General features: G+C 32.5%; 3 protein-coding genes across 3 annotated transcripts; 1 reads left to right on the top strand and 2 right to left on the bottom strand.

The window, feature by feature from the left end:
- Positions 1-13,407: 13,407 nt before the first annotated feature.
- Positions 13,408-16,408, bottom strand: LOC114762042 (cathepsin B-like protease 2). Its single transcript, XM_028951494.1, is given in 12 exon segments — positions 13,408-13,723; positions 13,813-13,848; positions 13,948-14,061; positions 14,474-14,567; positions 14,569-14,690; positions 14,892-15,017; positions 15,135-15,209; positions 15,297-15,301; positions 15,429-15,585; positions 15,703-15,783; positions 16,003-16,062; positions 16,310-16,408. Coding segments are annotated over 12 exon segments (1,065 nt in total). The 5' UTR covers positions 16,364-16,408; the 3' UTR covers positions 13,408-13,582.
- A 15,470-nt stretch (positions 16,409-31,878) lies between these two features.
- LOC114762041 (uncharacterized) lies at positions 31,879-46,053 on the top strand. Its single transcript, XM_028951493.1, has 21 exons — positions 31,879-32,010; positions 32,150-32,234; positions 32,728-32,767; positions 32,853-33,101; positions 33,514-33,613; positions 33,680-33,754; positions 35,576-35,674; positions 36,067-36,183; positions 36,324-36,439; positions 36,601-36,700; positions 37,710-38,068; positions 38,395-38,719; positions 40,097-40,314; positions 41,159-41,377; positions 42,053-42,239; positions 42,961-43,208; positions 43,802-43,894; positions 43,981-44,082; positions 44,206-44,563; positions 44,927-45,064; positions 45,139-46,053. The coding sequence occupies exons 1-21, from the start codon at positions 31,879-31,881 to the stop codon at positions 46,051-46,053; spliced, it is 4,275 nt and encodes a 1,424-aa protein (XP_028807326.1).
- A 919-nt stretch (positions 46,054-46,972) lies between these two features.
- LOC114762044 (anaphase-promoting complex subunit 13-like) lies at positions 46,973-49,595 on the bottom strand. The gene is made up of 4 exons (XM_028951495.1): positions 49,272-49,595; positions 47,841-47,941; positions 47,666-47,719; positions 46,973-47,327 (listed from the first exon to the last, which is right to left on the bottom strand). The coding sequence occupies exons 2-4, from the start codon at positions 47,914-47,916 to the stop codon at positions 47,266-47,268; spliced, it is 192 nt and encodes a 63-aa protein (XP_028807328.1). The 5' UTR covers positions 47,917-47,941; positions 49,272-49,595; the 3' UTR covers positions 46,973-47,265.
- Between the last annotated feature and the right edge of the window lie 19,761 nt (positions 49,596-69,356).

Below are 69,356 nucleotides of genomic sequence, written 5' to 3'. Positions count from 1 at the left end.
TTTGTTTTGGGTACAATTTTATTATATAGACTCTATTCATCAAAAGAACACAGCCTAGTAATTCAACTACAAGTACATGAAAGTTTCAGAAAATTCCTTTCCATACAAATTTAAGCCTATTTCCTTACGTAAATAAATATTACATACATTGACCACCATTAATGTACCTGATAATATATTGCCAAATACCTTCGAGCTTCAATGATGACAATTCTGTGACTGCATATAATTATTAATGTTTACGTTTTCCCGTTATGATCAAGAGTTTTGGGTTGTTTGACCTGAAATTATATTACAGGATCATATTTCTCTTCTATTAAAGAATTTTCGCTGTAAATTAGAGGAAAGTTATATCAGGAAGCTACAAGTTTTGTTGATGGTGGTCACGCACGCGGCTTATGAAATCTGCTAACCTTTTCGCTGTTATAAGACTTTTTGGTCATTGTAAATATTATGTTGAATCATTGGATTATTGAGCCATCTTCTATAGACTGATTCACAACCATAATTAAAGTAAAGAGAGATAATTAGTTTCATATAAATTGTGGCGAATATAATCCAAAAAACCTTTTACTTGCCAATTTTAAATAAAAAAAACCCTGACTACTATTTCTTGTTCTTATTTCAAAGGGTTGTGAGGTCGAGAAAATTAATTTGCATTTCAATTACTTACTCTTATTGCCTTGCTGAATTAAATTACAGTATATTTAAAAATGCCATCAAATTTATAGTAATTTTCGTTTTTTTAACTTAAAGAAATAAGTTTGCTGCTTATTATATTTGCCACATTTTCAAAGGTTAGAGGAACTGGTCTTTTTTTTCTTAAAAAAAAAAAAATCGAAGTCTGAGGAACTGATCAGTTGACGAATTAATATATGTGATATATATAAAATTTAGCATGCATGGCTCAAATTGAATCAGTTTATGATATAAAAATACATGAAATAATTTCATATTAAGTGAAAGTATCATTTCTTTTAGTAAATTTTGCTATATATATCAAGAAGAAAATATAAAATTGAAATTTTAGTATAGAAAATAGTACAAACATATTATATTTAATTATGGAACAATAAATATGGTCTTGCTGTCCAATAGTACTTCGTGGATATTTAGTTAGTTAAGCGGTGAGAGTTCAAATAAACCTGTTTGAATCTAAATAAGTGATTATAAAACATGTTTATCCTATTGTTTATCAAAAAAAAGAAACATGTTTATCCTGTTTGGTAATTTTTATAAAATCTCAATGAATTGTGATTTCGCTCTTCCATTGCACTTTTAGGATAACACTACCAAAAAACATCTGATTAGTGATGGAATTAGCGATGGATTAGCGACGAAATCAAATTACCAATAGAATTAGCGACGGAATTAGTTCCGTCGCTAATTTTTTCGTCACTAATTGGATTACTGACGGAATTGAAATTCCGTCAGTAATTACCAATAGAATTAGCAACGAAATTCAGATTCTGTTGCTAATTATTGATGGAATTTCAATTCTGTCACTAATATATTTTTTTTAAAAAAATTAAAATACCACCTCACCTTGGCCGCCACATGTCACCACCTCATCTCCACGTGTCATTACCACCTCACCTCCACCGTCGCGTGTCAGTGCCACCTCACCTCCTTTGCCACGTGTCGCTGCCACCTTAGCTCTGCTGCCACGTGTCACGACCTCATCTCCATGTGGCTAAGTTTAGCAACAAAATTTTCATGGGTAATTTGTCAGAAATTAGCGACAGAAATTATTCCGTCACTAATTCCGTCAGTAATTAGCTGTTTTTTTATAGTGTAAACACCACAGAGTAGTTTATGCATTTGAAGAATCCTGATCAATTTTTATTAGCTGAATTTTCTCCAATCTATCCTCCCCCACTTTTCCTAAAATCTCTCCTCAAATGATTCTATTTAATGATATTTATTAAATTCATGCCTTTTTGTAATTATACATCCATAAGTGATTTTAATAAATGAAAATCAAACATAATCATAATTCTTAAAATTATTTATAAAACAAATATGAATAGAAAGTACAATTAACCAATATCACTTATAACCATTGTCACTTATAAAATTCATGATTGTCTAAAATCACAGTTGTTTACCACTAATCCAAACAGGCTGTTCATCACGTCACCTCTTTCTTTTCTTTTCTTTTTTCCTGAGCATACTTTGTCACCCCTAATATATGTGTTTCATAATCAGGACAATTATTTTTACCCTAATTAGATTATGCAATTGTTTAATTTTTTTTATAATAGATATTCATTTAAAACCTTTCATAAATTATACTATCATTTAAATTTAAAAAATTTAAACTAATACTTTCAGTGATTATAAATTTATAATTTTACATTGTTAGATTGTGTGTCATGCATAATGTTACTGTAATGAGGCAGTTGGCCCACCCTTAATGGATAAATCTAAACCCAATTATGGGTCAAGGTTTGTGATATACGCCTTTTGTCTAGATTAAGAGAAATTCTTGGATGTACCCAGTGCACCACCTCATCTATACTCTGTTCATTTATAATACAATACATAATCTCATTTCAATCTGAGCTGGCAGTTCCTTTTTTTTTAAATTTACATGAATATGTCATTTTTAAAAAATAAAATTTCTAAAAAAATAACTACATTAAAAAAATTATTTTAATCAAACTATTGATTAGATTCTTTCTCCTCTCCTCTCTGCTCCTCCTTCTTTGTTGAAACCCTTTTTCTCCCAATCCAATTACTCCTCTGCCATCTCTTATCCCTTACAAAGTTTTTGTTTAGGTAAAATGTTCAAAATAACTTTTAGATTCCGAATGCAAAAGGTAGGCTGGGATAGGGATTCAAATGTGATGTGCATGAATTAGTTTCATGCCCTCTTCAGACTCATGCTATTAGAAATGCTTCCTGCTCTAATGCAGCAGAGATTGGATAAATTAAGAAGGAAAGGGGATGCTATAGGCGTTGAACAAAGTTTCGAATGACGCCAATGGAGGCGAAAGATTAGCTTATTTAGAAATGAAGAGCAAAGTCAGTAGAAACATAAACAAAAACAAAATTTCAAGTGGATTTTGCCATCGGTTTCAGTGTATTTGAATTCGAAAAGAAACCATGGTTTTAGAAAAAGAGGAGAGAAAGAGAAAAGAACCTTTAGGCTAAGGAATTTTTTTTTTGGACAAAATCAAGCAACTTTCAAGCTAAGGAATTCTTTTAGACAAAGTCAGGCAACTTCAAGTTGAGGAAGTTAATCAATGGAGACACTGACAGTTAATACCGAGAGCAATCAAAAGCAATTGTGCTTACCATGAAAGAAATTAAATTTGGAGAAACAGGATTTCGATCAAAAAAGGAGGAGGAGAGGAGAGAGGAACAAATCGTATGATTAAAATAATTTATATTTTAAGAAATTTTATCTAAAAAAAAGTATTCATACATGATTAAGAAGCTACCAGCTTAAACCAAAATAAGGTGATTTGTTGTATCGTGATTGGATAGACCACGGATGAGGTCGTGCTCCATGTCCATATAGGAATTTCTCTTAAATTATTGGTGTGAATGGTTATAGAAATATTTAAATAGGTTTGGAAATTGGCTTTACAAAAGTGAAGAAACTCCTAAGTTAACTTTCTTTTCCCTTCTCATAGTCTCTCTTCTTCCTCTATGGTGAATTTGCTCTATAAAATAATTAGGATCCAATCAGTGATCCAATTTTGTGTGATCTATTGGGATACTTATTGAACTCCAATACATCCTAGAATTCCTTATTGGTATCAAAGAAAAGCTTGTATGATTTCTCACTAGAATATGTTTCATTGATGCTTATTACGTGATTTGCTTTAAGATTTGTTTCACGATTTGTCATTTATTTTGACATTTAATTGAATTCCAAGTACGCCTTGAAATCTCTCATTGGTATTAGAATAATTGGTCTTTCTTACAATTAGTTTTACTTGGGAAAAAAGTTTATTTGCTAATTACTTTAATTCCCAAATATGGCTACACAACTAAGCCACGTCAACTTTGGTATCAATTATGAGACTCTTACATTTAATATCTAGGGGCCCATTTGGTTCAAAGAATTCATTGGAATGAAAAAGAATGGAAAGGAAGAGAAAGGAAATTGCCAGCCAAATGAATATTTGGTTAATACTAGAATTGAAAATTGTTTGAATGAAAAAAATTATGTTTGGTTTGATGAAAAGAGGTGGGAAAATAAACAAAATGACCATATTACTCTTAATGACATAATCTAATAATATTTATGTGAATTTAGAAAAGCAAACCCATCTCTTCAATCTAATTAGTGTCTCTTATTTGTGCAGCAAGAAGAAGAGCAAAATAGACACAAAATGGGTGATAGAGAAGATAACAGCAGTGGGGATGTCACATCCTGTAAAAATCAAGCCTGACAATGGATATGAAAAATTAAGTTAAGAACCAATATGAAAGGTAGACTGGCTGATGAAGCCTAACATGACATAGAATCTGGATAGGATCTGGACTCATATTTAAAATTATCGGTCAAGGAAGGGCAAAATGAAAAATTTTGGAAAAAATTTCAAAAAATTCTCAAAAAATGGTAAAAAGATAAATTAGAGGTTTTGAAATGTCAATGGAGGCCCTAAAGGTCAAAAAGGTGTGAAAATAGCTATTTATAAAATTTCCTAAAAACAGAGGTTTTTCAAAAAAGATAGTAGAAATTGGAGGAAAATAATTATTTTAAATATTTAGAGACCTCAATAATTCTAAGAAAAATATGAAATAATTATCTAAATATTTTTAAAAATTTATAAAATTAATTTCAGATCCTAAAAGTGTGGGAATTGATTTCAGAAAATTTATTTTTAAAAGTCTTACCGATAAAGCCCTACTCGAAAGAAATTCAAAATAAATAGTTAGAGGTGAAATTTTTTTTTTACAAATTTTCAGATTGCATTCTTATATTAAAATAGGATTTTTTATGGAGTAAAATGTAATTTTGGAGGCCTAGAAAAATTATGAAAAGTTACGAGTGAATAGTAACCAATAAACTTCGTTATTGTTCGGAATTGATATCTAAATTGTGGGCCATATTTTTGTAGCCAAATCAAAAGTGAGCCCCACATTGGGCCAAGAAAGGTCCAAAAATTTGTGCAAACATGGCCCATTGGATTAAGTCAAATTAAGCCCAATTATCACATAAAAATCAATGAAATATTCTTAGAATATGGACACATGGCATGATCTGAAAAATTGGAGGATTTGATGGCAGTCATATGGCCATTTTCTCTGGCCAAATTTTGGCCATTCATTAGGGGAGGAAGCCAAATTTCTTGCTCTATAAATACCGCCCTAATTACACTAAAATAACCAAAAATTGACAAAATAGGCAGGTGCTGCCAAACTGATTTCTTGATCTTAAAAGTGAGTTGTAATTAGTGCATTTGAAGGAGGAATTACTAAGTTTTGGTCAAGAATTCATCAAGGTATGTTTAAGCTTTATTATGCTTAGCATTAAAACTTGTTTGGGTTGGAAATTTGAGTTATAACCTAAGGCTAAGTTGCTGCCATATTTCGATTGAAATGAGTATGATTTAGGGAAGGATAGGAGCCTTAAAAATGAGTTAAAATAATCATGTTTAAGTGATGTTTGGATTGAATTTTGGAAGAAATTAAAGTTAGGGTCCTATAGCATACAATTCGGCCAATATGGTTTCTTGTGGTAGGAGTTTATTTTGCTATGATTTGATGATTCCAATAAATTTAAAAGGTGTTTTTGTGTAGGAAAACACTAAGAAAAATTATTTAAAATCATTGTAATAAAAAATAAAAATTTTGGAACATAATACCCCCTATTCAGCCAAGTCAAATTGAAAGAGAAAGAGTGTGATTTTGTAAAATCTGATGTGATAATTGGATTCCACATGAAAAATTGTGTAGGAATGAGTTAAGAGATTGATGGAATCAAACGAAGAATAATTATGTTAAAAATCAAAGAAAAAGGGGAATTCATAAGATTTAAGGTTAAGTGTTTGTGTTCAAAATTGAATGATTGTTAATTTGGCTTCTAATTACACTTGAATTGATAGGTTTTGTGGAGAAGAATCAAAGAGAGAATAAACCCCTTGAGAAGGCCGAATTGGTTCAAGTGTAAGAGGTAGCGTTGAATCTAAATTGATTGTTTTTTTGCTTACTTAATATGTATGTGTTGCTTGCTTTGCCTTGCTATGAAATGATTGATTTATACTATGGTATGGAATGTCCTTTGATATTTGACATGCTTTGGCTAAATGCGTACTAATATGAAATATGAATATGTACTAATTTTCTTAATGGAATAATGTGCTATTCATGGAATTGGAATTGATTATTATGCATTGTGACACGTTATATTTTATAGAGCATGTTTAATATGATAATTATGGTTCATTGCTATTGAGATTTCTATGAAATCTTATTCCTTTATATTTCAATATTCACCAACTAGGGTTGGATCAAACAAGAAAAAAGGAAAGGGATTCACTTGGAGGATGATGGAATTTATTGTTATTGAAATGATGTTTTGTAATTGTATACGTCATGTATAATTATGAACTATGTTGGAATATTGTATCAATGATTAAGAATGCTCTACCTATGAGCAATTGACTAAGAAATTATGTTTAAATACGTGTTATGTGATTAGAAAGGTTATATGAAAGGAAAGGAAAAGAGAAACCAAGAATTTCATGAAGAAGGGATAAAAGTTGACTTTTTAAGGGTCTATTTTGACCAACGTAATTTTGAGCAATTGGATGAGTCTTGAGTTGAAATTTGGCATGCTTATAGATCTCATTTTTAGCTTTAAAAACAAGTGGTAACTCACTGAATTTGGAGTTTTATACAGAAAGTTATACCCTTCCAAAGTTGGACATAAATCCTGAAAAATTAAAAAATGACCAAATGAGTAGTACCATTTTGAACAAAATCTAGGGTTGATGCATGAGATCTGTATGCCAATGAGTATTTTATCTTTAAAGAGCATGTCAAGAGCTTCCCATAAAACTTAGAACCATCTCATTTTGATTTTTCTAGAATTAATTATGAATTTTCAAAATTTAGCCTTTGCAAGGGTTATAATGAATAGTAACTCGAGTTTAAGAAAATTTAAAGTTTAAACTTTTCCAACTCAAGGCCATGATAAGTGATTCCAAATGGTTCTAACTGACATAAAATGAGGTATAAAAGTAAGATGTGACAGAGAATCTGAAGGCAGCTAACAGAGTCATTACCGTGTCGATGTCATCATGAAGCTTTTTTTTTTTTTTTTGTGGTTTTGATAACGCAGATGTACGTTACAAGTAATAGGGCTCGTATGTGAATGGATGATAAGGAGTCGACTCTTGTGTTAATTCTCCATGATATGCAACTTAGGGAAATGTTCATGAGAGGGCCAGCATATGCCAGGTTACTTAGTGAATATTGAAAATAAGATGGAAGAAATGCTTCAAGGATGTGGATTGGTTGAAGGGAAGCACTTACATACAAGGGAGTATGTGACAATGGACCAGTCTCTCCTCAAGCTCCTTATGCAAGGGAGTATGCTAGTGCTTCCCTTTAATCTACATCCTGGCAGAATTTCTTTCATCTTATTTTCAATATACACTAGGTACTCGGCATGTACCTTAGCCCTCTCATGAACATTTCCCTAAGTTGCGTATGATAGAGAGTTAACACAAGAGTCGACCACTCATAATCCGTCCACACACCAGTCCTATTATCGTAACGTACATCTGTATTATCAAGACCACCAAAAGAGAAAGAAAATAAATAAACTTCACGGTGCATAGACCACCTCTAGACATCAACGCGGTTGTGACTCCATTAGCTACCTCCAGGTCCCCACCACTGTTATCTTCTCCATCGCCCATTTTGCTCCTATTTTGCTCTTCTTCTTGCCACACAAATAGTGGACATTGGTCAGACTAAAGAGATGGGTTTGCTTTTTAAAACTCACATAGATGTTACTCTTCCGATCATTAATATAAGACTTAATTGTTGAATTAATTTTGGTCCTAAGTATAAGACCCATTTCTTATATTTATCAATTTTTTCTAAATTACCCCTATAGATACTTCCTCAATTGTAATCAAGTAGAAGAAGGAATGAGGATATTAAGGAAGATGACTATGATATTTTAGGAAAAACATGTCATATTTCTTAAAATTAACTAATTTACCTAACTTTCTTAATCTAATCAAATTAGTTAAATAGGTCTTATATTAAGGACCGGATGAGTATTAAATTATGTCATTAAGGGCAATATGGTCATTTTGTTATTTTCCTACTTTTTTTAATCCAACCAAACATGAATTTTTCATTCAAACAATTTTCAATTTCAGTGTAAACCAAACACTCGCCCTGCCAGCAATTTTCCTTTCTCTTCCTTTTCATTCTTTTTTATTCATTTTCATTTCCGTGAATTCTTTAAACCAAACGGCCCTTTGTCACCGAACTTTTGCCATGTGCCCTTAGCCATAGTCTTCTTCATCACCAGCGGTTCTAATTCTGACGCCTCCTTTGCTGAATTTTCTGCCAACAAACAACATAATTAATAAAAACTTTATGTAATTTTTAAATAATATCAATGAAATTTAAAACTGAAAGAAATTATTTAATTCAATAAAAATTATGTTTTTCCTTAAAATTAAAGTACAGACGTGTGATTATAAGGCCAGGACCCAAAATATAACAATTAATGTTCGCAAATAAATGAAGTAGCAATCAACTGGGTATCAATTGGTTATACGATAATTTTCTCAAGGCTAACCTTAAATCAGAAGCTTGTAACAAATTGGCAAGAAAGACTCTCAATTAAAAAACAGAGGGCATTGATTATAGAGTCCTCAATGGTCACTTGTTTTTTTTTTGGGACCTTGAAACTGAAAATTTCAATGAAGGTAGATAAGTACAAAGCCCATTAAGAGGTCCAAAAGAAGAGATAATAACAGCCCAAAGCCGAAAAACCCTAAACGTGAAAAAATCCTAAACCTAAAAACTAAGAGAACAGCCGCCGCTGAGGTCACGTCGCATGTGGATGATTATAAAATACTGATTATTAATAATTTTAGTAACTTGAAAAGAACAAGATTGAAATTCCTAAAATTAATAACCAATAAAACGAAGGAAAAATTACACACAGGTCTCACAAAAAACAATTATAAAATTACCTACTTACCCTCACTGATTGAAAAGGTTGTGATTGGCTGCTGTGTAAGTTGTGACTGTATGCTGTACATGTTGTCATTCAGTTGAGTGTAAGCTGTGATTGGCTTCTATGCATATTGTGAATGATTCAAATGTAAATTGTAATTGGTTGCTGTGTAAGTTGTAACTATAACTGTGCATGTTGTCATTCAGTGAAGACAAGTACGTAATTTCATAATTTTAATTTTTTACTCTGAAGTCCATAGGAACTTAGGAAGCATTTGCCTAAAACAGAACATAATTCCCACATAATATGCAATTTTGCCTTGTATGTGTATACCCAGAGATGGCGTAGTGTTTGAGCTCTCACGGGCTTTACCTGTAGTAGCATAAAACAGAACATTTTTAAATTAATTTATTAGAATTACATAAATCCGTTTTATATTTTATTTTGGAATTAATAATTAATTTTTTTGCTATCACAATTAATAACTAAATATGTCATTGTTAAGGGTTATATTTCTACGAATTTATAAATCATTGCTCCTTTTGTTCTCAATCAACAAGCTGTATGAGAAAAACCTAAGTTAACGGAATATATAATTTATATAAAGCAAAGTGATTAACAGAATAAATTATAAACACTAGAAATAATGGTTGTATATAGTACATAATCAATAATTACTATGTACAAAGTAGCTGGTTACCAATTCAGTAAGAAAACTAAAATTCAATGGAGTGAATTATACTTAACAAATGAAATGACCATATTGCCCTCAATGACATAATTTAATAATATTTATGTGAGTTTGGAAAAGCAAACCCATCTCTTCAATCTGACCAATGTCTCTTATTTGTGGGGCAAGAAGAAGAGTAAAATAGGCGCAAAATGGGCAATGGAGAAGATAGCAGCAGTGGGAAACTGGAGGCAAGTGTTGATATCCAGAGGTGGTCTGTGCGCTGTGAAGTTTATTTATTTATTTATTTTGTAGTTTTGATAACACAGATGTATGTTATAGGTAACAGCGCATGTGTGTGGATGGATGATGAGGAGTTGACTCTTGTGTTAATTCTCTGTGATATGCTGCTGAAGGAAATGTTCGCAAGAGGGTCAAGGTACCTGCCAGGTTACTTAGTGTATATGAAAATAAGATGGAAGAAATACTCCTAGGCTATGAGTTGAAGGGAAGCACTAACATACGAGGGAGTATGTCACAATGGACCAGTCTCTCCTAAAGCTCCTTATGCGAGGGAGCTTGAGGAGAATTTTCTTATTCTGCTAGAGACAAATCCTAATTCCCTTTTTCCAGCCTCCTCCTCCCTTGACGTCTTCCCTTCTTACCTCTACAACGTTTGTTTACCATAGTCCAAAAAGTACTTTGGCTTCACAACCAAGAAGTTAAATTTCTGAAATTTTTAAACGGCACAATCATCTTAATCCTTAAAATAAAGATTGCTAGGACTTTGGTTTAGAACTGGCCCTTATAAATGGTCATCGCATCCATGGGAATAAATGGGTTGAAATAGTTAAGGTAATTTTGCCAGGAAGATATATTTTGTTATGAAATTCGTTCTTGTCGAGAATGAAAATAATGTTATAATTCTACGTTGCTAGTATGATGATTGAGCAATTTTTCTTAATAGATACCCAACAGAATAAAAGGGATTTTACATATTTCTGCCAAAATTTTTCTCTCTCTTTTTCTATGACACTTGCTTCCATTAAATGTATAAAATATTAGCAGTTAACATGAGACTTCGATCCTGTGTCGCAGAGAATGACCAAACGGGCTTGGGTTCATTTTGAGCATGAAGAAATTTCAAAAAGAAGAAGAGAAAAACCACTATCAGACTCGAAGGAAGAAGATGATGGAAATAGGATGTGTAGAACTAATATTTTGAATGTATTGATCATGCCAAAAAAAACAAAAAGAAAAGAAGAGAAGAGAAGGTATTTATCATCTACATTCCAGAAGCTGAAACAAATAGCATTAAAAAAGCAGATAGGGATCAAGGGAGGGAGATAACTGTTGGTAAAAGGGGAATTAGGGATTGTCATCGATAGAATAACAAAGCAAAACTGTGCATTCAATTATTGAATTAATGAAATATTAAAAATTCCATGTAATTTGACAAGTCATCTTGATATTCCGCTAGATTTAACAATTTGATTAACAGCAGGGCCTTATTGGTCAAAATATGAAAAATTAGGTGTTAGTTTTAAACTTTTAAAGATGAGAGGAGTTACCAATAGCCTTATAACTTAGTGGTATACAAGTTTCTCTTGTAAGTGAGGAGTCACGAATTCAATCCGGCTTATAATTTCAGGACGTCAGTGCCTGCCCTTTCAATTCAAAACAAAAAGAGGAAAAGAAAAGATGAGGAGTTATTTGCGGCTAATCTAAAGTTGAGGGAGCTTATTTATAATTTATCCTAAGAAATATATAATTCTTTATGAAAAAGATCATGAACATGGTATAATTTTGACAAATCTCATTTAAAATTCATGAAATTTGTAAATAATGAAATTTAAAGCTGAAGCCTGAAAGAGAGCACATAATTCAATAAAAATATGTTTGTTTTCAAAAATTAAATTAAGAGAGACGTGATTAAGGCCAGTCCAAACTTGCATAAGATAACAACTAAAGATGCCAACAACAAAAAAAGGATAACAATTAATTAAATATTAACGTTAATTAAGTTATATTATATTTTTCAAGAAAAGGAAAACGAGGGTAACCTAACTGAGGTAATTTTCTCAAAAATATTTGTTGAATTTATACAGACTCAAACTCAACACTTCATGTTTAAATATCTATAAGCCTTTGAATTATGATGAACCCCAGTTTGTTACTTGTACAGAAGCTATCTAAATACTCCTAAATAAATATAGGCTGAAAGCATGCTTATGCTTGAACAAAAAGGAAATCAGGAAATAATACTATTAATTACATGGTTTTGATTGCAATTAGAATAGCAGAGGCTTCTGTTTTGAGTAGCCTGCTCTTGTAAATTGGCATTCATTTACCCCTTTAATCAACATGCTTTTGATTCAGAACTTCAAGCTAAATATGTAGCGGTTGTTGGCTTTTATTTGTACCATTCAAAAGAGGTAGTTTATTACAATAAGTTATGCCCATATATTTGTTTCCAAAGATAAAATCCCATGTGTAAGTAAATGTAACTGATAGTGGAGGGGGAAAGAAGGGGGGAAAAAGCATTGGCTCTATTATGTCAAGTTCTCTAATAATATATGACTATGTGTACTATTTTTTAAAATGTTAACATTTAATTATAAATTCACTTAAAATTACGACAAAAGGCATTGTGTAATCATAGAACTTAACTTAATGGATATAAAGGAATTGACCTATTATTTTTTCCTTTAGGACAAAATTAATGCGATTCAATACTTTTTTAATTGTAATAAAACATAAAGTGATTTATAAATAGAGCTAGAGGATTACAGTGATCAATGAGTCTCACTTATAACACCAAGTTGTTAGTACTTATCACTTTAATTTTTTGAAAAAAATTAATGAGACGGAGAAAAATAAAATCTCAAAAATATTTCTTTTGAAATGTGTTTTTTATTTTCAAGAATATTTGTATAAATGGTTGAAATAGGATTTTTTTTAACAATTGAAATAAAATATAAAAAATTCAGAACGCGATACGCAGTTTTTTTTTTAAAAATGTAATCGAAATTAACACGCACATGCTAATGCAGGAATTCAAGCACACATAACTACCGTAGCACAACTTGCAATTGGCAGCAACGAAAGACATAATTTTACGAAAGCATATGTTAAGAGGCTCCAAGACTGAGACTTGAGAGCAGCCACCTCAATCGTCCTGGGGTTTTCCTTTGTTTTTTTAATGAAAATTATAATTTTGTTGTAACTTGAAATCATTATTATCAGATCACGTCTTTAGAACTATTTGGACTATAACCCAAAATGAGCCAACATCGTAGATTCGCAGGGGATCTGACCACCAATGAAGCCTGTTCCATTCACATAACACTGAACTTTTTTTAGTTTTAATTTTCTGAGCAGAAAGTTACTATCAACCCATTCACGTATCATCGCGAACCTTTTTTTTTTTAATCTGAACATCAACCCAAGGCCTGAAATGCTTTTTTATTCCGGATAATTGCAATAAAATCTGAAAAAATAACACATTCACAAAAAAGTTTCATACTAACTGGGCAGCTTGAAATGATACATTCCAGGGCATAAATTGACAAGTTTTAACTACTCACTTATCATTGAGATTTTTTACAAGAATCTTTCTTGATCATAATTTAATTTTTCGTACATTTTGTTCACGTTCTTGCAATAATAGCACAAGTGCAGAACATGAAGGGCAGGGGTGTTTAATATACCTGCAGACTGCAGAACCTGGTTAGGTTATATGGTTACATTGAGAACGACACATCGCCATCAGCATCAACGTCAACAACCTCTGTGACGAGGTTTTTGGTGGAGGGCAAACCAGCAACAACATCTTTTTCAATGCCACACTCATTGGTCCCTCTTCTCATCTTGAAGTAACCATCCTGCACTTGGATTAAAATTTATGATTAAAAAACGCATAGACATAATACTATCTAGTTCAATTCACGAAGGAATGATTGAAGAAGCATACATCTCCCCAACTTCTATTCCACTGATTCGCAAGGAGCTGAAAAAAATGATCAAGATCAACAAACATGGAATTCTGCTAATATATGAGGCTGCAAAAATTCAAGGGTCTATCATAATAAGGAATGGATTAGCGTACCCAGTAGTCCTCTCCATCATTGGTTGTTCCCCACCCAATTAGCTTTACAGCATGACCTCCTAGTGAGTCCCCAGTGATGTGTTTGTAAACTCCTGATTTATAGTGAGCAAAATCCTATAAAGGACCAAATGAGTAATGATTATCACAACGCTAACAGATTTGCTTGTGACTACTCCAACCACAAGAGAAGACTAAAACACAATCTATTTGTTTGATGTCCTGAGATTGGAGTTTGCATTTTGCTGCGGGTCATCAGGAGCAACCTGTATGCTTTATTTTGATTTTTGCAGCTAAGTAGTTGTTGTTTATGTAAACTAATTTCAGCATCTTGCGACTTACAACTCACCTAAATTGATAATTTGTAGATGAAACAATAAACAATATATAAAAACAATTAAAAAAGTTAAAGCTGGCTAACAATTGGTTTTATGTATGCGAAAAGTAGGAAATAAATTTTCTTAAAAAATTATTACATTGAAGTTGCAGCAATTCAATCATAAAAACATACTTAACAGCCATCATTTACCTCATAAACAGTGAACGAGACCTCAACTGGCCCATTTTTATAGACTTCTGCCATGATATCATAGGGATCTGAATTGATCCTATATGCAGACACTATAATGTTTTGACTTTCTCCAAAAGTGGTTCCGATTCACACACTTCCTGACACACTTGGGAGTAGGATATCCAGGCTCACAACCAGGATGAGAACAGCCAATATCATCAAAGTATGGGTCACACTGATACATTTAAACATTGTTTGTAATAAGACAGTGCAAAGGCAGGAATATGAGGCTGAGATTAAACAGAAAATTCTTCAATAAAATTTCAGCGGCAAATAAAGGTAAGATCCAACTGAGGACTCTTGAATTTTCATCTCCAACCACTTTATATGAATTTTACCAAGAGGAAATAATAAGGGAGAATTGGAAACTCCTGACCTCTTCAGTGACAACACCGTGATGGACTAAGTATCGCCATGCAAAGAGAGGATACCCCCCGTTACAGCCAGACCCACACAAAAATCCACAGCATGCAAGGAGGTCATTAACAGAGAGAGATATGTTCTGCAATTAAAACATTTAAACTACAAAATCTGAAGGAAGAGAGAATAGACTACAAATTTGAGAAGGTAAACACCCAACACAAAGTAACCAATATAAAGTAAAACAAAAGCCAGTTACCATGCCAAAATGAATGCAAAAACGATCTGACAATGATTCAACAGCACCAAATGCCCAACAAGAACCACAGTGACCCTGAACAATCAGCAAATAGACCTGCTAAGAATTTTGTTTAACCTTCAATCTATAAAAAGTTGTTGCGTTAAAAGTGAACGGAGTTACCTGATCTGTAATCAGGAAATTATTCACCATTCCATGCATTTATCGAGGAAAGAGATGAGTGAGCACTTTGTTCCAAATTAATCAGTTATCTAAGAATACAATAATATCAAGGAGAAGGAGCAAGTAAACAACCTAGAATTCTTCCAATAGTGCTACACTGAGACCAAGCTGTTCTTGCGTCAAACTCATTTGGTAACTTCAATGATTTTGAATGGGTTACAACGGGAGTACTACTCAGATCATGTTTAGGTGTTGGTTTGACTCCAAGAAGCTGCTTAAATTGTCCAACCTGTAAATGAAGATTAGATCTTGGGAACTTGAAGCTTATTGCAAAATCAAATATGTGCAAGCGAAAACTGCGTTAAATGGTGAAGAGAAAACAGGTCAGGGAAAGTCGAATGCTAACAGTGTAATTAGAGAAACGAGGATTCATGGCAGCCTCCCATCCTGCCGCAGGATTTTCATTAATCTGCTTAGCGATTGACTCCTGCACGGCAATATCTAAAGTTTAGCATACCATTTGACCCAAATACAAAATACTCACCCTAAAAAGCAAAAGGCAATACTATCTCAGGTGATAACACCATTCCCGTATCAGAAATCTGGTTGAGTAAGAAATTTTTATGACTGGTATTGGGTCGTTAGGAACAGTTTATCTCAGGCGCTGAGCATAAAAGGAGATTTGCTTGCATGGAATGGAAATTACCTGAAGAATATGAGAATTGAGCTTGAAACTAGAAATTTTTTCTGCTTCAGCCTCAATGATCTGTTAACAACATATGATTTCTTTAGTCCCTAAAGTGATTTCATAGCATCGCTTGACCAATAATTTGCACCTAAAATAAGTTAAAGACACTCGTAACAAGAAAGCAAGAAAAACCCAAGCACGGGAATTTTATTTTCATCAATTACAAAAACACTAGAGGAGAAATCAAATCCACAGAAATTCAATCAAAATAGCAAATAATAATATCGTAAAAATCAGAAACAGGGGAGCGAAAAATGAGAAATACCACGACGGAGAAGGCCGAAAACAAAGCGAGCAGAGGGAAGAGAGCAGAAGCCATTTCCCTGCCTCCGGGTGAAGCAAGCCTAATGAGGTACGATCTAAAGACTGAAGCCTAGATGTTCGCCAATAAGGGATTGGGTTACGCTGATCATGATCTGAATTTCGAGAATAATTTTGTTTGGGATCAAAATCATCGATAAAATTAAATTAAAAGTAGTAAGAAAAATTGCGTAATGTCACCACTAAAAGCTAGTTAAAATTAATGTAAGATAGTTAAATTAATAGACTCAGTTCAAAAAACATGTAACTTATTTTCTTAAAACACTCTTATTTATAAGGAGGGTTAATGAAGGAGAGCTGGGGAAAAAAGAGATGAAAGAAAATTAGTGAAAAAAGATGCAACAGAAACATATAATTAATTACAGATAAAAATAAAAAATATATATTAAATGTTCAGATAAATCTAAAATAATGCTCATAAAAAAATCAAGTTCTTTCAAAGATCTAATACTTATATTTTGTGCTAGGAAAAAAAAGTAATACTCTGCTTATATTTTGAATCGAAAAGAGTATAATAAATACAATTTTAAAAATAATTTTAGCTATCAACATTAATTTAGGCCTATTCGATGGACATGATAGTCAATCAACTTAATTTTAAATTAAAAATTATTTAAATTTTATTGGAATGATATAAATGTACTTTTTTTTTTTGAAATTTTTAACTTAAAGAGATACTCCTTTAATCTTATTTATAAGGTAGGGAAAAAATATTTTTCTTCGTGTTATGTATAAGTCACTTCACAAATTTCTATTTTATCCTTCATTCATTATAATATAAATAATTTTTTAAAAAATATATATTAAATAGAGTTAAAGTTAAAAAACTATTATATTTTAATAAAAAGTTAATACATTTTAAAGTTTTTCTTGATTTTTCTAAAATACGCTGAAAATGTCTTATAAATAAAATCGGAGAAGTATATTATGCTCTTTCTTGCATTTATTATAAATTTCAAATAACCAATTTGTCATGACAAAACATTAATTAAAATCATTTAAAAACAATAATTAGGTAAAATATATACTTGAAAAATTCCCAAAAAAAATACTTTTAAAATTTCGAAATCCTAAATCAAGATTCACTCCAAAAATATGTTGTTATTTACTTTTCAAATATTATCAATTATTATTAAAATATAGTAAGTAAGACTGATTTGGAATTTTGAAATTTAAATGTATTTTTTTGGCATTCTTCCTATATACTTTTGTTTCAAAATATCCCTTTATAATAAATGAAAAAAGATTAAAAAAAATGAAAGAAAAAAATATAATAAGAGGATGTGGCAAATTAGAGAGAATAAATAATTAAAAATAATATTAAAAAATATATTTAATGATGAAACAAATTTAAATTAAGACTTGTAAAATAACTCACACTCCTTCCCAATTTTAAATATTATAAATAAGAGTCAAGGGAGTACAAATTTGATGCATCATTGCCAACGCCACGCTAACTGGATTCTTTCAGTGAAATTTCATACTTTGTTGCTATGAGTACTGGACGCATGTTGAATTAAAAAAATTATATCACTAAACGATCATTTTACTGACGTTTTCTTTGTATTACTTCATTGGCATTTTATTCTTCGTCCTATTATTTTTTAACCAAAAAACAGGAGTCCATTTTATTGGTAACCAAATAATCTTCTTCCTAGTAGTACGTCAGAAATTGCGCGCAACAGGTGCCACTGGAGACTAAACTCCATTTTTGTGATCGGTCTGCTTCATAGTCCACATATGCAGGAGGATAGACAAAGGAGGAAAAAGAGAACGTAGTCGTGAAGCAAACTCATCATTGATACACTACTTTTGACCCTTAATATAATTCTTAATGTAAAAGCTCTTTTTTTTTCCGCCAGAAATGTTTCTATTCATATCATTTAAAACTAAAAACAGTCTACAAAACACCACAATACAACCCAAACAAAGAGCAACTGAAATCAAAACCAACACGACATAGACAAGTCTTGTATGTGTTCCTAAGAAAATGAATTTGTCCATTTTTTCGGGTCTCAAAGGGGAATGAAAACATAAAAGAACTCTTGAATTGAGATGAAAAAATAGAAAACAATTCAAAACAAGAAGCAAGCAGAAAGGAACAATCTACGTACTGAACAACGCTAGCCAAATCCTAACACTTCAAACGAACAATAATGGCTATAGTAGTGGTAGTCCCAAAGACTTGCTCAACAATTGAGCCCAAACTTCTTGACGCCAATGTTGCATCTGCAACGGTAGCTTTAAACCTCTCCTTTGAACCAATAGAGGAAGAGACCTGCTGAAAGCCTAATAGCACCAACAATTAAACGCAACACTTTCCTTATAACTAGATATATAAGAAGACAATCCCATCTTCCCAGTGGAACCCATCTCAAATCATCCTGTTTCTTTAAAGCAATCTGTCCAATGTTTGCGAAAAAATCTTCTCTTCGAGATAAAAACAACAAACAAAAACCTCACCACAATATTCATCTCTGCAAACTTAACTACATAAAGAGCATCACAATATAAAGACGCAACTAAATCCGTAACAGATTCAATGTTGCTTATGAGAGAGCTATAATTCGGCCACAAACTATCCTTATAATCAGCAAAAAAAGGTATTAGATTCTCAAATAAAGGTATAACAATCAATTGAAGAATCTCATATCACGCCAAATCCAATCTTAACTGACTCTCCTTTCTTTCCGTTGCTTTTCCACATAAAGGATAATCAACGGACATTCCAAAATCTCTCTTCAACCAATTCCAGAGTAACAGGTTAATAAAAATTCCACCAAACAGAGTAGGACAGAGCAAAAATTATCATACCTTAGGATTATTAGATTTGAGAATCTCCATCAGCATAATAGCACCTCCATCGAGTCAATAATAGTATAAGTGACAGAAGCATATTCAATTAAACCTCACATCGCTTAGCATCCTCAAGTCGGACGAAAACGAGAGCTCTGATATTGATGTTATTATCGCTGAGGTTACTCTTGAAAATTCCTTCTCTCGATGAAACCGTAGCTTTCATAGCCTGATTGTTCTCATCGCTCATCAATCTTTGCAATGCGATCCATGATTCCCTCAACCTCTATCACTTAGACGTTCCTTCCGCTAGGGATATGTCTTCGATTGACTTGGCTCCACCTCGATTATCGTCTTCCTTTCTCAATTTCACAGATCTATAAGCATACTACACCTCACAAAGCGATCTCTTCTTCATCAAAATCATTATTGCCAGCTAGAACTGGAAATACGGCCGCTCTGGCTCTATAAGGCCAATCTTGCAGGGTCCACAGGTTTAAAAGGGTGATTAAAATTTTAAAAATACTTCAATTTGTTAGCTCAATTTAAGCTGATGGGCTCATGGCCGGGCTTTTGGCCGTTTTAAAGGAAAAAAAAATACTCCATCCGTTCTTTATTATAAGAGACGAATAACCAAATTATGTTGATTAAAAAAAGTTAAAATTAGTTAAGAACAATTAATATATAAAAAGTATATTTTTTTTTCAAAAATGCCATCATTAATAAAGAGAGAGTATGAGAGAGAACAATTAAATTATTAAAAAAAGAGAAGTGGAAGGGCGAGAGAGTGTGAGTTGGAAACAATAAATATGGGTAAATAGGAAATCAACACAAAAAAGTAGAGACAACTTTTAAGTATCTCTTATATATAGGAACATGCTATAAGTATCAAATGTCTCTTATAATAAAAAACGGCAGGAGTACTATTTTTCATATTTCTCATATTTTTTATTGACAAATAAGAACAAACTAATGAAATTATTAATAAAAGATATAAACATGAATAAAATTAAGTCATAAATACAAAATATTATCATATCTAAATATTTATCAACATCTAAGAACATATAAAGCATATATTAGCAAGACAACAATATCTAAAATTTTTATCAATAGTGTAAATGTGTAATAGAAAAAAAAATTACCATTAATTTTTCGTAGCTTCACAGGCTGGGTCTGTTTTTCCAACTCCATTACCAACAGCCTCAAATATGTAGAGAAATCAACACACGCGCGTCCTTGGCTCACATATTGCCGGCCGTCCTCTCCCACGACAGGTGTTGGAGAGAGGCGCTGGAAAAACGGCTCCTCAGTGGGGAAAAGCCTTGAACCATATAATTTAATATTAAACTTAGTTAATGTATCCAATTTAGTTCTAACTTCCAAGTATAACACTTTAATTAATTTTATCTCACAGATTTATAATTTGTTTTTTAAAATATTCCCATTATTTGTAAAACAAATTCTAATAAAAGTATAGTTTTAATATGCATGATTAAATATAATAATTTAAGAAAGTCAATATGTATTTGTTATCAGTAACTAGTTAGACTATTTTTTTTTTTTTTTAAATTTATTATCTAATTCAGATAAAGATATATTACATTTAATAATTCAATGATTAGATGAACTTCAATGGTTCCATGGAGTAGTTAAAACTCAAAAAATATAACATGATAATGCCCAACCCTCTCTAAGCAGAGGTGAAGGCTTGGCCTATTATTGCTAGCCCCAAAAGAAGGGTTGGCCTAATAAACTATTCTTTCATTTTCACCAGTTAAATTTACAATTACTCAACCCATACGATTAAGGGCCTATTTAGACTGACAGGAGAAAAAAATAATTTATTTTAATTGTGCTTCTAAAATTTAAAATTGGATAAAAATTAAATTGTATAATATAATTTACATTTGAATTGTTTTTCATAATTAAGCTAATTTGTAAAAGTGGAGTTGTTTGGATGATCATTAAAAAAGAAAGTTTAATTGTAAAATGATTAAAAAATAAATTTTATTAAATAATTTATATATTACATAATCCTGCCGGTCCTCTTTATAAGCTCATAATTTAGGAAGAAATGTGATCTATTTTATAAATTTCAGTTTGGGTTTGTACTAACATTTAATGTGTTTTTCCCCCTCAATTTTATAAACAAGAGAGAGTATTTCTCATTCTTTTCAAGAGTGTTCAATACATTATACATGGCCTCTATTTATAGGCACAGCTTTACACGTTTGATAGAATCTACAGATTATATAATAATATGAGATAATTGTGAGATATAACGATAATGAGAGATATTACAGATTATAGGAGATAATCGGAGATATATCAACATCTACAAAGATATTATTATAGTCATAACACTTCCCTTTGGATGTCCAATATATATGAATGTGCCTCATTAAAAAACTTCAACTAGGAAAAATCTTTTGGGACAAAAACTTAGTGAAAGAAAAAAAGTACATCATTTATTGATACACTATGCAATACTGTCTCATTAAAAACCTTGCTAGGAAAACTCAGTGAGATAAAATTATAAGCAAGGAAAAAAGAGTACAGCATGTATTAATTCCTCCTCTTGGCAACATCAGTTGACATCTTCGAACCTGCAAAATCTATATAACAAACAAATCTTCCAAATACTGTAGTAAGATAAAAATGTCAAATATGAATTTCATAATTTTCTAAAAATCATGAGACAAATAATCCTTTTACGGTTTACCCACACATGGATCATACTGTGATCTCTTGACATAATGATCAAATAAAAATACTTTATCTATATAGCTATTAAGATTAGTTTTGGGTACTTTCAGATAAATAATATTACCTCCACAGCACCCTTAAAGTAACGAAGAATATTTTTAACTTCATTCCAACATCTTCATGTTAATAAAGAACTATATCATGCTAATCAGCAAATGATATATCAGGTTATATATGGCTAGATAGATATATAAATGCTTCAGTGACACTAAAATATGGTAATTCTAGACCAAGTGTTTATTTATTACCTTCTGGAAGTCTAAATTGATATTTAATCTATATCTAAAGATCTTGCAACTATCGAAACACATAATGAATGTTACTTATCCACATAATGGATGTGACTTATCCATATGTATTCTTCCCAAAGCTTTCATTTCAAATTTTTTTCTTTAAGTAATTCACAGCTTTTAAAAACTCATCAGGAGTTTAGATGCTATCATTATAAATAGTACTGATAACAAATTCATTTTGAATTTTTTCACAAATAGACAAGTTGGAATATGTTTAAATCATTCCTTCGTCGATATTAACCACATATGTCTCATATAGGGACTTAATTGAATAATGTTCTTGAGAACATAATTGTATGTTTTTTAAAAACTTAAATCCTTCAAGGATTTTCATACATTATGATCCAGATCTGTTCATGTATTAGATTGTTTGAATTTATATAAGGATTTGAATCCTTCTGGGATTCCCATATAGTTTCACTATAAAGTGAGTCATATGTATATATTTCTAAGACAGACATGAAAAAACTTCATTTATTACCAGAGTGCTATATTGATAAGACATGTAATTTAATTTACCAAAAGACTTTAATTTCTTTTTTTGTACAAATGCCTATTTCCATGATGCTAGCATTACACTTCAAGTGCGTGGGCTAGAGATACACAAATCCCTGTTACATTATGTCTTTTCTTTTCTGTTGGCCAACTATTTTTTTGTCTGTATCTCATGACAGGTTTATATATAAAATCCTCATTTGATTACGTGATATCATCAATAAAATTATTGTCGACAATTTTATTCCTTTATCGGTCCCCCTTTTTTTATGACATAACATATCGAGATTTATTTATTGCTTTTAGACACTTAAACCTCTTCAAGGGTCAAATAGCTATGTCTTAACTTCTTTTGCAATTCATGCCTCCATAATATAATCATCATGATTATTTGCTTCTTTTTCTTTTCTTTTGGAAACGATGATATTCTCATGCTTTTAGCATGTCTTTAAGAATAGGAGCACTTTTAGCTGGAATATAAAAATTAAAAATTCTCATTTGGATCAGTAGTTGCATCTGACAAATATTAATAATATTTTATGAATGTAATACTTTATAAACTTCTAGTTTATACTACTATATTTGAGGATCTACATTTGATAGTAAAAATGTATTCTATGTATTCTTTTTTTCAGCTACACATTTTCTCTCCCTCATATTGGGAACACACAATATACGTCTCCCAAATTCATAAGTCTCCTTTAGGAACATTATTTTGTTTCATTTAGAGACAAACAAGAATAAAGAGATTCTTATCCAACAGTAATCCCAACTTACTTTTAATATCCATCTATGCGCATTATTATAGTGGAATAATAGATAGTGCACATCCTAAGATAAAAAAATGCTTGACTCTTGACCAAAAGCCAATTATAATAGGAGAACTCACAATACATTGTTCGCTTAATGCATTTATATGCAAAAATATATAAAATCAATCATTCCAACACTCAAACGGGAATTCTATTATCATAAACTCTGGTCTAGTTACTTATGAAGGCTTTTACTAAGCATATAATCATCAGCAACATGAGGAACAATCACTGACAATCTCAACGAGAATTAGGAACTTATGTACTCAATGTAATTACTTAAACATATTTACAAACTTTAGGTTGCAAGTTGATTATAAACACATGTGACCATTTTATAAATGCATCTTTCACTTATAAAGTATTACTTTGGTCCACATGGTGTCTAAATGGGCCCATATATGCACTTGGTACATTATAAATCTGCATGAATCCAATTTTGAGCACAACTAGTGATGTTCTCTTATTTAGTTCTTTTGAGAACAAACAACACATAAAAATTCTTGAATCATATATCATTTTTAAAGAATCTTTTGGTTCTTTAATAAATGACAATGCATATTTTTCATGATATTTTACGTTAGTATGACCCGGGATGATCTGACCGGTTATGCTAAACTATAAATACATAAACTTTTAATTTCTTGTAAAATTATTCTCAATTATTAGTAAACTTCTTATTACCATGTCATATTATTCATTTTTCACTTTAATATTTCATAAGGAATATTTTACCAGTTATAAATTTTATCTTTGGGATAATAAATTATGATATAGCTCTTCTAGAGCTTTAATTTTTATATTTTACCCAATGATAGAAACTTGTGCACTTATGGAGAATCGAGCGTCACTAACTCTTTTGGAGCTTTTTTTTAAGAGGAATATGAGATATAAAAAAAAAGTACATGAATATTAAAGATAACAAATTCTATCCAACATGACTCACACTTATATTCTAACAATATCCTCCTCAAGTATGAGTCATGTAACATCCTGAGTTTTATCGGGTTTTAATAGCCTCTTTTGGGTTGATTTTGAGGATAGATTAGTGATTTAATCTTGATCTTGGTGTTTGGGTTGGATTTGAGGTTTGTTGGAGAAATAGGTGAACGTACCCCTCTCAGGGTATGTTCGCCGCAGCGAAGTAAACCGGGAGTTTCAGAGGGGAGTGTCTTCTCGGGAAGGTTTGGCCACGGCGAAGTCTAGGGGACGCCGCGGCGAAGTTGTTCAGGTGAGCGAGGCTTCCCTTTCGGGAAGGTTTCGCCGCGGCGAAGGTAGGGGTATGCCACGGCGAATGTTTTCTGGGCGAGCGAGAGTTTCCTCTCGGGAAGCTTTCGCCACGGCGAAGTCAGGTTTTCAGGCGAGTAATCCCTCTCGGGATTAGTTCGCCACGGCGAAGATGGAGTTTGCCGCGGCGAAAGGTCGCGAATCTATATATTCGCGGGAGCAGTTCAGCGTGCGAAAAATAAGAAAATCTGAGGTAGAGAGAGAGGCTCTGCTAGGGTTTCGGTATTTTGGCTTGGAGGGGGCATTTCTAAGGATCCATTACCTCAAGTAAGTGATTTTAACCTCTAATCTTCTTTCTTTCTTGGAATTTCTGAGGATTTTTGGTGGAACCCTAGGATTTTCTAAGTTGTGATGGAATTGAGGTTTTTGACCGACTGTTTTGAGTTTAATTGATTTCATTGGGTTAGTTTAAGTATTTAATCGGTGTAGTTTCCTTGGATTTAAAGAATCTTGAATTTTTGGAGCTAGGGTTTATGGAATTGGATGATTTGGGATTGAGGATGACAATGTAGAGGTTGATTCTGAGTTTTGTGATTTGGGTTATGTTAAGGAGGGTTAAATTGGATGTTTAATCGGTTTAGATTTGTTGTGGGAACCTTAATTGCTCAAATGGGATGTTGGAGGTTGAATTCCTATAGTGGGTCCTTGAGGTTTGAATTTTAATTGATGTTTGAAAAGGAATTAAGGTTTTAATGGATTGGTATGACCTTAGAGTGTTGCCTTGATAGTTATACCCTTTGAGTTGGGTAGAGTTTTGATGGGAGATAGGAATTTTGTGTCCCCAAATGTTGTGTTGACCACATTATTAGTTTGAAAGCTAATATATGATGGTTGTGTGTTTGTGTGCTTGTGTAGACCGGTTGTGAGTTTTGGTGGTGCACGGGGCCACATCGTTGGTTTGTTGTTCCTTGCTCAGGCGAGAGGTAACCACTTTCCAATCCTTAGTACTTGCTTCTGTGGTACTGTGAGTAGATTTGTGTTTTGTGCTTTAAGTAGTAATTATGTTCGAACTGTATGTTGTATATAAAAAGGGAAAATCGTCTTGTGGGGTTTTTAATTGATGATGAATGAAATCTTGAAATTGTAAAGGATATGCCACTGAATGAGGTTAATTGTGAAATGATTATTACTCTTGATTATGATTGAGCATGATGCATTAATTGGGAATGGGTGAGAGTTTTGTCTGTTACTACCACGTGGTAAGGCCTCCATTAATGCATGATGGTTGGCTTAGTACGTCCCCCATAGTGAGGGATAGGCCTTTTGGCTCCCTACGTCCCCCAGAGTGAGGGATAGGCCTTTTATGGCTCCTTACGTCCCCCATAGTGAGGGATAGGCCGGCTTCGGCTCTTGAAAATCCCCCAAAGTGAGGGATTTGGTTGATGGGATTGCATCATTGCACTTACATGAATTGTTGTGGCTATCGTTTTATATTATTTGTGAACTGCCCCACTTGACACCTCACGAGCACCTATTTAGTAGTACCTAGTATTGGAAAGGTTGGTTACTGGGACTTTGTCTCACCCCGTGTTTTACAATGTTTTTAGGTGAAGGTTCCGGGCGTGGGCCATCGGGAAGAGACGCAGAGGCTTGAGCTTGGTTAGCTTTAGGCCTCTAGCATTTGCATATGTATGACTAGTATATATTGCCACGTTTAGGATTGCTTTTTGAAATATTTGATTACCCGGCCTTGTTGTAAACTGGAGAGAATGTATCTCCTTATTTTGGTTGGCCGGAGGCCATTGCTAGTGTTTGATGAACTCTGGATTATATGGTTGAAAACTATTTAGATGGGCTGATTTTGATGTATGTGTTACCCGGAACGGAGGTTCGGAGGCCCAGTGGATATGAATGGATTATTTTAGTTGCATGCAACGTCTTACGGGTTGACCCGAGCTTGAAAGTCAATTTCTAAAAATATGAAATTTTCCTTCTACTATGGTAGCTCGTTTTAACAGCTCTCCTTTTCTACCATAGTAGAGGTTTTATGATGAGTTGAAATGTCTTGAGGTAGAGGGTTTTTACAAGTCATATAAATACATTTTTCTTATTTCTGTATTTCAAATAGAGTGAATACTATATAGTAAGCTAATGACATATTTTTAACATGGAAATCCAAATGCTTCCTGGTTCAGATATAATAATGAATTTCAATCCAATTGAGTTATCACCTCAAGACCTTTTGATAAACAAATATTCTAACGTATATGTTTGTGGGTCATAATTTTCATTATCAATTCCTTTTTTGCCAAGAACAAAAATGGGGGGAACTACATTGGTTATTCAAGAACTATTGATTTTGTTACCATTTCTTCAGGAACTATATCAATCTTTTGTTATTAGTTCTTCTGGAACTATGTGAATTTTTTGATTATATATAGTTCTTCAGAAAATGCTGTATATAGTTTTTCAGGAACTAACATATACTGTTATTTCACTATATGATATACTTCACTTCTTGTCATGCTTTTTCAGAATAATGAAGTATTTTTTTTCGAAACATATATATTTTCTTGATATTTTGTTATTAAAAAATTTTACTTCTTTGTATATATTATGTAATGCTTTAAAAATTATTCATAAATTTATAAATTCAACAGAAAAAAATCTATAAGGGCTAAAATCACCAACTATATAGTTATGAAGATTTGAATAATAAACCTTAAGAGCCATTTAGAAATCATTATTCTTTAAGACTTTATATAGTAAAATATATTTTTTTTTAAAAATTATTTGTGTCACTTAATATTTGAACCATAAGCCTTTGGGGCTTTAAAAACATTATAAGTTATTATTTTCATGTCATTCAATAACATGAGTGTAAAGACTATTGACCATTTACTAATAGGAAATTATAATATTAATAAATATCAAATTGAATGTCAAGAATATATGAGAATAAGATAAAGATAAAATTTAAGATTTAAATTAATAAGAAGTAAAATATAAATGTAACATGAAATAAGAAGAAAAGGTAAACTCTTACACCAATACATCCTTTACTATATAGTCAATAGTTTCTCATAATAAAAGACATTTGAGCCATTAGTCTTGTGGGTTATAATATTTATAGCCTTCATTAAAGATACATGGCATCTAGCCATTTAATTTCAAAATAAAAAAAATCAAAGATATATAGCTTCTGACCATAAGATAGAAATTTAAAATTATATGGCTTCTAGCCATTTAATAAAATAACAAAAAAATAAATATATATGACTTCTGGTCATAAGATAGAAAATTAAAGTTATATAGATGCGAGCCATTTAATAATATATAGAAAAATTAAATATATATTGCTTCTGGCCATAAAATAGAAAATTCAACATGATATATATATATATATATATATATAAACAAAGAAAAATTATATATATATGGCTTCTGGCCATAAAATAGACAATACAAATTATATGGCTTTTAGCTTTTTAATGAGATAAAAAAATTCAAATATATATGGCTTCTGGCCATAAGACAGAAAACCAAAGTTATATGGCTACTAGCCATTTGATAAAATAAAAAAACATATATGGCTTCTGACCACAAAATAGAAAATCAAAATTATATGGAAACTAGCCATTTAATAAAATAAAAAAAATTAAATATATATGACTTCTAGCCATAATATAGAAAATAAAAACCATGTGGCTCCTAGCCATTTAATTTGAAAAGAATGGAAAATCAGAGTTATATGGCTTCTGGCCATTTAATCTCAATGAGATGAAAACTTGAAATTATATGGCTTCTAGCCATTTAACTTTAGATGGTAACTTTTTAAGAATACTGCTGGTATCCATTGGAACTTCAGGTTCCATCGAAATCATAACATCAGGTCGATAAGAAATAGAGGGGGGGAAATCCTCTTATCATAACTAGTTCGAAAGGTATAATATCTATATTAAAATTAAATTGTACCACTAAAATGTAAAGCAAAATCTCTAATCTTAGTTATGGAACCTGATGTATGAAACAACAGTAAAAGATCTTTTAATTCCATATAATGATTTAGATTATCTTAGATAAATTGAATAGGGATGCGGATACTCCAAAACACCATATATATGATGCTTGAGATACTTTAGAAAAATTATAGAGATGATAATCTAAAATTATGCTGGGGTAGAAAGGTATATCATATGCACTTTGGTTAGAGCTTCATGCTGATAACATTTTATAAATAAAAAAAAAGTAGACAAGAATCATACAGAGGAAGAGAGGATCAACAAGAGAGAGTATTTCTCATTCCTTTCAAGAGTGTTCAATACATTATACGTGGCCTTTATTTATAAGCACTGCTTTAGACGTTTGATAGAATCTACAGATTATATAATAATATGAGATAATTATGAGATATAGAGATAATGGGAGATATTAGAGATTATATGAGATGATGAGAGATATATGGACATCCACAAAGATATTATTATATTCATAACAAGCTTGGGTTTGTACTAACATTTAATGTGTTTTTTCCCCTCAATTTTACATTTAATTATTTATTCTCTTTTCTTTGTCATACTCTCTTTCATTACATTTCCTCACACTTTTTTTTAATTCTTTTTCTCATTTATTATAAGGACATATGTAAAAATAAAAATACATTTCTAACTTATTTTTTATTTTCAATTAATTTTAATTGATTTTTCATTATTTGCAAATTAATCATTTGAAGTCTATACAATAAGAATCGAAAGAAGTAATAAATTTCTTAAAGACGACATCTCCCACTCTGTTTATTTTATTTTATTTCTCTCCCCATGTTTTAAAAGTCAAAAGTTATAAGCACCAAATTTTTTGTCATAACTCATTATGGCTTTTTATGCAAAAACCAAATTACCCACCACGAACGCAAACACCACAATTTTATGAATCCCACATTTTTCATTCAACCACACATTTAGGATGCCTAAACACTCACAAATGGACCCTAACCCATATAGCATTTATGATTGGGAGAATTGTAAGGATGTTTCGAATAAGAAATATAATTATTAAAAAATTTTAGTAACAACATAACAATTTTTAATGAAAAATTCTAGAATAATAAGTGATAACTACTCACTTATCATTCAAACTGAATGATAATTATTTTCTTTTTTCAGGATTTCTTTTTTATGATTTGAATCCAAATATCCCAAGTTTGAAAGATCCCAGGATCCCCACCCTCACCTCGAGCACATGTTCCAATGCGAATCAACTGCATGTGAACTTTTATTCTCTCTCTTTCTTTTCTTTTTCACTGTTCTTTCCGATGAAAAAATTATTTTTTAATTTTTATAATTTTAACTCGACTTTAACTCATTTTCTACAATTTCAATGTAAATTAATTTTCACAATTTTAATGATTTAAAATATTAATGCTAATATTAAAACATAAAATTACGCATTTCACAAAAACTAAGCAACTAAAATTTTAAATACTTAAAATTATAAAATTAAATTGTAATGAATTGAAATGTACTGATTGAATTGTAGCAAATTTAAAATTTACTTATTGTAATACCGTACTCGCAGCACTTGAATTGTCCAAACGGGTCGCCATACATTTAGTTACCGTTGTTGATTGCTTTGACAGAAGACATGATCCACGTCCATTTTACAGTGTAACGAAAGAATAAAATGCATTGCAAATATGGATGTGTAAATTTATCTTGAAATTTTTTTACTTAAGAGTGTTGGGTACCTGAAAATTTTTAGAAGCAAATTTACCCTAAAAGTTTAAAATCATAGCAATAGTTCTCTCTACCGTTAAAAATGTTAATGATTAATATCACTATTTTAACAATCAAAGTTAGCTTTTTAACATTATAGGGAAATATTGCTATGATTTTAAAATGCATTACAAATATGGGTTAAGGTGTAAATTTATCTTGAAATTTTTTCACTTAAGAGTGCTGGCTACCTGAAAATTTTTTAGAAGCAAATTTATCCTAAAAGTTTAAAATCATAGCAATAGTCCTCTCTATCGTGAAAAATGTTAATGATTAATATCACTATTTTAACAATCAAAGTTAGTTTTTTAATGTCATAGGGGAATATTGCTATGATTTTAAAATGCATTACAAATATGGGTTAAGGTGTAAATTTATCTTGAAATTTTTTTACTTAAGAGTATTGGTTACCTGAAAATTTTTTAGAAGCAAATTTGCCTTAAAAGTTTAACATCATAGCAATAGTACTCTCTACTGTTAAAAATATTAATGATTAATATTACTATTTTAACGATTAATATTAGCTTTTTAATATTATAAGACAATATTATTATGATTTTAAATTTTTTAGATAAACTTGCCCTTAAAAGAATTTGGGGTATCCAAATCCTTTGAGTGAAAACTCTTGGGAAAAAGTTGCATGTTAAGCCTTACAAATATTTATAAATACTGAGATAGATGTAATTTCAAGGAACCACATTACAACAACAATGAAAAACCATGCAACACGTTGAACATATCAACAAATCATCATCCGCGCCAAAATGTCACGGCTTTCTGGGATGACACCCAAAAAAGCGAATCGCGCTAGTTCGGGCTGATAGTTATTTCGCGCTTTCATGGATATATTAGAATCATAATTAACAAAAATAAAATAAAATTAGTACGAAGAGCGACTCCAAACTTGAGCGAATAACAATAGGCCACCCGATATTAGTTTCACTTCTTGACACTGAAGGATGAAGCAGAACAATTCGAGCAGACTCCGCCACTCTGAATTCGCATCAAATGTGTGTAAACTTCGAAATCTGGTTTAGTTATTTTCTTGCATTGTCAGAAATTTGTTCACTCAGCGCAAGGCTTTGCTTGTATCTTCATATCTGTCGGGTTACTCGGAAAATGGCAACAAACGAAGGAAAAGTCTGCGATTGTTGACGAAGGCGGAGTTTTATAACTTCACGCCGTTATTGTACGTCCATCGCTAACACTTCTTAAATCTTCATGGACAATATGAATTCTCGAAACATATAGACTGATTTTGTTTAGTGGAATGCGATCTCAACAACTTCTAGAGCTCATTTTCCTGGCCATCCATCTAACTTGGTTCAACTGAAAGATCACAAAGAAACAATGCTACGATTGAAAGCATTCCGACCGACCAATGATAAAATAGTTAAGGTACAATTACATCCGACGTATCCATGGATGGTCACGGCCGATGCATCAGATCGAGTGTGTGTCTGGAACTGGGAACATCGCCAGGTATAAATTTGGCATTGCTTCTTTTTGGCTCATTGCCTATAAATACGCGTTTCTTATTTTTAAATCTTTCTTGTTACGTTGTGCTGCATGTCTTATTATTATGGTTATTATTATTTTGATTTAAAAACCACTTCATCAGGTGATATACGAACTAAAAGCTGGTGGAGTAGATGTGAGGCGTTTGGTTGGCGCCAAGTTGGAGAAGCTAGCTGAGGGAGAAACAGGTAAATACCTTTGCAGCAACTGGCAACAAAATCCTTTAACTATCATAATTACATAATTTACAGGCTCTGTAAAACAGTCTGCTCATTTTTTCGTTTTACTTGGTCTTAGCTATTTGAACGGTTCACGAGTCAAAATTCTTCACTGCGCAAAATCTTAGAGCAGAAACATTTGCATTGTGAGCACACATCCTATATGATGATCATTGTTTCCAGGCCCCCCGGCCCTAGGAGCGTCACTATAATGCATTATGTTATTATTTGATGCACTTATAACAATAATTACCTGAATTTGAGGTAATGTTATATCCATTTTGTATAGTAAAATGCAGTATTTACAGTGCTGAGTCTTGGAAAATGGGAAAAAAAAGGTGAATACTACTTACTTTAAGCGACAATATATTAGTAGTATAAATTGTTTCTTACACTCTCCAACCATTCTGCATTTCTTTACTGCTTTAGTAACTGAAGCCCGTATTTATGTCTGCTTGAATAGATCACAAGGGGAAGCCCACAGAAGCCATTCGTGGAGGGAGGTAAAATACCATTGCTTTGCTTTTGATATCTTTTTCTTGGGTTTTTAGTCCACCTGTTCATCGTGACACGCCCTTTCCTTAAAAGTGTAAAGCAGGTTAATTTTTTTGACGATGATGTTCACTTTTGGAAACTCTGGCACAATCACTCTGCTGCTGCAGAGGCTCCATCAGCAGTTCATAATCACGCATCAGCATTTAGTTCTCCTGCCCCATCAACTAAAGGGAGGCATTTTCTAGTCATATGTTGCTTGAACAAAGCTATATTTTTGGACTTGGTAACAATGCGTGGCCGGGATGTGCCAAAGCAAGAGCTTGATAGCAAGTCCCTTCTATGGTAAAAAGTCATTTGATTTAATTTTACCCTGCAGCTTGGCAGTTTAGTGGCAAGGTCCATTCAAGAAATCCTTTTTTTATAACTTTCATGATGTTATTTTGAGCAATAAATTGTTTGCCTCCTAATATGTTTCTGTTCTAGTTATTCTCTACATATATCAGTCCTTGACCCCAAATTCATGACCTTTTTCATTTAAATAGTATTGCTTTCTGCTCCATCCTTTGCTCTGATTCCTGATGTAATCTCAGCATGTATTGGATTAGTCTTTGGGTCAAATGCCACATGCTATTTTGTACTCTAGTCATATGCTGTGAATTGATTGCCGATTACTCATCCAGTTATGAGTTGTTTTCAATTTCATCTTTATGCACACTATAAAAGTTCTCACATTTGCTTTCTCTTGCTGTTACAGCATGGAGTTCCTTCATAGATCTGGTGTCAGTGACGGTCCTCTTGTTGCTTTCGGTGGGTCTGATGGAATCATCCGAGTTCTCTCAATGCTGACATGGAAGGTAAGTAGTTCAAATTCTTCTGCTTACAAAAGTTTAGCATCTAATATGATGCTTTGATCTTTGCAGCTTGTAAGGAGGTATAATGGAGGTCATAAAGGATCCATCTCTTGCTTGATGAACTTTGTCGCTGCTTCCAGTGAGGTAAATCTCAGACCCTTTGAAGAACTCATACTATTTTTATTGGATTAAAGTGCAATTTTAATAACAAAATTTACCTCAAGTGGCATTGGACACCATAAAGTTTATTTGGGTGCAAAAATATATATGAAGTTGTCAAAATGGGGCATCTAGTGTCACGCCATTAACGTCCATTAGTTTACCATTGAAGGGGCCCAGAAGTCAATTTTAGAGTGCATTTTTAACAACCAAGTTTACATCAAGGGGTACTAGGAACCATGAAATTTACTTGGGTGTTAAAATATACATGAACTTTTTAAAAGGAAAAAAATAACAAAATTCTTTAACTCCCATAGCGGTCCATTAATTTTATTTTTTTGGGGTCCCACCAAATGCTATATTTTCTCTCTATCAATTTCCACTTCCAAGTAGACCAATCTTTCTCTCATCATAATCAACACGTACATTCTCTCTATCATATCGTTTTCTCAGCCTCCAAGCCTTTTATATGTATTTACACAAAACGACGTCTTTTCCTTCTAGGATATGAGATTTATTGCTTGCACCCAAATACTTCCTCCAATCCTTAATATAGGACTTAATAGACTAATTTAAGGAGATTAAAAAAATTAAATAAATTACTTTAAAGTATTATATTTATCGTTTTTCTCCAAATTAATTTACTTAGCTTATAAACTAATATAATCTAATGATGTATATAATATTTTAGAAAGATCATATACTATATGCTATATTTAGGTAATTATTTTACTTCTTTAATTTGTTTTTCAACTTTGTCTATTATACTAAGAAGAAGAGGAAGTAGGAATAAGTAGAGAAAAAACATGATATTTAGTGGGACCTAAAAATATAAAATTAATGGATATTTATAGGAGTTGGAGAATTTTGCTTTTCTTTCCCTTTTGGAAAGTTCACGTATATTTTTGCATCTAGGTAAATTGAATGATGCCTAATGCCTCTTGATGTAAACTTTGTTATTAAAAATGCCTCTTAAAACTGACTTTGTGGACCCTCTAACCGTAAACTAACGGACGTTAACAGCGTGGTGCCAGATACCTTTTTTTGATAACTTTATGTATATTTTTGCATCCAAATAAACCTTATGGTGTCCAGTGCTCTTAGGGTAAACTTTATTGTTAATGTTATTTTTGTTTTTGTTGGGTTTGTCATCCATGCTTTCTTTTTTTTTTTTTTGAGCTGAGTCATCCATGCTTTCTAAAACCAGTATTTTTTAATGGAAATATCACGTACCCTCAGTTGGTTAGCTTGTTAAAGTTTGCATATTGGACATTTGATCCTATGCTTTCTTGGCGTTGATGCTACATTTCTTCCAGAGGAGATAATTTCATTTAAACGGGATATGAACAAACTTTTATTTTTTCTTTTACCATTTTTTCTTTCTTCCAATGGATGGATGGAAATTCCATGAAGATAGAAAAAGGAGTAAGGGAGATTAGGAATCTATCTAAATTAGGGATATGCTACAGAGAAGCAAAATCAAACAAGCATAACATGTAGTCAAAATGACATTTCTGCTTCTTCTTGTTTTTCTCACATTAGACAAGAGAACTTAATTTAAAAATTTCATGAGATTATATTTACATCTATGATATGTAGCATGAATATAAATATGTCTAAAATATTTATCTTTATAATTGTGTGGTAGGATAACTAGATTATATGTTCTATTTACATTGTGCATTAGCGTCTGGTCAACTGGATTTTGTGCTGTCAAATTCTTATTGAATATTTGTGCAGTGTTTGCATGCCTTATCATTTCTGTCTTGTATTAATTAGCTTTTTGGGGTTCTGCTTGACTTCAAGGCTTTTCTGGTTTCGGGAGCTAGTGACGGATTGCTCATAATATGGAGTGCTGACCAAGGACAAGATTCACAAGAACTTGTCCCCAAGTTTTGGTTAAAAGTACTATTCTTTTCCTCTTCCTATACTCCACTCCATTGGTTCAATAATTGGTGAGAGATGGATCTGAATTACTGCTTTGTCTTCATGAGTTGTGGCATGGTTCGGGTTGTATTTCCTTTCTGTTTCTTAAGTTCATAAATTGGTTGAACTCAATACTGGTGATATATTACATATATGTAGCATGATTTGATAAGATCGGAAAGACTAAATATCAGGCACAAAGCGAACTGCATAATAAAGTGAGGAGAAATGATGTTAAATTCAGATTTTTTTCCCCTTTGTAACTGGTTTCTAGCTTTTTTTTTTTGGTTTTATTTTCAATTGCTTTGCTCTTTTCTACAATGCTTGTGCTGTTTTGATGCCTGCATATTTATGCTATGCGGGGCATCTAGGCACATGATGGCGGGGTTACGTCAGTTGAACTTTCCAGGGTGAACGGAGGTGCTCCTCTGCTAATTGCAATTGGTGCAGATAAGGCGTTAACTATATGGGACACAGTCTCCTTTAAGGTGCGATAATATTACCAACAGATGAAATAGTTAATCCGTTTTAAATGTTTTTGCTGACTGCAACGACTTTCATGATATTATTACTATTACTATTGTTATTATTGGTATTATGGTTATTTTATCTGCTTTTTAAATCTCAGGAGTTACGACGTATTAAACCAGTACCAAAATTGGCTTGCCACAGCGTGGCATCTTGGTGCCATCCTCGAGCTCCAAATCTTGATATTCTAGTTTGCGTCAAGGATTCACATATATGGTATGTTTACATGACCTTTTCTTTTGTTGGGTTTAAGTTTGCTATCATAATGTGATTGTGAAATATCTCCTCTGTCTCATACTAGATCAGACTTGTTTACTGCTGATTTTCTATCCCTCTGATATATTGATTTTATTTTTTATATTTTGAACTATTGCTAGGGCCATGGAACATCCCACATATTCTGCTCTCACAAGGCCATTGTGTGAGCTAACCTTGGTTATTCCTCCTCAAGCTCTTGCTCCTAATAAGAAATTAAGGGTTCGTGACGATTGATTCTTTTTTCTTAGGCTTGGTCGTGGTTTGTTGGTTCTTTCTTTGCTTTTATGACTCTCACTGAAGCTGTTCAACCAACGGGAAACATGAACATAATACAAAACTTCTAATTACTCTTGGATCATTTTAATTATTGTGACCGGATAAGGCGGAAAATCAACATTGGATGGTCTTTGTCACCGAACAGCTTTTCTTTGATCATGCCCTATAATTTTTAGGAGACCCAGCACCTGGGATGCTAACTCCTTAGGAGCAAGCTCAGGCCATAGTGGGGAAAAAGAAAGAAACAGAAACTCCCGGTAAACGAGCCACGCAAAAAATTGAAACATAGCTCCTCTTTTTCCCTTTTTAACTGCTCTCTTTCCCCCCTTTTGGACAAGGAGGGAGATAATGTTAAGCTCTGAAAGTGGGACACATTACCACGCTTATTTCCTTCATCCTCTAGATTAAAAATGAAGCACAAACTTGAAATTTTCGAACGTCATGAGTTCTTGTCCTTTTCCCCCTGCTTTCTGCTTTCTCCTATCGGTGTTACGAATAGAAAAAGTATTTTTGTTGATACTGAGAACTTTGATGCTAATGAAGATGCAATTGTGTCCAAAAAGATCGTATAGCTGATATATAATGTTAATGCAAGCAGATAAGTTTCTCCAAATGGCTATCTATTTATCGTAAGTCTCAGAGCTATTTCCAGAGCTAAATCAGATCCCAACCTGTTCATCTCATTATACTTTCCTTGAGAGATTTCTATGTAAGTATAGTCTAGAGAAAAGTTTCCAAAGATGGAAAATGATGAAAATTTGCTCTGTATGGCATGTGGCATATAACATTACTTTTTCCGAACATCAGACTGAATTACGGGGATAAATCATGGACATTTGAACGTAATTAAGTGTATCAAACGTAAATAGCTATACTTATCATGATACATTGGTTTTAGGAAATTAGTCAAACGTGTAATCATCTCTAATTTTGCCATTGTTTTGCGCTGCAGGTGTATTGTATGGTTGCACATGCTTTGCAGCCACATCTTGTTGCCACGGGAACCAATATTGGTGTTATTATCTGTGAGTTTGATGCTAGATCTCTTCCATCAGTGGCTCCCCTGCCAATACCAAGAGATGGCGGAGAAAATTCTGCTGTATATGTTGTTGGAAGGGAACTACAGCTATTAAATTTTCAGCTAAGCAACTCAGCAAATCCGTCTATTGCAAATAGCAGCTCTTTATCAGAAACAGGGAGGTCTAAGAGAGAATTTTTTGAACCCTTGCTTATAAAGCAAGGAAGGAAGCACATTAATACACCTATTCCACATGATTCATATTCAGTTCTTTCAGTGAGTAGCTCTGGAAAGTAAGTGACCCCTAATTTTGCAGCTCCCACAATATTATTTCCTTCCTTCTTTTTTTGGGGAAAAAAATTGCTTTCTAACTCAAAATGAATTGCACCCTCTTATTTTTACTCTAAAATTTAGGAATAAAATTCTAACTTTTCGTCTTCATATATATAGTCACACTGTCTATAATGTATGATTTTCTATCATTTTTGTGGTATATATGTTGTAATCCTTTTGCTTTAGACTTCAGTTAACACTTGCTTCTATTCCAATCTAAAATTTTTTGTAATGATTGTGAATATGAAAAACAAAAACCTTATAAATTATGTTAAATTAATTGCAGGTATCTTGCCATCACTTGGCCTGATTTTCCATTCTTTTCTATCTACAAGGTTGGTGACTGGTCAATTGTTGATTCTGGGATTGCAAGGATTCTTGCTTGGGACACATGTCGTGATAGATTTGCTATATTGGAATCTGCGTTACCTCCAAGAATTCCTATAATTCCTAAGGGTGGTTCATCAAGAAAAGCAAAAGAAGCTGCGGCGGCACATGCTGCGGCAGCTGCTGCTTCTGCTGCTTCCACAGGTTCTGTTCAAGTCCGTATCTTGTTAGATGATGGAACTTCAAATATATTAATGAGGTCTGTAGGTGCACGGAGTGAACCAGTAAGAATCTTCTTCATTCTGTAGCGTTTGTCATATAAAAAATAGTTATCCTTCTTTTAAGTTATATGATTTCTTGCGTTCCTGGCTACATACTTCAGGCACCTGTGAAGTCCAAAAGCAAAAATCTGCAAAAACTGTTAATTATGATTATAACTTGGACGTGTCCTTGCTTAGAGCTACTGGAAATGCAATTATATATTGTTTGGTCAGAAATTGAGTACTCCCTCCGTCTCTTATTATAAGATCTAATTTTTTGAATAAGTTTGTCCCTTTTTATAAGATCCTTTTTAAGTTTGTCTAAACATTTAATACATTATTACCTATTTTATTTCTAGTTTACTGCATTTAATAATTTTTTTTCTTCATTTATCTCACTATTACTCTTTCACATCTACCTATTTACATACAGGGACATACTTGGAAAAAAATTGTATTGCTACATATTAATTACTTTTAACTAATTTTAATTGTTTTCTTAAACCACGCAATTTAGTTAAAAGGATCTTATAATAAGAGACGAAGTAATAGATATTAAACAAGATGAGTGCTAAGACACTTTCAAACACAATTGCCGGGACATTGAGTATTATCCAGAAAGGTATTTAGGGAATCACTCTGATTCTATCTCTGTTGGTTCCCTTTGAAGAAAGGAAGGATCCCAACAAAGAATTGATCTTTCTTTTAGTTGTTGAATCTCTCTTTGATCGATCAATGTGTGAGATTCCGAATCCTAGTTACTAATGGAATCAAAATTATCTTCGCCATTTCTTGAAATATCTCTTTTGATTCAAAATCATGGTGCAATGTGTATCTCCCATGTTCCAGTCATGGAATAAATGAAATAAATCAAAACATTGATTTTTGTTCAAGAATGAAATCTTATTGGAATTGTGCACTTCATCATTCGAAACCATATCACATCTGGAATCTGATTAATGACCAGAACCGATTCATAGGAGGGAAACTGTTGATATGTACAGGTAATTGCATTTTTGGAGCACATAAACTAACTTGTGAAATGTTTGAATAGTGGGGGCATCTTGTATTTACTTTCTAAACCAAGATGCCATTTTGAAGACCCCGTCCATGAAATTAGTGGTAGGAAGTGTTCTAGAACTAAAAATTCTAAGGTCCTGGCTTTTTTCAAGAAAATATCCTCCTTTTTATTTCCAGTATGAGAAGAGGATGCGATTTTTTTATATAGAAGTAGTATAAATTTGTATACAAATTTTCTTTTGTTTTTTTTCCTTTTTTTGTTTCCATAGCATATCTAGTACACAAAGACAACTAAACAAGTTATTCTTAAATAAGTACTCATTGAATACGGGAGCATCGATTGACATGTTAACGAATTTTCCTCTCATGTATCTGTTGCAGGCCATTGGTTTGCATGGAGGAACACTTCTTGGTATTGCTTACCAAACATCCAGGAGAGTTAGCTCAGTTTCTGCTTTCGGTATTTCAACGACCCAATCAATGCCCTTATCAGGTTATGGGGGCATTGGTGTTTCTTCTTTCGCTACTGTTGATGACGGATTTTCTTCGCATAGATCTTCAGCTGGGACCACATATCAAAACAACTTTCAGCTGTACAGGTGAAACTTATAATTATTCTTATTTAACATTCTTAGCATTGCTTTCTTAAGGTTTATACCCTTCATGTCTTCAAAGTTAAGTACTATTCTTTTGCCCAACGGAGGGAAGTAGCGGTTGACAGGCAAACAGCTTTCCACTGTATAGGTGAAACTTGTTATTCTTATTTAACGTACTTAGCATTGCTTCCTTGAGGTTTATCCTTCCTTTCTTCAAAGCTATAACTTTTGTTTGGCCCGTCATGGAGAAGCAATGGTTGACAGGTTGTGAATGCTGTGAGATCATACAGACTAATACAATTTAATGGACGGGATTCTCTAAGTAGAAAATGAATGTTAGCTGCATAGTAATTCCAACTTATCAACCCTCTCTCCTTTAGCCCTTTCAAAGCAATGAGAAACTTCCCCTTGTCCTCTTGGACATATTTTGAGAATAGATGCAAACATTTAAGGTAGTTCATACATAATTCCATATCATGTGAAGTACTAGGCAGTCCCTGAAGTGTGAATTCTGGAATGCCTTTTCCATCAATTTTTACTTCATGGAACTCAAAACCTTATCTTCCTGTCCCCGGCCTTCCCTTGCTCACCCTTGTTTGGATTGTTTTTTCGTTATAAGTTCTTGTCTGGACGGCTACGACACGGGATGCCAATTATGGGTTTTAAAAGTAGCTCAGAGTTTTATTATTTTAATTACTTGCTTCTCAGTCTTTAAACTCATTGCGGAAATCAGATTAATATTGAGCTGAATGCTAGAGATGCTGTGATCTTTGTTGGTTTTACTGATAGGATTAATTTCATGTTTTATTTTAGTTTGATGTCACATTTAATCGTGTTTCTGATTCAGTTGGGAGACTTTCCAGCCTGTTGGTGGTCTACTTCCTCAGCCAGAATGGACGGCGTGGGACCAAACTGTTGAGTTGTGTGCCTTTGCATACCATCGATACATAGTCATTTCTTGTTTGCGCCCTCAATTCAGATATCTGGGAGATGTGGCAATTCCATATGCCACTAGTGCTGTTTGGCAACGTAGACAGTTGTTTGTGGCCACACCTACTACTATAGAGTAAGCGATGCCCTCTTTCTACTATTTATTGTTAATTTGTATCCATTTTATACTTCCTAGTATTTGTTTAATTGTTTAATTGGCCTTCGTTTTCTGTTAGACTGCATCAGTTGGTTAGAAAGTGGCAATGGTGAACAGCTACGTACATTGTTAATTCCTTGACTGTTTTCTAGAAAGCCAACAAATAGGTTAAGATCCAATTCGGCTCTAAAAATTTTTGCATAGGAGTTGTAGGTATCCACAAACGTTTTTGAGATCAATATCTCCCGAAAGTGTTAAAAAAGAGGGGGTAAACTCGCCCTAACCAATAAAATACTAATGTTAACTGTTAAAAAACGAATATTGACTGCTAATATATATAATGACTAGGGGTGACATTGATCACTTTTTTAGCACTTCAGGATATATTGATCCAAACTTTCACATACCCACAGCTCTCACAATAAAACTTCCAGGGCAAAATTGAACCTTAGTTCATTTATTTTTCTGTATATTGTCTATGTATAGATATATGATGCTGTGGAGTGGTGCTTGTAGATTAAACAGAACTTGAAGTCTTTGTCATAAGATAAACTATTATGCATAATATAACCACCTTTCTTTACTACCTCAACCTGAGGAACAAAAGTGGAAGTTTTTTATGATTTATTATACTTTTACTCCTTTCGTGCTCAGAATTGTTTTTGTGGATGCTGGGGTAGTAGAAATTGACATAGAAACTAAAAAGATGAAAGAAGAGCAAAAAATAAAAGAGGCACAAGCCAAAGCAGTAGCTGAGCATGGAGAATTAGCCTTGATTACTGTTGATGGCCCCCAAGCTACTAAAGAAGAAAGAATATCATTGAGGCCACCAATGCTGCAGGTAAAAAAAGGCTGGCAGCTTTTCTAAGTTATGATATTCATTGCAATTCTTCATTGTGTATTTTGTCTTTCTTTCAATAGTAATATCTTCTACCTGGATATGCTTAACTGTGACTTCCTAAAATCAATTCAAGTTTGATTGAAAGTTATTCTTCTTGCTTTTTTTATCTGAGAAGTTAAGCCTGTCCCTGAAATACACTTGATTTAGGTGAATAACTAACGTGGACATTTGTGCCTAGTTCAAACTGTAATTGTTTTGCAAAACATGCACTCCTGCAACGAATGAATTTGGAAACTGTATTTTGGGGTATCGTTCTGAATAACTATAGTCTGTTTTGCTTCTTGGATAAGCTATAAGGTTTATCATTCTGGTATAATATTCGAATATCCTTCAACTCGTCAAACCTAGTGCGCTTTCTGAATTGGGTTTAATGTTGGTCTTATGTCAGGTGCCAGCTCCTTCCTCCTCCTTCCTGTTCTCTTTTTAATCCTCTTTATCTTCTGCATTTATTTTACTTCCCAGCTCTCAAGTTATGTGCTACACTTCTTTTACTCCACAGCTCTCATTTTACAGTATAGGAGAAAATGCTTGTTATTTTAGCCTTCATTTTCATTATCATCATCCTTTCAACAATTTTATCACATCACTGGTTTTGTCTATCTTTCGTGTTTGGATGATTCATCCATTTCGTCATTTAAATATATGCAAAATATTTCTCCAGGTAGTGCGATTGGCTTCATTTCAGCATGCTCCTTCAGTGCCACCCTTCTTAATGTATACAAAACAACCTAAGCTTGAAAGAAATGATTCTTGGATGATAAAAGCTGAAGAAAAAAAGGCCAGCGAGGTAGCTGTTGGTGGTGGAGGAGTGTCTGTTGCAGTTACTCGTTTCCCCATGGAGCAGAAGCGTCCAGTTGGGCCTCTGGTTGTGGTTGGGGTCAGAGATGGAGTGCTCTGGCTAATTGACCGGTAACTAGGACTGTAGTTTCATTTTTGTTTGGTTTGGTAAAAGTTTGATTTTCCATTTTATATCGAATTTGTTCAATTTTTGTAGACCTGCAGTCATATATATGTGCGCAAGCATCTAATATTCTAATTTTGGACTCAACATTAAATAGCTTAATTCTCTAGATGTGTCCTGTAAAATTTCTTCTCCACACATAAACATATTTATGTGTGAACTTATCCTGGTGTTTTTTTATCTGTACATCTGCTCTTAATGTGATTGATGCTCGAATGATTTTTCTGTTGAAGTTGGTTGTAGTAGTTGTGTGCAACACCATTACGCAGGATTTAAGTACGACAAATTTTTATGAACTGTATAGCCTGCAGTTGATTAGTGGATAGATATTGTTTCAGTAGTGTTAAAAAAAAAAAAAGATGAGTAGATATCTTTTGATTATGTTGAGTATTGACTTTTGTTGTGCTAGCACTAGTTAACAAAAACTTGCATGATAAGCATGGTCATTTCTTGTTTATTGATAGAGGTCAAATCTGAAGTCGTTCGTTTAATGTTAGACGCTGTTTTGAATAGCTTTCTTGATGATTCATGTATTTGGCAGGTACATGTGTGCTCATGCTTTATCCCTTAGTCATCCTGGTATTCGGTGTAGATGCCTTGCTGCCTACGGTGATGCTGTTAGTGCAGTTAAATGGTATCGCTTTGCTTTTCTCTTTGTTCACCCTTACGGAGTCAGCAGTGAATATGTATATCTAACATAATATTTTAACTTTTTAACAGGGCAAGCAGGCTTGGGAGAGAACACCATGATGATCTGGCGCAATTTATGCTGGGAATGGGTTATGCTGCTGAAGCCCTTCATTTACCTGGAATATCCAAGAGGTATGCTGTATTCTTGCAGCCAATTGCATGAACAATCTGATGGACTTCGGCTTGAATCACTACCACTATTCATACAACCTATGTCAAGATACGGTTAAATATATTGCCTTTTATGTTATGCAGGTTGGAGTTTGATCTGGCAATGAAAAGCAATGATTTGAAGAGAGCTCTTCAATGCCTTCTTATCATGAGCAATAGTACGAACATAGGACATGATAATCCCGGTCTTGGTTTGAATGATATCCTCAATTTAAATGATAAAAAAGAAGATATTGTTGAAGCTGTTCAGGGCATAGTTAAATTCGCAAAGGAGTTTTTGGATCTCATTGATGTTGCGGACGCTACTGCACAGGTTGAAATTGCTCGCGAGGCTCTTAAGAGGTTAGCTGCTGCTGGTTCAGTGAAAGGCGCTCTAGAAGGTCACGAACTGAGAGGATTATCGTTGCGGCTTGCAAATCACGGTGAATTGACACGGCTAAGTGTAGGCGCTTTTAATCTGACTTTTCAAATCAACTTTTTTTTTTTTTCTTGTTTGATGCCTGTTAAGCATAATTTTGTGTTCATGTATATAAACTAGAATAAGTAAAAACAAAAAACAAAAAATGCACAGTAATGCATAATAATAATAATAATAATAATAATAATAATATATAATAATAATAATAATAATAATATATAAATTAAAAAACAAAGATTCATAGCAAAGCGTGTGCAATTTATTTAAGATCACATTGAGACCGCCTACACTGATCCTTTTGAAACTAACAGTCTTTTTGAGCAGTTCAATGGCAATCTTCAATATGTTTTCTCCATCATAGATGAGGTATTACTTTATGCGTTTCAGGGTTTGGTGAGTAATTTAGTCACTCTTGGCTTGGGACGAGAAGCTGCATTTGCTGCTAGTCTTTTGGGTGACAACGGCCTAATGGAGAAAGCATGGCAGGATACTGGGATGCTGGCGGAAGCTGTGCTTCATGCTCATGTAAGAATTGTTTCGTGCAACTAGTTGATCCCACATTTAAAGTACGTATAGCATAACCTTGAAAATATTACCAGGCACATGGACGTCGAACTTCAATGAACATGCTTCAAGCTTGGAACCAAATGCTTCAAAGAGAGGTTGAGCCTATGAAATCGCACAAAACAGATGCTACAGCTGCATTTCTTGCATCTCTTGAGGACCCTAAGCTTACGACGTTGGCAGAAGCAAGAAAGCAGCCACCAATTGAAATCTTACCTCCAGGGATGGTTTCTCTCTCTGCTCCTTTCTCCACCCAGAAAAAACCACCAACGGCTGCACAAAATTCACAGCAGTCAACAGGTAAGCCTTTGGCCCTGGAGGCACCCACTAATACCACAACAATGGCAATGAACGCTTTGAAACAATCCGCATCAACACCAATGCCAACACTTCCTGCTGCAACTACAACAGTGCCAATGAATGCTTTGAAGCAAACTGCACCCACAAGAACAATTCCCACAATCACAAAAGAGCCCGTGAAGGCTCTAAAGCAATCTAAATCAACACCAACATTTCCTGGAACCACAACAGAGCCAATGAAAGATTTAAAGCGTTCAAAATCTGCACCAACACTTCCCACAGTCATAACAGAACCAGCAACTGCTACAGAGCAATGTGGACTGCCACCAACACCTCCAACAACAGGAGTGCCAATGAGCGCTTTAAAGCAGTGTGGATCTACACTTACAACTCTTACAACTGCCACAGGGCCAATAAATGCTTTGAAGCAGGAAACCACGATAATGCCAATGAATGCTTTGAAGCAGTTTGAATTGACACAAACACCTCCTGCAGCTACAACAATGCCATTGAATGCTTTGAATCAGAATGCATCCACGAGGAATTCAGTACCACCAGATGTCCCTCGACAGGTAGCAGACTCTGAGAAGGGCAGCATCCCAACTACTATACCACCAACTGTAGCATCCTTGAAAGACTTCCTCGCATGATTGGTATTCTTACTGTGCTTCTGATATTTGCTCACGGGAGATGATTGTGTGGTTCAAGTTATTTTTGTCTGTAAATAAAGCATTCCATTGAAGGCAATCTATTAAAGTGGCCTGCAACAAGCCTCTGGAGTACATATATTTCTCCGGGGAAGCTTCATATTCCCCCTCTTCGTTGGAAATTTCGTCCGCAGTTATGCCAATATGTTGTCTGATGCATTACGAAAGAGGCTTCCGAGAACGCTGAGTGATTGGTTTCTTTATTTTTACCTTTTGGTAATGTGTTCTCTTCAATTTTGATGCATTATAAATACAACCATTCCACGCATTATCCCCATCCCCCACCAAAAAAAAAAAAAACATCATACTGTAATGCTACTGCGCACTAATGTTGCGCGAGCAGAAAGGTCTGAGTGTTCCAAGGTTGCCATTTTCTGCAGGTTGCACAGAATTATTAAGGCCAGAAGTCATCAACTATTTCGCAGCTCAAATTGCAAACCATATTCATATATTAATGCTTAAAAATTATATTTGAGCAGATAATGAGCAGATAAATTGATCCGCACAAAGAACAGTGTCTGTTAGTAATGTGATGCTCATTGGATTAACAGCCCGGACCAAAGAAAATAAAAAGCAAAGCACGCTATGTGTGAAAACCGTAATTAGGATGCAAAGTTGTGCTAGCTAAAGTATTCTAGATCCAAATCAAAAGTAGAATGATCCTGTCAAGCAAAGAATCATTTTGATTGTTCACCAAAACAAAATAAAAAAGAATCATTTTGATTGACTTCCTCGATATGGGAGGGAAAATGTCAAGGACTCAGATAACATCAACATAGGCAGCACCGGAAGCTACTAACTTGTGAATTTCTTATGTTAAGAATCATCTTATGACCGGATTGACCACTAATCAATATGCCACTTTTCAACCACAGAACTAATTGCATGGATATAAATCTGTTATGAGGGCTAGTAGGATGCATTATATGCACCTTAGATGACATAAAATAAATGAGATCGCGCAGGAGGCTATCTAATTAAGTCGATATCTCATTCACATTCCTTCTCTAATTACATAATGTAGATGACCAAAAAAAAAAACTAGGACTTCAACATTTGACTTGACGGAAGTAGAAAATGGATGATATGACACAAAAATAAAGAAAACACCATCCACTTATCGCGAGGGACGACCCTCGTTGACAAATAAGGTTTCTATTCTGGGCCCACGGCTAGATCATGCCAAGCATCCGCATTGACTTGTTGCGTCTCCTGATCTGATTGACAGCAAAGCAATGTGTAAATATTGGATACAAATATCCGATAAAAGGCGCACAATTATTATGATCTCCGTCATTTGTTTCCCGCACAGGCGTCCAAAGATATGCTTTCACAATCTGGACATCTTTAGCAAGAGAGAATTTCATTCTTTCTTCTTTTATTTCCCCCCTCTTATGTTGCGTCACAAGATTTTATAGACCAACAAACATGAGGTTACCTAACAATCGTGTTGAATTTAAGCTTTTACATTTTTATGGAAGTGAAGAAAGTTTATCCAGAAACTCTTATATGAATAATAAAGAGCATCACTCAATTAAGATTTAGAATAACATACGTAAGTCCTCAGTATCATCTGTCCGAACTATCAGTGTTGAAGGTAGCAGAAGATCTGTGAGAACAATAGGTTAAGGCGCTTTTACATCAAACTCAAATGACTATAACAGAGACATTCTTCGTTATGTTTGTAACCACAGGAGCTTATATCCCAATAAAACAGAGTAAGAACATACCATCATCAGGAAGTGTATCTCTCATCCATTCCTCATCAACAATATCAACAAGAATACCCAAGCTCAGTTCTGCCATATTCGATCATTCAACAGCCTACGCCCTATTCGTGTAAAAAAAGACATGAGAGCGGGGATGAAAAGCAAAAGAATTGACACAAATCTTTAACATAAGCATCCTAATCCCAACAAGTTCGGAGCAAAACGTAAGTGTATAAGATATATTAAACAAAAAACAGAATGTTAATTGTGGTATAAATGTAGATCTAAAATTAGATAGGATCGAAGGCTCATTTCTCAACCATGATCAATTACGGCCGTAGATCAGCAAGCTCATAATTTTGAGTATTTAACATTAGAAATTCTCTTCAATGAGACTTGCAATGCTGGTTACCAAGCAAGTATTGAAAAAGAAGTAAAGAAAATAAAGCAATCGACAATGGTAGGTTCAAAATTAAAAGAAAATTAAAATAGATGGAGAAGAATACACATAACACTTACATTTGCACAATGATTTCTAGATCAAAACTTCATGAATTATTTTCTTTTCCCCCAAGAGTAAGTCTTTTTGGTTTCGTTTATTATGAAACATTTTTCTTCAAATGCCTAAATCAAAAAAGAAAAATTGGAAAAATCTTGAAGGATTCATTGACAGTCTTGTGTATGTTATTCCCTTCGTTCCTTGTATACATGGAGATGGAGATATTTTAATTAAAGAAAAACTCACTTTCTTGGCATCCAAACAGCTTTCCTCAATTATAATCAGCTTTTACCCTCAAAACATTTCAAACAGAAACATTATACAATCTGGAAATTTTTCCAGCAATCTAAACATCAGCTTAAACTTTTGTTTAACATTCTATATCAACAACTTAATATTTGTAAATACCATACAGCAAACTTCAATGAAATTTTCAGCTCTATAAAATCCTCTTCTAAGCACATTAAAAGGTTCAAATTCAACAAAACTCAATTCTTTCCCATCCAAGTACATAGGCCGAAACAGAAGCTGAGAATTTTCATAAATCAAACTTTACTATCCTCAAACATACCGTAGAGCACTCTGAAAACTGTACATGCTTAACTCTCCAATTTATGATAACTTTAACTCGTAAACTTTATCAAAACAGTCAGCTTTTATTTAGTTCCTAACTTCCAGATTTTCAACATTCTCGTATAACTTCATAAGAACTGAACAGCACCAACAACATATACTTTATGCTAACAACTTTATGTTTCATGTAATGCACTTAGACTACTCAAATTCCATCAATATGAGAGCATTCCATCTCTTTTATAATTTTCAAACAGCACCTCATGCCTCCAAAAGATCGGAACTTTCCTATTGTTCTGCTTTAGTTTCAGTCGCCTTTTCCCCTTAAACCGGTACCCAATCAAAGATATACAGGTTAGAGGAAGAATCAGGATGCTCACCTTGGTTCAAAGAACGATTTGCATGTGGCTTATCTCCTCCCCGATCTCTGATTCCTCTTGTCTCGCTCTCTCTTTCCTTTCTCTGGCTGTGTTTTCCTCACTCTCTGTCTCACTTTTCAGACACGATTCGTGTCCAAGAAGAGGAGTAATTCGTGTTTTTCAAGCCAAAGCAGAGAAGAGATGAAGATGGGAAAGGGCTTGAGAATGTGCAAGGAGAGAGCACAGGTGATTGCGGTATAAGTCGAAAGATCTCTTAACAGTTTAATCCCAAATCTACCCTTCAATAAATTTTATTATTCTTTAATACGTTATAAAATAGGGTTAAAGTGTATCTATTACCCTAAATATTTTCTTGAGTACACCTAACAGCCGCCCGTTTGATTCCATTGCATCCAAGTTATGAATGCAATGTAATGCAATGCAATCTATAATGCATGCAATTTTAATTACCATGTTTTTGTTTGGTATGATATTAAAAGGATGAGAGACGACATTAATTTTTTAATTAATTTAAATATAAATAATTATGAAAAGACAAAAATGTCATTAAAGGAAATTTCCTCCCTCCGCCTCCTCCATCTTATTGCCGATGAGTTAGAGTTACAGCGACGACACAAATCACAAAATTAGGCAAAAATCAAAATTCACAAAAATGAATTAACAAGACCAACCAAACACATCATTTATGGTAATGCAACAAGAATTACCATTACATACCTGCAATAGAGTTGAAACAAACAGGACCTAAAGTATTTTGTAATGCATCCAGCACCTTGAAATATCTTCTAGGTACGTTTAGCACCTTGAAGTACTTTTTTTTTTTTTTTACTATAGTACTAGATGCATCAGAAAATATTTTAACATGTTAGATCCAATTACAAAAATAATTCAAAGTACTAGGTGCACAAAAAAATATTTTAAAAAATATTTTAAGGTGCTAGATACACTACAAAATACATTATGATGTTGGATGCACCTCAACCTTTATAATTTTTTTTTTTTGACATTTGGCTTCCTTAACTCATGAATTTTTTTTTCCAAAATTTCCTGATTGAAAATCAATCTCTAACTATTTTTTTAAAATTTCTTCATAAAATAAACTTTAATTTATGAAATTAGCTTTTGAATTATCTTTATCACTTTAGGAAATAAATTCTTTCATAAACTCTTTTATTTTGCAAAATAGTTATTTATTATTTTTTAATTATTTTGGGTCTTTACAAATTTTTAATAACTATTTTTCTTAATTTTTCTTAATTTCTTATCTTGAAAATAGGCTTTTACTAAATAAATTATTTTTAAGTCTCCTAGGCATCTTGTTCACTCTAACTTCAAAATTTAGGATAATACAAAAGATACGATTTTAGTATTAACCCTTTTATTGAGTAGCATGATCTGCGAAGCATGCCTTTTTTTTTTTTTTTTTGAAACACTACAAAATGACATATATTAAAAATAAAGAAAGTATCTACTTTACAAGAATTAAACTTAAGAAAACAATATACACTGTACTAAGCCCTCTTATAAATAGGAAAATTTCAAATCATGTTGATAAATTTTACAAATCTTTAATTGATTCATGGACCTAATTTAGAATTTGTGAATTTAGGCATTTTATCACATTACTCCTCATTTCCCCCCCTCAAAGTCACCTATCTCTGTTTTTTTTCCCCCCCAAAAGGCACCTCTGCGAACAGTACTAGTTCCATTCCAAGTTGAAGTATTTGAAGAACGTCGTCCTGCTAAAGCCACCAAGCAGCCACAAACAACACTAATATATATACTCTTTGATCCACAATAATCTTCTATTTGTTTTTTTGGTTTGAAGGTTAGGGCGTATCTATATACATAACTAGCGTAGGATCTCTGCTTTAATGAAAAGTACACAAAGATTCCATGGAAAAGCAGGTGAAATTTTTCTGAAAATGCATCCCAGTTTCTTTTAAATTGTATTGAAGGGACCCTCGCATTGTTCAAGAAAGGACCCTAAGAAAATCAACTTTGAAGTAAGAATTAAGAAACTAAAAGGAAACGATTCCACTTTCCAACCTATTACAAATGATATTGGAATGAATTAAGGAATAGGGAAAACCCCTTGCAAAGCCTATTTGAATAACCAAAATTCCCATTTGGTTCACTAAATTTCAAAATTCTTAATTAGGTTATATGACATAAAAATGGTTTAAAATTTTGACAAAATTACTTCAATGCCCCTTCATTACAAAACAATTGGAAACTTGGTAATTTTTAAGGCTATCTTGCACTAAAGTTCTTTTCTATATTTTTCTAAAATGTTTTACTGGGAATATGTTAGCTAGGAAGAAAGGAAAGTTCTTAATTTAGAATTCAAACTTGTCAATGGCACTTATTAATTATTAAAGTTGTATCATGATCAAGCTTTAGCTAATAATTATTGCAGGTGTGTTATGAAAAAAAGAAAAGAAAAGTTAATTTAGAAGTCAAACTTATAAACAGAGTAATTAAACTTGTCAATTTTTAAAGTTATGTTGTGATCAAGTTCTAGTTAACATTCATTGCAACTGCATTATGAAGACAGAAAATTTTTTAATTTAAAATTTAAAGTTGTTAATAACATAACGATACTTAAATACAGTGGACCATTATTATCATGTCATCACATTTTAAAATCTCTGTGAGTCATATAACCTGATCAAAGCTTTCAGAGACTTAATTAGTGACTTAAAAAAAATTGGATTATGTAGCTAACGTTTTAAGAGATTTTTCCTAAGGAATATATATCACCGATATTCCTTGGGCATCAACGTAACGTCCGAAATTGATTAATGGTCCAGATTTGATCCAGGGCACCATGCTTTAGCCCGTATATAGACTGAAGTTTCAAGCAAGACAAATCAAAGCATCACAAGCTCATTAGCTATACATAGCCCTCAATTTCAGGCATTTCGTATTAGTTTGATTTTATTTACAACAAGAGGTAAGGCCCAGATATATATATATGTGTGTGTGTGTGTGTGTGTGTGTGTGTGTGTGTGGACAAACAAACCATATAACTTCCAAGCTGTAAATGGAATATTCTAGAGATTACCACTTACATTATCGTAACATACAAAAATAAGACATGAATATATAATTTCAACAATTAAATAGAAGACATGATCAAGTCTGGCATACAAAATAAACTATCCTTGCTGTTCCAGCATATGTATCTATATAGGTCCCTCCTCCACATGAACCTGCATGTAAATAACAACTAAAAATTAATACATAAAATATACTCCCTACTTTGTTATATATGATATACAAATAACCGAATTATGTAGATAAAAAATGTAGCTAAAATTAGATAAAAGTAATAATTATGTAAGAAATATAATTTTTTTTCAAGTATACTAATTATTTATGCAAAGGGTGAGAAGGAGAGAGATATGAAAGAAAATGTTTGAAAACAAGAGATGAGCAATTCGTACATTGAGACGTAAAGTCTTTTTGTTGAACCCCATAGACATATAATCGATGAAGATAAAAAAAAAAAGAAGGGTGAGTTAAAATTTTAGACATGTACGAAGTGTGAGAACTGGCTCTACCCCCAACATTTTAAATTATACATAGGGGTGGAGTGAGTATTAGCTAAAAAAAGCTATGTAACATAATTGTACAAATAAAAAGTAAAATATTTTAATTTGATTACCGGCAATCATTTCAAGAACGACCATAACCAAGACTGTCTCCGATAACGTTATCAGGTCCCTTTGAAGTTGAATTCTTTGAAGAACTCTGTGAATTATATGTTGAACCATAACCAAGGCTGTCTCCGATGACCTTAGTTTCTGTTGAAGTTGAGCCCTTTGAAGACTTCTGTGAGCTATGATAAGTAGTACCATAACCAATACTGTCCCCGACAGTGTTCTTCTTTGTAGCCGAACTCATCTTCCTAATAAACCACCAAGTGGCTAGCCAGCAACAACACCGATATATTTTGGGATTTCAATCTTCTTGTGTTACTTTTTGCCTTCAACTTATGTCAGTCATTCTATTTATAAGCAACCCAGAAGCATAGGCTTTCCTCTTCAATGAAAAACGAGTAATACTTCATGCAATAGAAAATGAAATTTTTCTGAAAATGTCTGAACTTTTCTTGTAAATTTTTAGGGAAGTTTTCTATCATTTTCGTAAATTATTAAGGTTGCTTATCGTTTTTGTTTTGCTCGTAAAGTTTCCACTTTTTGGGTACAATTTTATTATATAGACTCTATTCATCAAAGGAACATATAATTCAAGTAACAGTACATGAAAATTTCTGAAAATACATTTGTGTTTTCTCTTTTTCTAATTCAGTTTTGTGAGCTTAAGGAAATTAGTTGGACATTTCTACACAACTTTAAGCTCAGTTCCTTGCCTAAATAATATATTTTCTGCGAAACCACATTCCTCACGTTGCAAAATACCTTCAAGAATCATTGACAATTTTGTGACTGCACATAATTTTAAAGTTTATCGATTATAACTAATTTAATAAATAAAGTTTTGCATATTGGGCTCTCTGTCACTTTGTTTATTTGATAATTTCCTTCTTTAATGATAATTCCAATGCAAATTTGAGTTCATTTGACACTTAGTAATAACTATTCAAGTCTCTAACCTCTCTTGCGGTAGGATGCGGGTGTTGTGTATGCTTTTTCTTCTTCTTCTTTTTATCTCCCCACTTCATACATATGCGAGGCACATTTAATTTCATAAATATTCATGTGATTTCTTCTGGAGGAGACCTCGTATTGAGATGTTCACAAGATATTCTTTCATAAATAGTTAAGTTTGCTCATCGTATTTATTTTGCTCGGCTGGGTCTTGTCTTTTGTTCGGTGTAAATTTATATACGGACTATTCATTAGATGAACATATGCCTAGTAACTCAAGTACGAAGCATGTGATTCCCCCCCCCCCAACAACAAAAAAAAAAGGTATGAGCATGTGAAAAAAAAAACTCATGGTTTACATGAAGGAGGGTTTAATAAATTTGAAATTGAATTTATGTTTTTTCTATTATAGTTACTAGTTTTTCATTTGACAATGAACTTAAAGATCAGGAAGTTAAAGAACTTCCACCACAAACGAGAGAAAACATTACCTGTTGAAAGGAAGTTTCAAGATTTCAGATTATAGTTACTATGTAATCGGGGTTTGACTAAGATAATTTTTTCCCCTGAAAAATTCACGAAATTTGACTTGAAAATGCTTACCAATGTCTTGTAAATTTTCATATTGAAGCTTTTGTTCCTTGAAAATTTAAATAATTAGCTTATTCTATTTGTCATTGCGGGGTTGAGTGATAACTCTCATATATCTTTATCCTCTTCACTTAGACTTCTTAATGATAAATTATGACTAAGTGAGCTTAATTAGACTATGTTTCATTTTACTTGGCATTTTATTCTTTTAAATTTAATTTTAAATCGTGAATGTTTATTATTAGATTTTCAAGTTAATAATTTGCACCTGTGTCTGTGGAATATTATTTTATTTTCTGCAAATTTTTAGAAATTAAGTAAAGATCAATCGGGCTTAAATAAATTTTTGTTTATTATCATAATTTCTATCTTCTTGAGTAAATTTGTATAAATAAAAGATTAGGATCATTAACGATAATTTTGCCATTTACCTCATTGAGGAAATGAACATTGCACATTTCTGTATGATGTATAAAATATGATCGTTGAAAAAATTGTTGAAAATATAATTTTTTAAATCTGTTAATTTAATTTTTCAAATATTATTTTTAAATATCATTTTTATAAAGTAAATGAATATTTTTATGATTAACTTTATACCCAACTAGACCTAACCCTAGGAGATCTTTCCTTGACTTTTCAACTAGTTAAGTTCTCTAATAATACTATGTCTTACTTTAAATTTTATTTATTATATTAATTAAATAGCAGATCCTCATGGTAGCAATAAAAGCCCCCCTTACAAAAATTTCAAGGAAAAATTACACTTTCCCAATCCTTTCCGAATCCAAACAAACAAACAGTGATCCTTCACAATGAATGAAAATTACACCAATATTTCGCGTGGAACAGCAAATGAAAATCAACTAAACATACATCCTATTTTCGTTTAGATTTTCTTGAAGTTTTCTGTTGGTCATCATATTTGTTTAGCTCATTTGGGGTGTTTTATTTTCTTTAGGTGTAATGAGAAAGCTTTTCCAATGAGCTATGCATATATGTTGGAGAAGCTGTGGTCAAATAAATGTGTAAGATTAACATTTAATTGGGTTGTTAGTACCAAGTCATCGTATGAATATGATATAGCTCGTGGACTTGGGAAATTGTCAACTTAAAACAATTTTAGCCTTTCATTTTACTCTCCCAAGAATCAAGCCTCCCACGTCGCTTCTTTCCCCTCTCTCTCTCATCACTTGGACACTTAATCAGCTCGTTATCTGATCTTGGTATCGATGCTACTGATAATAGGGTTAAAGTATAATTCTAATAGCAAAGTTCTGTGCTAATAGCATCTGACATCATTTAGTTTAAAAGGATACAAAAGTAGACATAATCATTAAAAAATATGCAATTTTGTCACTTCCGTCAAGAGGCCCAAATGTCGTCTCTTTTCTTATACCTCTCATATTTATCAATTTTTTCTAAATTACCCCTATAAATTTCTCTCAACCATAATCAAGTAGAATAGGAAGAGAGGATATTAAATAAGATGATTATGGTGTTTTAGAAAAAAAAAACATGTTATATTTCTTATAATTAACTAACTTACCTAACTTTTTTAATTTAATCAAATTAGTTAAATAAGTCTTATATTAAGAACCGGAGGAGTATTTTATTTTTGATAGCATGAGTTGCTCAAACAAACCTTGCACACACTGGAACAGGTGGCACTTCTTTTCTCCCTCTATGTTCACATTCCTCCGTCTCTTTCCATTAACGTAGGACCTCTTCTTCACCAAGTGCATCTTCATCATCCTTCATTAGACCAAACGCACCAAAAAAATTCAAGGATCAAAATCAGTGCTTCTTCTTCATCAGCCTTACTTGTAAGCCATCATCACCTCCACACTAACGGTTGTCACCTACATCTCCACCATATCCGCCGCACCACTGGCCTCTTCCCTCATTTTTCCACCACCATCTGCCTCTCCCTTCGTCTTTGCCGTTGGCCTTTCCCGTCATCTCTGCAACCACCATCGGCGTCTCTCACTTCACCTTCAGCGGCCTCCTCATCTTCTCCACTACCAGCAGCCTCTTCCTTTTTCACCTCTCCCACCATCATCTAGACATCTACCTCCTCCCTCCACACCATTGTCCGCTTCCCTCATTTCCGCCGCCATTGCCCATCTGATGAGAGACTTTGTCATTTGTCTTGGGGTTCCCAATAAAAAATAAATCCAAACAATACAATATAGTACAAAAATTAGGTCGTTTCACTTTGAGGAGTCTTTATTTGAAATCCTAAGCAAACTAAATATCAATAATAACAAATTGACAGGGCAAAAAGGGTTTAGGTTTTGAAAATTAATTTTAGTTTACTAACCATTAAAGATGTAATGGAATAAATCTAAACTACTATTTTTTATATTTTTTTTTATGAAGTGAATGGGAATGGATATGATAAAATGAATGAGATGAATGTTTTTGGGAAATGGATTAATGACTTTCCTTGTTCAAAATATTTTGGGAGTTAAAAACAATGCACTAAGTCTTAATAGAAAACCCCAAAACACTATTTGGGTCTAGCAATTCTAATTGATGATTATTCCTACTACTGTAGTTAATAAGCACCTCTTAAGTTGCTATTTAAAACCACTTAGTGTGCAACTGTGATTAAATCAAATAGCTCATTCTTCTTAAAGATTAATGATCAGCCGAGACATTAATAGAGCACTCAACCAAGACGCTCAAAAGCAAGTTCAAATCAACTGTATTATCCACACTACCGTACCAAACAATACAATATCAATAAACTCACGAAAAAAATATAGGAATATATAACTTTCAAACTATAAAATCCAATCACAGTCACATTTGTCCAATTTAACAGAGATAATCAACTCAAAATCTCAGTCTCTAACATTACAAAGCATATTCTACAACGAGAGAATCAAAATATAGATAACAAAAAATGAATGGAATAAAATTAACTCCCCTATGGTAGCTCTGTAACTCAAACCATTATGTCCATCCCAATAAGCAATGAGATTCAGCCACTCTTCACGTCAGACGCAGCAAGCTCAGAGGAAGAAGAAAGAGGCGTCGCCGAACCTGATAGTGATGAACGGCATTGTCGACGGTGAAGACGGAAGTGGAGGGCGTCACTGATGATGATGATGGTGGCTCTGCCTCTCGTCTCCCTCCTCTGCGAAGATGATGATGAGCGTAATGGAGGTCGTCGGCGGTGATGGAAGGAAGGAGTGATTCGCCGGCGATGATGGTATGTGGAGTGAGAAATAGAAGGTGGAAGATGGAAGATGGTGATAGAGGATGGAGGGAGGTGCTGCTGCCTCTGCTCCTTGCCCGTCTGCTCCCTCTGTTTTTCTTTAAAATTGGCGTTCCTCCCTTCTTGAAGTTGAAGAATGCCAATAAAATCATGACCTAATGCTTACTCTGGATCCTTTTTTTTTTTTCCCCCAAATTTGTTGATCTTTTTGCTGTCACTTGCTATTTTCAGCTTTCATGTCCCAAATTTCCTACAGTAAAATTCAAGATAATGCAGTACCATATTTTTCAAAAGTCAATCAATTAAAATAAATCATAAAATATGGTATTTTTGCTATTTTTAGCAATATTTTCATCCAATCACAATTACTCCAAATTAATCATATTAAATACAATTAAACTCAATAAAAGTGATAAAATTCTCAAATAAGATATGAAAAATCATGATAAAATCATAATTTATCACCACCTCTCCCCTAGTCTTTGCCATCGGCCTTTCTCGTCATCTCCACAGCCAATGTCGGCGTCTTTTCCCTTTCCACCACCAATAGCCTCTTCTCTCCCTTATTCTCCACCCTCATCAACCTCCTCTCTCTTCATCAAAGTTATCTTTGGAATTAAAGCTTCAGAGAAGCTATGTCGTTGAGAGGATTTAATATCCATTAAACTCGTCGTTGCAAGAGTATCTGATGAATAGTGAGAGCTTCAACTGAAAGAAGAGATATGACAATGGTCAATGAGAATGGTCTAACCGAAGATTAAGAGAGAGAGAGGGGGAGAGAGAGAGATGTGAGAGTTAGGAAGATCGGTAGAAAGTAAAAATATGAAAGAGAGTATTTTAATTTAGAGTATAAATGACTTAGGCTGTGTTTGGGTGACATCCCAAACCATGGTTTGGGGAATAAATCACCAAAAAACCAAAACCATGGTTTTGGGCCAAAACCATGGTTTTGGAAAAAAGCAAAAATTTTTTGCTTTTGGAGAAAAAAGGAAGAGTGTGAGAGCCTATAGGATATGTATCTTGTTATTTTTTTTATAAATATATTTAATCTTATATTTTATAAATATATATACATATTAATTATTTATTAATTATATTATCTTATGTATTATTAATTATGTTAATAAAAAATATATTATTAACAATTTTATTCCTTCAAATTAAAATATATCATAAAATCTATTTTTTCTGTAATTATCATATTAACTTATATTTTTTTTAGTAATTTGTATATATAAAAAGTGCTTCTGATAACAACTATCCAAACACTCTCACTTCTCAAAATCACTTTTTCATAAAATCTATTTTTTCCAAAATCTATTCTTCCCATAATCTAGTTTCTGGAATCACTTTTCCAAACTACGGTTTGGTTTCATCTAAATACACCCTTAGACAAGTGGGACCTACCAAACTAAAAGTAACAGCAGTTTGGTATTCTTAACGACAGTAAGAAAATTGCTCCATTTTTTTTTTTTAATGTTTCTGTTCATTTTGCGCCCTCCAAAACTAATTGGGTTTTGGACAATATATAGTGGGACCTGCCACACTAAAAGTAACAGCAGTTTGGGAATCTTAACGACAGTAAGAACATTGCTTCAATTTGTTTTTAATGTTTATGTTCATTTTTATACCCTTCAAAATTAAATTGTGTTAGACAATACATTGGGTGTATAAGTTATATATACCCAAGTAATATATTGGATGTACAAGTTGTAAAAAATTAATAACTTTCTTATATAGATTAATATAAAAAAGAAATAATTGTATTATATACACAATATATTGAAAGATGTAATATATGATAGAAATTTAAAGTTGACAAATAGATTTATATGAACAACTCATTTATAATTATCAACCAAAGCAATGGTGAAGTAAATTTTGAATTTGAATGATGAAACAATAAAATTTGATCATAATATAATTAATAACTTATTATATATATTGATTTCAGTTTCAAAGCAAAGAGGAATGATATACACAAGGATTTTTCAAAAAATAAATTATTTAAGATGCACACATAAGTAAAAGAGGGATGTTTATTATCATTTATTCAAATCATTTAATTTTTTTATATAAAATTATTAATTATATTTTATTATAATAGTTATTTTCTGAATAGTTAGATTTTGTACTATTATAAATGGTTTTATTCAAATATACAGAAAGTGGATAGATAATATAATATAGTGCGATATAATATGTATATATATATAATTAAATTATATAACTAATCAATATTGATTAAAAATAAAAATTAAATTTAAAAATAAATTATATTTATGAAAAAATTATTTACAATTTAAAATTTGTTTCATTTGAAAATTAATATTATTTTAAAAATAATTTTTGAAATAAATAAAAGATTATGAAATAAATGGCAATATAAATATTTAAAGATTATTTTATCATATTAATAGTTAATATTAAAGTTATCATATAATTGTTTAGGTTTTTATTAATATATATGTTTATATATAATTGTTTGGATAAAGGAATATTTTATGTATATAATTTTGTGTTAAAAGGCTATGGATTCATTGCAGCTCAATTAGCACAGACTCGGTCACACACTCACAAGGTTTCAAGCCTAAGAGAAGTCACATTTGAGGAGAATTATATGGTGGCAGGTGAGGTGGGGTGACTTGTGGTAGTTGAGGTGTGCTGACACGCAGTGCAGTTGATAAGGTGGCGACGGGTAGAAAGGCCATGTGGCCACTTCTAAGAGGTTTCACATGGCATTTTAAAATTTCTTTTAAAAATCATATTATCTTTTAAAAAAATCATAATTGTTTTGTTGCTAATTGAATTAGCAATTGAGTTTCAATTCTGTAGGCAAATTAGCAATGAACCCGTCACTAATCAAATTAGTGATAGACCAATTAGTGATGGAAAAAATTCCATCGCTAAATAAAAATTTCATTACTAATCACCTATTTTTTTTAGTGATTGAACCAAATACCGGATCACTTAAGACAATGCTCTAATGGTTAACAGGTCAGACCAGGGTCAACTAGAGATTAAACCGGTCACATTGCAATAATAATCCTCTAAAATTATTATTAACCATCACTACTATATCAAACTGGCGATGATTTAAAAAATATAATTTAGGTAAATTTTAAAAAATATTTATGTTTACTTATAAAAGATATTTCTTAAATAGTAATATCATATTAAATAACAAAAATAATATGTATTATACGCAACATACTAAAGCATTGGTATTAATTTTCATTTCCCTCTTTTTCTCGTCACTTCCTCACCTCCTATTCAAATTTTATCTTTAAAAGCAATACGCAATATTAGCTGCTATTAATGCCAGAGCAGCCTTTAAAAAAAAAAAGAATCTTTTCACCAAAAAAAAAAGTAAAAATGAATCTCTTACTCATTTGTCCTTAAAAGACACAATACTCCTCTTCGTCCTCTATTTTAATTTTTCTGCTGCTATCTCTCTCTCCCTGGTGCTCTTCTTTTCTTTTTTCCTGATAATATAAAGGCAAGCTTAAAGCTTGAGAATTTTCAGAGGTAGTTAACTATCAGTTACGAGTCAAAGAGCTACTCCTAGCATATTGCCCATCTCTGTTTCAAAATACTCTGCACAAAAATCAGGGATAGCATGAAGCACTAGAAAATCCTGCCGTACCAAAAAGGCCATCCTAGCAAGTTCTCATCACATTCTAAATTCTCCCTACAGGAGTGTATGATCTCTATATCTCAGTTAGTGAAAATGAGGTCTCTCAAGCTCTGAATAGTCTCCCTTAGAGGGTGTGAATAATCACAATCAATAAACAAAAGCTGAAGACCCTCCAAGGAATCAGTGTAAAGTTTAATCTTGTTGTATCCTAATTGTTGGTTCAATGGCGTGGATTTCCGCAGCAGTTGAGGGAATATAGCCTAACTTCTGTTGAAATCCGCACTTCCACTGTCCATTCTCTTCTTCAATGAAACCTCCGAATGCTGTATCACCTTGTCCTCTCTTTGAAACATCTACGTCCACTCCAACAAAACCAGTTGGCAGGAAAAATCGGTGGGCTTCACTCTGACCTGGAAACTGGAATATTTTGTGATGATACCAATCTTTAGCTACCCTGAGATAAAACGGGATCTTGTGTATTTGTTCCTTGGGTTCACCTACATTCTCCCCGAACCCTTTCCTGCATCTATTTTTCCAAATGATCCAGCAAACAGTTCCAAAAACTGGCCAGTTGGTTGGTTTTCACCCTGAACTAGCCCATTTGGTCTGGTTTTTAATTCCTTAGATAGATATTAATATAATGATAGTCATTCAAAAAAAATTGGTTAAAGTATTTTTTTCGGACTTTAAAATTTGTCACATAAAATAAATTATTTGTGATGCACCTCCAAATTAAAATGGCATTGTATTAAAAAAAAAAAAGATTAATCCATGTGCATTCCATTTTGCTAAGAAAATTGTGCTGTTCATGATTTCATCCATACATGCATGCACCTAGTCGTTAATAGTACGAACTTCGTATATACAATGTACCAGTTAGTTTCTACCCAAAAATAAGTCTTCCATTTCGCCTATATAAAGCTTTGGCTCGTAACATTTTCTCATCAGAACAAAACATGGGGAAGTCTTCTGTCAAATTGATGTTCTTATTGGCTGTTTTGATCATTGCATCAAGTAAGACTCTAGCTTTCTTTTCAATTCTATGTTTCGCTCTATTGTGTTTAATTGCAGATTTCTCGTGCATTAGGGACGAATTTATGTTCAAAACTTCAAACTGACTGCCAAGGAACATTTTATTTCATTGAAAATATTCAAAAAATAATAATAATTTAATTCTTATTTTTACCATCACAGATAGTGACTATAATCACTTTTCAAATATCGCAAATAACTATTTGTACGATTGCTTTGTATTGAACTGTCTAAATCATCTAAATTTGACATGTAGGAATGCAATCTTCTCAACACAAAGGATTAAGATTTTCAATGAAACTTTTTCATCATTTTCATCTCTTCATTATAAGAAAAAAACAAAATTAAAACTAGCTTATGTCATTGTCCATGCCCTTGCATTTATGCAGATGATATTTGTTATGACATGATGGATTGCATTTATATGCAGATGTGTGTGAAGAAACTGAAGCAAGGAATCGTGTGATAAATTGCCGTGACTGTCCATGCCCTTGCGACTTTTCAGTAGGATGTCCTTTTCGTCCTCCGGAGAGGTCTTTCCAAATGCAAATCAACAACCAATATTCTCCAACCAATAATAATGGGTAGAGACATATAAGATGTCTTCATTATATGAATGGGACAATTAACTAGGTTTCTATATGAGAATGTTATGTAGTAACATGTTCAGCAAATAATATGCAAAAACTTATGGTGCGCTTAAATCCCTATCATCCTATGCATGATATCACTGTCAATTTATGTCTGCTTCTGAAATTCAAACCATATTGTTTATCACTTGGGAATATTTAAGGATTCAATATAAATTATTGACAAACTCAATTATTTTTATGTTTTCATATCTTTTTAGTGGGTTTTTGTCAACTTAATTAGTCATTTTTTGCATTATTTGATTATTAATTAATTTAATATGTTTTATTTTGAATTATCATTTGAGGGGCAAAATTGTCATATTTTGATTGGATTGTGGTTAATCAATTTTTAAAGACAATTAATGCTACCTTATTCTTGAATTTTATTTGTTGGTTTTTGGGTGATTTAAAAATAAAAATAAAAATAAAAATAAAGAAGGAAAAAAAGAAAAAAATATATAATAAAAAAATAAATTAAAGAAAAAAAAATATAAACGTTTTGCTCCCATCCCTAATTCACAATTTAGTCATCATCATCTTCGTGAAGAGGAGGAGCTGGACGGCGCTGAAAAAGAAAAGAGCAGCGAGAAACAGAGGCACAGCGGCGTGAACTGAGACGCACACGAGGAGCAGACAGCGAATCAGAGGAAGAGACCGTTGACGGCATTCTCTCCATTCACCATTCATCTTCTCTGCGTCTTCTCACTGGTGGCAGAGAGAAGACGGCGAGAAGGACAGCAAGCAGAGGTGGCCGACGGCGTAGAACAGAGGCGAGTGTTCTCCCAGCGTGAACAGTGTTCTTCCATGGCATCCTATAGCAGAATATTGATCATGGCATTTTTATGGCAAACTGTGCTTAGCTTCATAATTCTCTAATTCAACAATAATGGCAAGAGCTTGGATCATCAAAAGGGAGTTTTAGTTACTTTAATTTCCTGTCCAATAGTTGTTTAACAATACCTAGGTCTCAGAATAGTTATTCTGATTATTAAAAAATTTGTATTGTTTAATTTGATTATATTTGGAGATTATTATGTCTAGACTACTGTTTAACATTTGACATTGGGTTGTTTATGGCTTTAATTTCAATTATAATGTTGTGGTTATGACATTTGTATTGATTTTGGAGTTAATATATTGTGATTTTCTGAGATAGCTTGGAATCTTGGATTATATTGTCTTTTACTAGGTTTAATTCTGTTGTTTTGGATTTAAGAGTTTTAATTAAGTATTGGTTTTTGTCATCTTTAATTCTATTTTACTATTCTGATTGCAGTTAGTAAGTTGAGATTTTGGAAAAATATTTTGTAACAATTCGAGGTGGCTTGGTTGTTTAATTAAAAGCTTGATTATAATTTTTAATTCATTGTTTTAACTCTCGTATCTTTTGGAGTAAGGATTGCTTGTGTTGTTGAATTAGAGGATTGATTATTATCATTGTTATTGGTGTGTTTCATTTTAATTTCTTTAATCTTCATTCATTTTAATCATTTTTATATAAAAATAAAAAAGTATTTTAATTTCAATTTGATTCATAGTATTTAATTAGCACTTCATCAAAATCAAAAATCCTTTTTATAGTTTAAGTTACTTACATTTATTTATTAGGATTTAATTTCATTTTCAGCTCCTCAAAGGGATTACGACCTGGATTGTATATTATATTGTATTAATTCAGTTAATTTTTGGAGTGACTCTAAAACGACAAATTAAGGGCATTATTTCAATTATACAATTGATATTAATGGCATTTTATTGATTTTTGATGTTTAAAGACTCAATTTTTACTTCACGAAAAAAAAAGAGATAAATTTTCATAAGCCTCCGGAGGAATCGAGCCTTCATTAAACCTATATCATTTAGATTTGATTTAAATCACAAAAATATAACTTGCGTTTCCACATCTAAAACAAGAGTGAGGACTTAATAAAATTGATACATATTATAATACTGTTTACAAGCAAATTACCAACTACCCCTTGCATTTACTGTGAGAACCAATGGCATTTTTTTAAAGCATTAATTAGAGGTATTTTGATTTAAAAAATAATTTAGTTGCCAAAATGCCACTCTGGAGTCTGGTCTTTATTACTCCCTCCGTTTCTTATTATAAGAGACGAATAACCGAATTACGTTGATCAAAAAAACAGTTAAAATTAGTTAAGAACAATTAATATGTAAAAAGTATAATTTTTTTTTCCAAAAATGCCCTCATTAATAAGGAAAGAGAGCATGAGAGAGAATAATAGTAAATTCTTAAAAGAAAGAGAAGTGGGAAGGAGAAAGAGTGTAAGTTGGAGACAATAAATATGGGTAAAATAGGAAATCAACATAAAAAAGTAGAGACAACTTTTAAGTGTCTATTATATTTAGGAACATACTATAAGCATCAAATGTCTCTTATAATAAGGAACGGAGGAGTATTTATTACTTTAAGAGTTTCTCACATATCAAAGAGAGCATTAAATAGATGGAATCTTACACTTCTGCCCTTGCTAAGAAAATCATTAAATATTAGTATATTTTCTCTCACTCATTCCCTCTCTCTTCATCTTTACTATAATATTAATAGGGCCATAATTAAAAATGAAGCACTAAAAAGAGTACAGGTGACAAATAAAAAGGATAAAAATTTCTTCTTATAAGTGACAAATAAGAACTCGAACGGTATGAGTTTCTTAAGAAAAAACCAAAATAAAAAATATTCTAAATTGTCCTATAATATTTTCTTTAAAGCGCTGGTATTTTCTTTGAAGCGCTGGTCAAACAAATATCTAAGTTGGTACAATGTCGATTCTGAAATATGAAAATCAAAGAAAGTGTCCTGTCATATCTCAAAGTAGGTTATTAAAACCAGATGAGTAGGAGTCCCATAATTGCGTATTAAGGATACAATTGTAATATTCATCCTTTTTAAATAAAGGCTAAACATGAAATTAAAGGTTTGTTAAAGGTCAAATAAAACAGCAGACGCACTAAGGTAACAATGCATTACTATCATACAGGATTGGGAAAAAGCATAATTTTTTAAAATTACATGTCCATAAGGGCAGTTTTAGAAATTATTCTTGAAATTCCTGGAAAAATCCCAAGAGAAACAGGAAGGTAAAGAATAATTTTCTAGACTGCATTTGAGACTTAAAGGCTAAAAGGAAGTCCTATTAAGCAGCTGTTAATCATACTATGTTTGGGTCAAAAAGTCACCACTGAAGATTTTTGACAATGACAAAAAGTCATTGCCATAATATCATGCCATGGCATCTACACCCCTCATGCCACATGTCACATTATGGCATCCACCCACGTGCCACATTAGCCACCGACCTATCATGTGTCCCACCACGTCACCTCCTCATTGTCATGTGTCGCCACGTTATCACCCACTCCCATGTCACAACTCAATATTTTCTCGTCCGAAATGTACCTTTTTCACAGTCGAACCTATGACCTCCTTATTGTAGTATTGAACCTGCGGCTATGTGAACTGTAATAAAATTCTATCTTTTACTGCAAAATTAAATATGCACACACATATATTATATTATTTATAATATGTATGTTTATTAATACATATCTGATATAAATATATAACTATGTTAAACTATATCAATATTAACGTATATATTAATATCAATATTTATATCAACATGTATATAAATGTAAAGTACACCATTAATATATATTGATAATATTATTTTTAAATAAATTAAAATATTTATATAATTCATAATATATTCAATTAATTTTTAATTACATTTTTTGGGAAATTTTTTTTATTTAATATATTAATTTTTAAATAAATTAAAATATTTTTATTTGTATCAGTGAAAAATGTTATTTAATATATTAATTAAAAAATATTATATAAAAATAAAAAAAATCCTTTATTACGGCATAGGCATTTTTATTGCTTTAAAATTGATTTTTCATCTAAATTAATTATATAATTTTTAAGGATTTATTGGTAAATTTCTACCGTTTACTTTATTTTTTGTTTCGTAACTATTAATTTATTAAAAATTGTAGAATAAATGTATATTTTATATTGATATTTCAAGGTATATTAAATAATTATATAACATCGTCTAAATATACTTAATATATTTTTTAGACAAAAATATGATTATATTTAATCTATGTCTAAGGATATTTTGATTAAGGTGTAAAGAAAAAAAGTTATCATATGACGATAAATTTATTAAAATTCCGTAGCTTAATCATATGACTTATACTTATGTTTCAAGAATTTTTATATTGGTATAAAAAGATTTAAAAAATGAGTTAACTTAGTTGTTTGTATGAAAACATGTGTTGATTTCATGAAAGTAAAGTTATGGTTATTTTGTATTAGAAACCAACTCTTGATGAATACTCCTTAATGTGAGCAAGAAGAGTTCGAAAGAAGAATTATAAATTTGTGAGATAAAGTAGATTGAGTCTTATATTTAAAACAAAAACAAGAAAAAAAAAACAAACCCCTATATTAGCTCTTATATTTATGATTACATCTACTATTATCTAATTATCTTCTTTTCTTTTAAATCAGAGTGTTTTTCTTCCATTTTCCTAATGTGTGATTGTGATAATTTTGATGAAAACGCATACACACCATAGGTGCATATTTTATGATTCAATAGGTGTAGATTTAAAGATATATTTGATTAAATTTATGAATATTTATGCCCATTGAATTGGTTTTATATGTTTCTTCTCATCAATTTATTATAAGATAAAAAAGAAATCTTATTAAAATTTACTCATACCCTTTTGTATGTTTTACATATCAAATTATTACAATAATTGTTTTTAAGTATACACACCAACAATGAAGAAATTAAAGTTGGAATATTTACACCTTGATTGTGTATAATAGTTTGATAAAATGTATATACATTAGTGATGTATAATTCATTTTAAATTAAATTATTTATTTAAGCACAAAGCTTTTGAAAATGAAAATTTATTATTTATTTTATTTAATTTCTTCATGATATAATAAAAAAAATTCAATAATTTGCTATGCTAAATATCATATTTAAAGAAAAAATTGAAAAAATTATAATAATTAGTGATAAAGAAATGGCTAAAAAAATGACATTGACTTTTAGTGGTGACGTTTTATAGTCACTGTTGAAAGTTGTCACTTGCTGCTAGTCTAACTTTCATCAAGCAGTGACTTTTATTATCGCTGCAAAAAGTCAAGTTTCAGTAGTGATTTTTAGAGTCGTCGCTGAAAGTCATTGCCAAAAGTTCTTTTTTTTTTTTGTAGTGAATTTTTTGTACTTCGAAACCTGGTCAGATGCATTGAAAAGTTCTTATTGTTAGCTCAATATTGGAAATTATGCATTTCAAAAACACATAAGTTTAAACCATTTTGCCAAGTGCTTTAGGTTAGAAAAAGCAACATGTTAAATTTCAATTGGGAAAATGAATTTAGCAATCCTTGTAGTTTCACCAAATTTTGAATCAGATCCTTGTAGTTTTTTTCTTTTTATTCCATCCTTATTGTTTATTAGTTTTTTATTACAGTCCTTTTGTTAATAATCCATGAAGCTGCTTTTAAATTAAGAAAGCCAACATGGCACTGATTAAATTTGACACAGCACTGGACACCTTCTTCAACTGCTCTCTCTCATCGTCCACCTCTTAGCTGCACTAATCCCACAAACTCTAAACAGCAGATTCAAGCAAATTCAATGTGACATTCGGCAACATTAGAAGAGCCTTGCTTCCACCGTATGAATCAGCCATCGCTATCAAATCCTAAAACATCACTTCCACCGTCAGAAATCTAATCCCCACCCGGCAATTTTCAACAAAAAACCAAAACTTTCAGGAAGATAAAATTTGAGTTATTAAGACAGTAAACATTTATAATAATATGATGATAAGTAAGAAGTTAGAGATGTGAAGGATGATGGAACAGACTTTTCAAGTTTGTCCATGAACTTTTGGAGTTGCTTCTCATTCTCAGTGACTTTGAAGATTCTGTTGATGATTTATTGTGTCTCGTTCATGTCGAGCTTTCAAACATTGACTCTTTTGTGCATGACCTGATTGCCACCTCAATCTTGGTCACAATAAGTTTGGAAGATGGGATAATGGGGTCAGCTTAGAAGGAGATTGAATGGAGGAGGGGGAGAGCGAAGCAGAGAGAAGAGGCGTCGCGTAGGTGAGGAACGCCATGCTTGGTCAAAATTTAGTCAGTGCCACATCATCTCTCTTAACTTCAAGTAACGGTAGCTTCAAGGATTATTAACGGAAGGACTGTAATAAAAAAGCTAGCAAACAATAAGGATGGAATAAAAAGAAAAAAACTATGAGGACCTAATTCAAAATTTGGTGTGAAAC

This window comes from Neltuma alba, unplaced genomic scaffold (genome assembly GCF_004799145.2).
Source record: "Neltuma alba isolate B1F8T4 unplaced genomic scaffold, ASM479914v2 tig00011181_pilon, whole genome shotgun sequence".
NCBI classification, from domain to species: Eukaryota; Viridiplantae; Streptophyta; class Magnoliopsida; order Fabales; family Fabaceae; genus Neltuma; species Neltuma alba.
This window is presented reverse-complemented; position numbering and strand designations above follow the sequence as displayed.

Bases quoted from the DNA above. Each gene is read 5' to 3' on its own strand.
- LOC114762041 (XM_028951493.1), top strand. From the start codon at position 31,879: ATGCTACGATTGAAAGCATTCCGACCGACCAATGATAAAATAGTTAAG. The intron at 32,011-32,149 runs GTATAAATTTGG...CCACTTCATCAG, and splicing joins GGAACTGGGAACATCGCCAG to GTGATATACGAACTAAAAGC. The intron at 44,564-44,926 runs GTAGGCGCTTTT...TATGCGTTTCAG, and splicing joins GTGAATTGACACGGCTAAGT to GGTTTGGTGAGTAATTTAGT.
- LOC114762044 (XM_028951495.1), bottom strand. From the start codon at position 47,916: ATGGCAGAACTGAGCTTGGGTATTCTTGTTGATATTGTTGATGAGGAA. The intron at 47,720-47,840 runs GTATGTTCTTAC...TTGTTCTCACAG, and splicing joins AGATACACTTCCTGATGATG to ATCTTCTGCTACCTTCAACA. The intron at 47,328-47,665 runs GTATGTTATTCT...GCTGTCAATCAG, and splicing joins AGATGATACTGAGGACTTAC to ATCAGGAGACGCAACAAGTC.